The 72,089-nt window shown below is 32.4% G+C and overlaps 3 protein-coding genes across 3 annotated transcripts in view; 1 reads left to right on the forward strand and 2 right to left on the reverse strand.

The window, feature by feature from the left end:
• Positions 1–264: 264 nt before the first annotated feature.
• On the reverse strand, positions 265–28,611 carry LOC127707821 (advillin-like). The gene is made up of 27 exons (XM_052212571.1): positions 28,497–28,611; positions 27,485–27,559; positions 26,832–26,903; positions 25,930–26,007; positions 25,536–25,588; positions 24,687–24,792; positions 24,315–24,425; positions 23,580–23,646; positions 21,621–21,750; positions 21,137–21,215; positions 20,591–20,689; positions 19,088–19,244; positions 15,845–15,939; positions 14,728–14,865; positions 13,634–13,723; positions 13,154–13,225; positions 12,656–12,733; positions 11,828–11,911; positions 8,477–8,538; positions 7,046–7,139; positions 6,420–6,518; positions 5,585–5,629; positions 5,111–5,176; positions 3,964–4,089; positions 3,274–3,342; positions 2,677–2,763; positions 265–492 (listed from the first exon to the last, which is right to left on the reverse strand). Exons 1-27 carry the CDS (start codon positions 28,563–28,565, stop codon positions 379–381), a joined length of 2,415 nt encoding a protein of 804 aa, XP_052068531.1. The 5' UTR covers positions 28,566–28,611; the 3' UTR covers positions 265–378.
• Positions 28,612–31,777: 3,166 nt separating this feature from the next.
• LOC127708306 (uncharacterized) lies at positions 31,778–38,443 on the reverse strand. Its single transcript, XM_052213155.1, has 3 exons — positions 38,200–38,443; positions 34,172–34,292; positions 31,778–33,654 (listed from the first exon to the last, which is right to left on the reverse strand). The coding sequence occupies exons 1-3, from the start codon at positions 38,254–38,256 to the stop codon at positions 31,982–31,984; spliced, it is 1,851 nt and encodes a 616-aa protein (XP_052069115.1). The 5' UTR covers positions 38,257–38,443; the 3' UTR covers positions 31,778–31,981.
• A 5,909-nt stretch (positions 38,444–44,352) lies between these two features.
• LOC127709620 (uncharacterized) overlaps positions 44,353–72,089 on the forward strand; it is a 28,217-nt gene continuing 480 nt past the window's right edge. The window contains exons 1-3 of the mRNA XM_052215224.1: positions 44,353–44,663; positions 50,052–51,839; positions 69,066–69,510. Of these exons, the coding sequence (XP_052071184.1) occupies positions 50,627–51,839; positions 69,066–69,510 (1,658 nt within the window). The 5' untranslated portion in view covers positions 44,353–44,663; positions 50,052–50,626. The remainder of the gene's footprint in view (positions 44,664–50,051; positions 51,840–69,065; positions 69,511–72,089) is intronic.

Genomic DNA, 72,089 nt, shown 5'->3' on the forward strand with positions numbered 1-72,089 from the left:
AGGTTACAATAGGAACAGACTGATTTTGAAAATAAAGTGTAATTTTAGATGTTACCTCTTTGTGATGAAGAACGTTGGTGATGCTGATAGCATCTTAAATTATTGTGGTCATTTTTTGTGGTATGTCCTGAAAAGTTTTAAATAGTTGACTTTGAAAGTATAAGATCGATATAAAAGAAGACAATATCCCGAAAGAACTGCATTGGTGTATATTCACAGACATCTGATTTCATTAACTTAGAGGAAGAACATTACGAAAATTGATAATGGTATATAATGCCTTTAATCAATATAAGGACAAGTAATAAATTTACAAAATTAAAAATGTGCAAATGTAAGATTCAAAATACAATAATTTTTACCATAACCGTAAAAGTTTCAAAACAGACCCACTCTTTTCTTTAGGTCAAGTTGTTTCCATTTTGGTTTAGAGGCAAACACTACTTTTGACATTCCGAATATTCTGAGAAATTCATCGTCTGTTAAATACTTCTGGAAATTGAAGCAATTGTTTTATTATTTAAAGCAGTTAAAGAGTTAAAGTAATAATGATGTTGAATAATAATAGCAATATAACAATGACAAAATGTATTAACTTGGTCATATTTCAAAATCATTTGATCGATTTATTAATTGTAATGCTCAAAATGTGTAAAAGTTAACCTGTTAAAATTAACATTGAGCATAAACATAAATATATGTCAACAAAAAACAATGACATTCGACTATCCGTTTCAGAAATGCACGGCTGTGCCAACGATCAACCATAACCCGTCCTCCAAGACGACAATCCGTATCTGCATTCACCCTCCCTCAAATAATAGAGAGGTACTTTTAACCCGAGATTGAAACGTCTAGGTAAAATGTGAAGGTTTTATGATTTGCTACCTATCTTGGTCCATATCAACAGCTATATCTGAAATTATCGAGTTCTCATCTCTAGTGGCATTGAAGTTTGTATCTACTAAATGACCAGCTTATCTTCTAAAAGGATGTACCAAACATATTTATTTACTTATGATCACCATAAATGTATAAAAAAACCTCGACAAGCTTTATAAGATCATCTATATATTCGGAAGAATTAAAACTAAATGTTGTTTTCGAAGCAAAATTCGTACGGAGGAATTTCACTGATTGCAATAAACCTATTTGTTTTAACAATTACTTGTTATAGGATTTTAGTCGTTAGATATAAGAAGATGTGGTATGAGTGCCAATGAGACAATTCTCCATCCAAGTCAAAATTTATAAAAGTAAAGTTGTCTTTTTTTAATACAAAATAGAAAAATCACTACATAAATTTTGGCAACCGTAGTTTACCGGTGTTAAAATTTTCGAGAAATAAGATGATAAAAGACGTGTATACGCGATCTTAGTATTATAACCGATTTATTAAATTTGTATAGAATCATTCTGTCAACGCTGTGTTAACCGGGACAACAATTCATAAACATTTGGACAATACAAGCATTACAAGAAAGGTGCGGAAACCTGTCTAATTTAGAAAAGATGGAGTTAAAGTCTACACTACAGTAACATTCTTTTTTGCATTTTTATTTGGCGGCAAAAAATATACTTGAAAATTAGTCAGTTTATTCCTTATCAATTGATTACACTTGAGCTTTTGCAATTATTAGGAAAATTGCTGAGGAAAATTGGTGATACACATTCACAATTTTGTTACGACCCTGTACAGTATAATTGCGCTATAGCGTAGAAGTTGAATAGTGGCGACGTTTACGTTACTGTAGACATCAATAACGTCGCCGAATACTTGAATATTTTTTTCTGCTAAAAATCAAACTTCCACAGTGAAAAGTTTGAAAAAAGCACGGTTGCTAAGGACTTTCTTTGCATCAATGGATTCGTCGTTCATTTTCGAATCGTATATCAATTTTTAAAACAATTTTACGTACACTTCGCATTAAGAATATACAAATCAGGTAACAATCATAAACTAAGAGAGTCGCATGAACTCCAAAAGGGGCGAGACCGGATGCATCGATAGGATAAGCATCACCAGCATGCATGCATCACCCTCCATGAAAATACACGCTCAGTCAACATATCACGAACAAGGAGAGGATAAAATAGCACAAAATCGTTAAATTTCAGATCAGATGACTATTTTAGTATCACAAGATCCAATACCACAAAAACATGTCGCTGGTGAGTTAAGGCACAAACAAATCGTTTTTCAGTACTTCTTCTTCACAACTCTGTTGTAGCAGTTTTTGTGTAAGGTGTAGACACACACACACACACACACATATATCAGATATAAACGCTACTAAAATGTAGATTGACAGGTGATAGGACATAATCGTATATTTAAAAGTGACATTAAAACTTTAAAAGATGCTATTGTTTTTGTCTTAGGGAAGGTTCTGTAAGAAATCTACTTCATTCGAGTACAAAAAGACGAGCAGTATGGGTGCACAATTAGTAACTATTGGAATATCGACTATTTTTAAAAAAAGTATCAATCCACCAAAATCAACAGATAGTCAAGAGTTTTAATGATTTCACCTTCGGTGATTTTTTTGTAGGAATTAGTGCGATTTTTTACAACATATGATTTTCATGACATAAAAAATGAAATTTCTATCTACGATTCCCATTTTCGAAAACATAAAACATTTAACTTCTATCCAAGAATATTAGAATACATACTTCTTTGCAAGTCGAATCGACACCTTCAGGTAATCGTTTTAGGAGAAGCTGTTCATGTGAATAATTCTGATCAAGTTTCTCAAGTTCCTGTTGGTAGAATACAACTTCTTAATATCTGCGACATGCATACATGAGCTTGATGTTTTTCAGGTTTATTTAGAAAGATTAAATCGACAATTGTCTTATGGTTTTTCTTATATTCTGAATCTCTGTTTAATGTGTCATAATGCAGCTCAGTAAAAAAGTACCAATATTACTCTAAAACTGTTATTAAAGCAGCATCGAGTTTTTATATGGAACAACTAACTGATTTATTTATTAGTTTGAAAGTTTTTCGCAATCACATCTCACATATTTGTCGTCTCCTTGGAACGAAACCAACATACTCCCATTTAATTATGAGTCTACCGAGGTGGTAAACACTTTAATATAACCTCTGAACAGATGTTATTTGTTCTGTTTAAACGGAATTAATATTTTAAGATTACTTCTTGAACATTTGTTATTTGTTCCATTTTGATGGAATTAACGGTTTAAGATTCCTCTTGAATAGTTGTTATTTGTTCGGTTTTGATGGACATTAAAGTTTATGATTACCTCTTGAACAGTTGTTATTTGTTCAGTTTTGGTGTCTAAATTCATACTTTCCTTCTTGTAGATACCCGACTGAAATAAGATTATATGAATTATTTTACCAGCGAATTGTATTAGTTCATATGATTAATTTTCTAGCCGAAGAAACGTAAACTACTGCATTGAGTCTTTCTTCAGTGGGGTCCGTTAAAAATTGAAATGATAGCGAGTTTTGGTGACTAATTCAAAGTTATTTATTCATTTGTGTACACAGTTGTTCTCTGGAGTATCTTTCATCATTTAAAGCCATGCATCGGAGAGCCAAATATGAATGATCAAAAGGGCTATCAAAACAAATACATAAAAAGGTAAGGATAAGAGTTTTGCTCTGTTTGCAATTGACAAGCAGTAATGACCGTACTTGCAGAGATAACTATTATTCATTGGACTTCGGAAACATCTTTTGTCCTAAAAGTAATTTGCACGACTTATGATTATATATAAAGGACATGGAACGAAGCATCAAAATACAGCTGATTTGATATAACTTTAGGTAGAAATGGATTGTTTTGTGCACGTAGAAGGTAACAAGATGCAGGTGTACACAACGATTCATTGTAGCTTTTAGAATGACCATATACAGTTTTCATTTTAATGTAATACAGATAAGAACAATTTTGAATATATGAAATACAAATAATATCCATAATTTACCCGCCAGCAGTTGTGATCCCATCCGTGGAAATGTGACGTGAATGTAGACGGTTCGTATCCTTGTTTTATCTGAAACAATCGAGTGTTGCCTTCTGTTCTTCCAAATGGGTCCGAAGTTAAGTATTTCTGGTAAATATCAAGTAACATATTGCTTTTAAAACAAAGTAATTAGACAAATAAATGAAGAAAAATTCACATTTCCCTGTACAGGTAGCATTTCCTATTTCGGTGTGTATTCATTTATCAACAATCTTTCACAACAAAAGAAACCCGAGACATAGACAAAAAGACATTAAAAAATCAACATATATAATCGAGGAATACAACACATCAAAGTGGAACCCTTAGTGTTAGTCATGTCACGTGAAAATCATGCATATTTACTGTATAATCTCTACATAGATTCTACCTTGAATTGTTTGTTTTACAATATTAAAAAAAAACCTACTTTGTCTAAATTGAATTCTCTTTCCACAAAATATAATTTAGGGCGAAACGAGACAAACCACTGTGATTTATTGGATAGAAAGACGAGTACATCCATACTGTCGCGAATATGATCAATACAATATGTTCTGTAATCTCATTAATAAAGTAAATTTTTACTGTTAAAATCTAACTCCGCATTCACGAGTCAATAAAAAAAAATATGCCTTTAATGACTGTTAAAATATCAGTGTCGTAAAGGATGTTTGCTTTTCTTGTTTTTGACTTTTTTTTCAGATATTCGGAATCCTCTAGTTTTATCCATTTGTGCTATTAATAAATTTGCCCGCTAACCCTTACTTTTCTTTTCATAATTTTATTACATATAATTCAAAAGCAATTTTTAAAAATCTTATGAAATCCTTTTTTATTTTTTCATATTTTTTTTTTAATAAAAAGGTGCCAATGTTAAATGTATGAACAATCTAGAGAGAATCGTTTCACGCCGAAATTTTAAATGGATTCTATCTCAAAAACAAGAATGCGGACCTTGCATTTTTTTCTGTTTTTCTTTATTTATGTTATGTATATACTATCAATTTATAACAGTCTTTTTAAGAGCTTGTTATTTAGAAACAGAGTAGCGATTAACGTTAAAATATAACGACACATTATGCATGACAAAATAATATAGTGTGTATGTGTTATCAAGTGAACTTACAAGTGCAGTCTCGAGAGCTTTCTTGCGTTCCAGTCGATTTGCTCCTCTTCCAACCCAAACAAATATCTAAACAGTAAAGTAATACACAAACAAAAAATCATAAAAGAATAACATGACATATTGTCTCACTAGATTTCCGATTTTTTTACACTAGCTCGATTTGGCGTGTCAGTAATGCTTAAGGGGTCGCAACACTAACTCAACAAATCAGAGGTTTGGGACATATATGACTAAATACTGTACAGGTCCGAGGAAAACGTGTAATAAGATTTCTTACATTTTTAAAAGTGCCACTTTGATTTAATAACAAACGGAATTATTTTGATATAAAGCCTGTAGATTTGTGCCTTAATTTACTTCTTTATGATAATGTCTTGATATCTCGCTGTTTTTTTTTCTGAATTAAAATGCCTTGTTCAAAATGTAGTCTTTTTTCAAACAGCTAAAATATAAAAATATAATTTAATAAATTACCTTGTCAAAAGCATCTAACAGCATAACATCATCTTCTAAAAGATCCTATATAAACAGTTATTACATTATATTATAAAGGAGAAAATTTTTTTTGGAGTTTCAACTTATAAAATACATGTAGCAATTACTCTATAAAAAAGTAAATTATTTTCGGTAAATTCAATTACTTTATTCTGTTTTACCTAGAATAATTTTATTATTGTTTTCGACAATTTTTATTTCCATTTAAGAATGCTATGGTGTGGTTTAGTACCAATATTATTTCCTTTAGGAACATCGTGGTGCGTTAACTGAATTTTTTGTTTTATTAAGGCCCAATCTTGTTTTATTTAGTCGCATATTGGTACGTTACTGCTTAAAATTGTGGTTGGTTTAATGTCCATTCCTGTATCAAATAGGTTCATTGTGGTATGTTGTTTGAATTTTAATTGGTATTTTGGTCAAATCCTCTTTCATACCTTAAGGTACATAGTGGCGCTTTGTTGTTTGCTTTAATGTTGGAAACGGAATTTTTGACAAAAATACGAATCGAATGACGGGAAGGACAATCGCAAATATTTTTTCTTTCCAAACTAAATAGTGAAAAGTGAAGATAACCAACTACATTATGCATTCTGGATACTGGAAATGGAGTCATTTATCGTTATTGAAGAAAGTAGTCGGACGAGACACACAAAAACAGGTCTCTTCTTTTAATACAACAACATTGTATACATTGGTATATTTATATGTATAAAATTTACGAAGGAGCATAATCATGTGTTTGTTTATCCCAAATATATGATGATTACAGGAAGCAATACCCTATGGTGCATCTATAGCAGCACAAGATTACCTGTTGTGTAAAGTTAACAATTTCTGTAACTTTGAACATGCCGGTGGTATTTGAACATGAAAATAGTCTGACAAGATTTTGATTATTCATCTCTTTTCTCTAAAATATAAAAGAGATTTATATTTAAAATGCTACATTTTTGTCATCCGTTAAATGAAACTTGAATTTCTAATTTGATAAAAACAAAAATAAAATAAATCGAAAAACAAACATACAAGCAGTGTTTTACATTGAGGGTTGAAGAAATATATAAAAAAAAAGAAAAATCTGATCAGCAATGAATTATAACAGTGTTTTCAATTACCTCTGACTAAATTGAAGATAAAAAAAAATAGACAATTACATCAGAACCTGTCATTAAAAGTACATCTATCTGTAAGAGTACATATATCGTACCGTACATGTTTCCGAATAACCTCCATAGGTTATCAGTACAAATTCCAACTCTACGATAACATCGAAACTATGATAAATATATTTGTTTATCTGCAATTTCAAAAATTCTCAATCCTGAAACATACTAGAGAAAAACAAATCTTCTGATGTATTTAAGATATCAAAGAACCGGTTTATTCACAGCAAACGTCTACGCGATTTATAAAGGGTTGTTATCGAAATAAAAGTACCTTCTTTCTGGTACCTTGAGCGTAAAGGTCCTTTCCACCAAGAACGTCCCAAAACTCCTCTGTTTCTTCGCTTTCTTGTATGGTATTAATAGAACTAATAAAAAAACATTACAAAATAAATTAAAAGTTGGTTGATATAGTCGAGCGTTTTGTACTGTCAGTTTTTATTGACTTCCACTTTTTGAATTGACCTTAGAGTTCGGTATTTTTGTTATTACATTATTTAGGTTTCACGTTGTATTGCTGTAAATTTGGGATGCCCTCGGGAAATATGTTTTTTTCTTGGGTAAACAAATCTACATATTTACCTCATACAAAGGAAATAAATGTGTAATACGTGTTATCGTACCTTTCTGGAGATAAGTATGATGGTAGTTGAGGTGACATATTAAGTGTAATCTTACCTTTCTGGAGATAAGTATGATGGTAGTTGTGGTGACATATTAAGTGTAATCGTACCTTTCTGGAGGTAAGCATGTTGATAGTGTAATAGTATTTCCGGTGACATATTAAGTGCCAGCCTTTTTAAGAATCAGGCAATTTTGAAAAAAAAAAAAAAACATGGTTGAAAAAACCCACCGACCTAACCATCCTATTTTGAAGTTACCCTCATCCTGAGTTAGAAATGGTAGATCTTTCGTTTCTGCGTGTCTGGTAATTCGAGAAATCTGTAGCTAAATTTGGGTTAGAATGATAGCAAATTAAAAAATTGTTAATTTCTAGTGCATTTCAACCAAATAGTATATTGAATTACCAGAACAGGAAAAGGAAACAAATGTTATATTCATGCACCATTATACATTTCGAACATAAACTAATGTCAACTTGAGTGGTTTTTTGTTTGTCATGTCTTCACCACTGCCTGATTCTTAGGCAGATAAGAACTTAAGTGTAATCGTACCTTTTGGGAGTTAAGTATTTTGCTAGTGTAATGGTATATCCGGTGACATATTAAGTGTAATAGTACCTTTCGGGAGATAAGAATGTTGCTATTGTAATAGTATTTCAGGTGACATATTAAGTTTTATCGTTCCTTTCTGGATATAAGTATGTTGCTAGTGTAATGGTATGATGGTATTTCAGTTGGCATATTAAATCTACTTAACTGTAGATAAGTATGATGGTATTTGATGTGACATATTAAATCTAACCGTACCTTTCTGGAGATAAGTATGATGGTATTTGAGTTGACATATTAAATCTAACCATACCTTTTTGTAGATAAGTATGATGGTATTTGATGTGACATATTAAATTTAACCATAACTTTCTGGAGATAAGTATGATGGTATTTGAGTTGACATATCAAATTTAACCACACCTTTCTGGAGATAAGTATGATGGTAGTTGAGGTGACATATCAAATTTAACCGTACATTTCTGGAGATAAGTATGATGGTAGTTGAGGTTACATATTAAATCTGATCGTACCTTTCTGGAGATAAGTATGTTGCTAGTGTCATAGCTGCGTGAAGCTCAGTTCCAATCGAAATCTTCACATTAGAAAAACAATGTTAAAAGATTAGTAAAATTAAATCGATTGTTAATACAACAGTTGAGGGATATAGTTCAACGAGATAGCAATCGAAAGACAAACATAAGCCACAGACATCTAGAAGTAAGCTATTATTGTTTTTTTTTTAGCTTAGTAGGTTAGATAATATTGATTGATTAAATAATAGTAGATGATCTTTATTGTTTAAGCTGACTTAAAAAAAATCCTAATGTTTATCTTTTCCTTCTTTTTTTTTAAGTCTTACAAGAAAACATTGTCAACTTCAAATGACGGAGAAACAATAGTTTTGGAGTAGTTGTCTTTACAATTTTTGATTATCGGTATTCAGTTTTCTGCAGTAAAATACGTTCGCAAAACAATTTTCAATATTCAAAAAACCATTTTCAATATTCACAAAATCTTTTTTAATATTCACAAAACCATTTTCAATAAAAAGTCAAACATTCCAACCATAACTATATACCATTAACATTTTCTGGCATATACGTTGATCGATTGGTGATTGTTTTACGCTGCATCAACACAAAAAGGCTAAATCGCGGCGAGAGTCAATTCAAATATTTAAAAAAAAGACGATTCTAAAAACCAGACAAATGGTCTTTCGATTTGCTAAAACTTTAGTTTAAAGCGAAATCACTTATTTACATATAAAATTCACCAATAAGATAAAGTGATAAAACTTTAAAATCATTTTACACTCATACAACTTATTTATATTTTGGAATATATTCCAATTTCTTTTAAAAATGAAACAATTATTTTAACTGGATAATTTTTAAATAAATCATACATATTATTAACATTAACATATTTTCTCTGAATATCGATAAAGTCTATACATTCAATTAAAACATGTTTAATGTGTGGAAGACCGATTGGTGGCCTTCGGTTGTTTTCTGCTCTTTGGTCGGGTTGTTTTCTCTTAGACACATTCCCATTTCCATTCTCAATTTTATTAATAATATACTTGGAATCGCAAGGTAAACAATGTGGTTGAATTTCATTTTTTAAAAGATACGCTTGTGTTATTCTTGTTCTGCGGCATCGAGAAATAACACACTGATATTTCCTTCATATAAAATTGTTTAAAGGTTTGCATATATTTGGTTTTATTTCATCCAATTTATTGTTGTTCCTATTACTCGATGCATTTTTCCATATCTTAAAAACATATTCTCTAATATTAGATTTAAAATCTGTATAAGGTATTTCACATTTAGATATTGGGTCTTTTAGAGTATTTATTGCTTCCTGATCTACAACTGTCTTTCCATGGATGCCGGTATTACTTTGCTCCCTTAGAAACATAACTTCTTTATTGAGAATATTCAAATTTCTCAATACGTAAAGGATTTGAAGAAAAAACGAGGTTTTAATTTTGGTATTTTGTATTGCTTGAAGACATGATAGACAGCAGCAGATGAAACTCTGTCTACATTCTTCGATCCATCAGTATAAACAGTTGAAAAATCAGATTTGTTGGATTTTATTTCAGCATAATGCTGCTTAATTTAAAGAGTAAAAGAGGATTTGTTTCATAGATATAAGAAGATGTGGTATGGGTGCCAATGAGACAACTCTCCATCCAAGTCACAATTTGTAAAAGTAAAACATTTTAGGTCAATTTACGACCTTCAACACGGAGCCTTGGCTCACATCGAACAGCAAGCTATAAAGGGCCCCACAAATGACTAGTGTAAAACCATTCAAACAGGAAAACCAACGGTCTAATCTATATAAAAAAATGAGAAACGAGAAACACTTATGAACCACATCAACAACGACAACCACTGAACAACAGGTTCCTGACTTAGGACAGGTGCAAACAAATGCACCCTAACCTGAAACAATAGTGAAACATCACAACATAAAAAGACACACTATAAAATATCAATTGAAATGGCTTAACTCAATCAAAAGACATATTAACAAAAACAAGTAAACATAATCTGAACGAAGAAAATTGATCTGACACAATGTTAATACAAAATTAATAAAAAAAAAGGGGGAGATGTAAAACAATTTCAGAAAGACAACCATAAAATTGGACAAAATGCCGCCAAAAAAAATAACGTACACAGGTAAATAAAAATAATTTTGTTGTAAGGTATACATGGAGTACGTAAATATATTTTACAAAATAAATAATTTTGTTGTTCTTAGTACGAGAACAGAAGTGAAAATGTATCGTCATACCAAACACTTTTTGGTATATATTAAAAATAGTGAGACGAGATATAACAGCCTTATTGTTTTTACGGAGATCAAATATAGTTTTTGGTTTAGGAAGTTCCTATGGGGGCATTTACAAGTTTGAACTGGAGTAACAAATTTCAAACAAAGGTATTTAGATGTGGTTTTAAACGAATTTCTATTGGAGGAAATTAATTTTCATGTTTTTTCAAAAATATCTTCATAAATGGGATTAAAAACACAGTTGTAGGCAGGACTGTCTGCCTTTAGCTTAATGGCATACTGGAGACCAAGCTGCAAACGTCTATGAGAGGATGAAGGCTCGTCGGCCTCTATATACAGATGCTTAACTGGCTCGTATATACGTTGCTTCCGACAAGATTTATTTTTTGATCTTCTTCCTTTTTTTTATAAGTTAAAAAGACATTACTGCATCTTTTTTTTTTTGTATCAAATTTGAATACTCGAGAATAGAATAAAAATCTTTATACTTTTGAAATATAAATAAATATTGAGATTTTTTAGCTCACGATGATGTGGTAATATACGTGGCAAAATTCCTTAGACTGTTGCCAAGTATACAAGTTTATTTCATAATACATTAATTTCTATATCCGCCATTGACCACAAGAATTATTTTCCAATTCGTATTGTTTTAGATTTTGCGATAATTACAGAGTGTAGAGCAGGAGCTGCCCAACTTTAAGTGAACTGTATTTTAATTTCGTGTTGCTTGTTCCTTTTTTCGATGACTTTTTAACAGATTTCTACCTCTGAATCTTTTAAGTTGGAATTCTGTTTGTTTTTCTTTTATGTTCAAACTTGAATTTTCCGTGGAAACTATATATACCGAGATTGAGTTATGATAGTTGGTCTAGAAATGTTCGGATAGCCTCCGTTATAGATTTATTTAAATTGCAATTGCCTTTTGAAGTTAACCTTGAACTGTCGGTAAAATTTGCTTCTATTCCAGAGTTGGTTGTTTTGCATGTCTTCAAAGATTTCATAAACTTATAGACATTACTACATAAGTAACAAAGGATCTAATTACACAAAATCTGTTTCGGTATTACCTTTCCAATCCAAATATATAAAACGGCCTTTGAAAGGACCAGGAATACATCGTATGAATTCAGCGATTTGGATCCAAACTCAACCTAAATATCAAACACATTCTACAGATATACATACTTTTAGTTTTTAGCAGAAGATTTTCATAGTTTTATTTTTTTTTAATTGAACGTGCTTCTATAACACAGTTCATGACAAATATATGATTTTAATTTATCTATAGTATTGGTATATTGCTATGTGTAATTAGTTCTTAATTCAGCTTTAATTCTGGAGTGGTTAAAGTAAGATAACTGCATTTACGTTTATGTTGAAGCAGCATAAAATTCCAACAAGAGAGAACAAATCAATCAACTAAGCTGTGCAAGCTTTAGTCTCCAATAGAAATCTTTTTTTTTAATTTCGTGTTAATCAATTCAGGAATTATTTAGAAACTAAAGTTCTAACTCAATGTCACTTTTGGTCATACAGCTCCTAACATTTCTGTGTATTTATATACCATCAATTTGTAAAATTTGCTTTCAATTTTGTTTTAGTTTGAGCGTTCCCGATGAAAGTAAATCCAGAAAAGCACTCCGAACGCACCAATCTTATAAAGTGTGATGTTCATTTGGCTTTTTAGGGCATCGTAAATGACGTTATTCGTAAGGTAGTACGAAGTTAAAGATTTACATTTCGCATAATTGTAACAATGAGAAAATTCCAACCTTTGGTCGGTTTGTTAACAAAACAAGGGGATTTTTACATAAACTCTGTACAGAGAGAGGTACAGTGCATTGACACTCTGCGTCCGGTTCAGTTGGTATAAAATCGATTAAATATATATTTACCTCTATAGCTTTCGTGTTATGAGAAGTTGTTCCTCTTATATGATACATTTGTTTGTCTTTTCCTGTTGAATCTTCATTCTGTGAATTTAAAACATGCATTAAAATTCTTTGTGGAAGACAACTTTAAGTCAATGCAATGAGTAACTACCTTGATCACAATCTCGCCCTTTTGAAATGTAATCTTATGCATATTTATATGGAAATAATGCACTAGTAAATTGTTAAGAAAAGACAGACACAACACATGATAATTAAACAATGAAAAATAAGAAAATTTTATATTTGTATACCTTCAAAATAAAAGCTCATTTATAGTTGTCATCGCGAGACAGCAAGAATAAAAAGGAAAGCGATGCTGGCAAGAAAAACAATTGTCGAACAAACTTCGTCAAAAGCTTAAAACATGGACTTTTGGTGTAAAATTTATCTATAACAAGAGGATGAATTACACGTTTAACATTGTTATTTAAAATCGAAGTAAAAACAATCTTATTTTACCATAGTGATGACAAGTTTTCCATCGAGAATTTTCATTAAAGTATCGGGTTCTTTTCCTTGTTCTATTCGTATCTACAAAAGATTGAAAATATTATGTATTTGTAACTATAACATCCTGTAGTACATACGTTAACACAAATAATAGATTTATATTGCTCCTCAGATATATATATATAGTTATTGCTAGGGTTCCTTGACGTAGAGATATCGTGGCATTTTCACAGCACAAAGCATCGGATTGAACGTCCCAATTCCGAATTGACGTGGCTGCGTATTTATGCATCCCGCACATAAATCTGACATCTTATTGCGGGGTGTCGTATTCCATAAACAGAATAACTTTGACCTGTTTCTGTTACATGGAAACACTGGTGTATGCATAATAATGAATAACGTTAACGTATCAATAATCACTGTTTGATCAGATGACGGCTGTTAATTTGACATATATACATATTTTTCACTTTTGTTTAATCTTACCTGCTCTATCATTTCATTTTCTGTCTCTTCGCATAGTCTCTTGGTATAAATAGCAGAAGCGGTTTTGTCGTCTGTAGAGCTTCGTGTGCCCTTGAAGAAATTGAAAAAGCATTGAACTAGCAAATAAACAAAACAATTTTATTGATACCTTTATATATCTCTCTCACAGGTCTAGGAGACCGTTATACGAAATTCAATGTTAAAATCTAATGATTTTTGAAAATCATATCTGATATGTTATTTTAAACATTTGTCGAATTTTATGTCACACTAGATATGATTCAAAACAGCCCTTTTCAAAACTTCAACAATGATATATTTCAACAGCATGAACGAATCTGAATCTAAAATTGAAAATGCCTAAAATTACTAGGGTAGAGGCATCGTCAACTTGGTCCTGGTGGTGAGAATAGAAATCGGTATTCCTGATTGTTTAATCTGCTTTTCTACTACAGTTGTCATTAAAACGGTTATGGTCTCCTGCACAGATACAGTAAAATAGCCTAATTACATGAAGGCATTTCAATAGTTGAAATCATTATGTCATATACAATGTCAGTTCATTAACGTATAGTTACAGTTTCTTGTATGTTCTGTGCGATGATTCCTCATTTGTTTTACACACCTGCCATTTATATTCTTTGGTATGTTTTCATGATTTGTTTACATACCTGCCAATTGTACCCTTGAGTGAGTTTTCCTGTTTTGATTATATACCTGTCAATTGTATCCTTGACTATGTTTTCCTGTTTTGTTTACATATTTGCCAATTGTATCATTGAGTATGTTTACCTATTTTGTTTACTTACTTGCGAATTGTATCCTTGTTTTTCTATTTTGTTTACCTACTTGCGAATTGTATCCTTGTTTTCCTATTTTGTTTACCTACTTGCGAATTGTATCCTTGTCTTCCTGTTTGGTTACATACCAGCCAATTGTATCCTTGATTTACTGTTGTGTTAACATACCTGTCAATTGTATTCCTGTTTTCCTGTTTTGTTTAAATATCTGCCAATTGTTTCCTTGTTTTCCTGTTTTGTTTACATGCCTGTCAATTGTCTCATTGAGCATGTTTTCCTGTTTTATTTACATACCTGCCAATAATATGCATGCGTATACTTTTTCAGATTGATGCTGAATGTTGCAATGATTATGTAGCATGAACTAGATGATAAAACGGTAAAGGGGCAATTCTGTAATAATCGAACTCCTCCATTCTCTATTTTCCATATCTGAAAATATTAGTGTGACTATGTTAAAGAGAGATAATATATATTAAAACATTACTACTATTAGTCTAAAATGATTATGGGCAGTGCGTTTTAAGTTGATATGACCACAACTTTATGGTAAACTATCTTAAACCATAACTTTCACCTAATGCGGGACAGACTGACGGACGGACATACATTTGTACAGACCAGAAAACATAATACCGCATACAAATGGAAATCAAGAGGACATTACCAGAAAAACAGAAATCAAATGCAATGAAGAAACAGACACAAATGAACAACATATGTGGAAAAAAACTTCTGCTTTTGGCATTTCAAACTTTTTTGATATCATGTGCTCCCGAGAGGTAGGCATATCTTACTTCGCCTGCAACACCGATTCAAACTTGAAAGGTGTTCCAATAGGTTGATAGATTCATGGTTATTGTTTTCTTAAATTTTAGTGGCAAATGTTTCATGCATTTTCGAGACAGGTTAAATTTAATATAAATCTAGTAGGTAGGTTCTGAAAAGTTTGTAGACTTGTACTAAGGGCTAGAATTTCGACTGCAACTTGAAGATAAGGGTATGTTAAATAAAGGCAGACATTTCCCCTGTAACAGCCCACCTACGGACCTCTTGGAAAGTTGTTTCATTGTTGTTTTTAACGTGTAGAGAGCGTTGCATTATGCATACAAGGTCATAGTACACGAGGAATTGAATTTAACGTTCTCATTCCGGCTGTGAATTGATGCATCCCGTACAGCAAATAGACATCTATTACGGGGGAGTCGAATTAACGTACGTGGCTGCGTATTTATATATCCAGCACTACCATACGGAACCCCCGTTTTCACATTGGTTTTACTGCAGGATGGGAGAAGTCCAGGGATTCCAATATTTTTATACCCCCAGTGAACCCTTAGGGTATGACCCATTCGGTTAAGAAACTTAAAGCATGCAAGAAAATCACAGATAGCTTATACAAGTAATTTACCTTAGTCTGTACATTATTTATGGAATCATTTTCTTCTATCGACTGTTTTCGTTCGTGCAGCTTGCAGTAGTCTATTGCTTCTTCTTCTTTGATTTCTTCAAGTAACAAACGAATAAATAAACAAGGTGGAATTGTTTTAGTGGACTATAAGGAATGTCTACCCTTCATAAATAGAAGTCACATCGGTAAAGGAAAGGCACAACATATACGTATTAGCGAGGTATTGTCATGACAAATATAACTACTGGATAGTGATCTAAACTATTTCGATATCTTCAACAATTTATGATATAGGGGCGGGGTATAATATCCCCAGCGACAAAATCTATGGTGCTCTAGTAAGGTCTTGTCGTTGCCATTTAGAATATACTTTTGTATATGGCTTAGGAGAGAATATCTGAACAGTAGTAGATACGTATTCAAACAATTAATGATATGATAAAGGTCAGATACGACAACCGAGAACAACTCCTATAGTGCACTGGAAAGGTCATATGACCCTTTCAAAATATATAGGGTTTAAACGTGGAGATCTTAAGAGATTTGATATATTAAAACAATTCAAGATATAAGTCTGTACGACACGTCCCACAGAGACCAAAAACCATGATGCACTTTAGAGGTATTACAATTAAGTATACATATGACGTAGGGGTTGTACATAAACAGTGTTTAAGACCTTTTACAATTAATGACATGAAGTTCGGTGACAAGTCCCGAAGGACGAACAAATAGTGCACTATAAAGTTTTCACTTTGACAAAAACGAAAAAAAAATAGCTTTAGGTCGGGGATTTGAATCATTTTTGAAATATTTAACAATTCAATATATGAGGGGGCAGGACATGATCCATTGAGTTAAACACTTAAGAGTACTGAATAAGTCCTGCCATGGCACTCAAAAGCATATATGGTTTCAGGGTTGACTTGAAAATGTTCCTTCTATTATTTGGTCTTAGAGTCTAAAGTAAATGTCAGAAGTAATCTATGATGATCTATGCAAAATCTGCATAAGGATGATGCACGCGGTGCCAAATATCAAAAGATCAATAGCTTATACCAAAGGATAAAAGAATTATGTTTTAAAAATCAATTATTTTTATCTTGAAGTCAAAGATCAACGTCATACGAAGGTCACGGTATAATGTCTGATGATAATACGTCTTCGTTCCAAATATTATAAGTAAATGACAAATGGTATAACAGTTTTGCCCGGACGATATTTTATGAGAATAATAACCAGATAAATAAGAAGATATTCTAAACAATGTCATATTGTCATACAAGTGAGAGGTTTAGCTAGCTATAAAACCAGGTTTAATCCACCGTTTTTGTCGGAAAATGCATATACCAAGTCAGAAATATGGCAGTTCTTTTTATTACTTGTTCCGTTGATTGATGGCGTTTGATTTTGTCGGTGTTTATGAACTTCCCCTTTTTGAATTTTACTTGGAGCTCGGTATTTTGTTATACCTTTTTCTCAATGTCAAAGGGGAAACGTGACAATTACATATGGACGAGACAGCTTAGATAAGAGGGGAGACGTGATAATTACATATGGACCAGACAGCTTAGAAAAGAGGGAAGACGTGACAATAACATATGGACCAGACAGCTAATGAAAGAAGGGGAGACATGACAATCACATATGGACCAGACAGCTTAGATAAGAAGGGGAGACGTAACAATTGCATATGGACCAGACATCTTAGATAAGAAGGGGAGACGTTACAATTTCATATGGACCAGACATTTTAGATAAGAAGGGGAGACGTTACAATTACATATGAACCAGACAGCTTAGATAAGAAGGTGAGACGTAACAATTGCATATGGACCAGACAACTTAGATAAGAGGGGAGACGTGACAATTACATATGGACCAGACAGCTTAGATAAGAGGGGAGACGTGACAATTACATATGGACCAGACAGCTTATGTAAGAAGGGGAGACGTGACAATTACATATGGACCAGACAGCTTAGATAAGAAGGGGAGACGTAACAATTGCATATGGACCAGACATCTTAGATAAGAAGGGGAGACGGTACAATTACATATGGACCAGACATCTTAGATAAGAAGGGGTGATGTTACAATTACATATGGACCAGACATCTTAGATAAGAAGGGGAGACGTGACAATTGCATATGGACCAGACATCTTAGATAAGAAGGGGAGACGTTACAATTACATATGGACCAGACAGCTTAGATAAGAAGAGGAGACGTTACAATTACATATGGACCAGATAGCTCAGATAGAAGGGAGACGTTACAATTACATATGGACCAGACAGCTTAGATAAGAAGGGAGACGTGACAATTACATATGGACCAGACAGCTTATGTAAGAAGGGGAGACGTGACAATTACATATGGACCAGACAGCTTAGATAAGAAGGGGAGACTTAACAATTGCATATGGACCAGACATCTTAGATAAGAAGGGGAGACGTTACAATTACATATGGACCAGATATCTTAGATGAGAAGGGGAGACGTTACAATTACACATGGACCAGACAGCTTAGATAAGAAGGGGAGACGTTACAATTACATATGGACCAGACAGCTTAGATAAGAGCTGATAAATACTTGAATTAATTTTGCTGAGAGAGTTTTAAATGAACCGCTGGTATGCTGTTTTATTGTCGCAAACCCAACATCTCGATTTATTCATACGATAAATTAGGTCTCCATACTTTTTTTCCTCGAGAATTGGGATTTTTATAAATTTTAATACAGTAGTTCAATTTATACACTTGCAGAAATCAAAAGACAAATTATGGTACTCGTTCTTTATATTTGAAATTCCCTATATAATTCAAAAACATGACAACATGAGTATTACCAGTGTAATATTTCCTTTTCTTGTATATGCTATCAACTGAAAGATGAAAACGCCATAGGACAGGGGAGATTATATGTTACTGTTTTTACCTAAGAATGGGAAGTTGAAATAAGAAAATCGAAATCATCGTGTTTGTCAAAGATCGTAATTTTCAGTTGTCCGTCAGATCAATTTTGCGGAAAACAGTTCATATGCAGCAGCAATTATTGTCTGTGTACTATCTTTTCAAGTTCACGTGGATATATGAGATGTAAGAAAAGTTCGTGTGGATATATGAGATGTAAGAAAAGTTCCCGTGGATATATGAGATGCAAGAAAAGTCCACATAGGTATATGAGATATGGATAATCATAGAACATCCTCGTATTTTTATACTTTGCTATTCTAACCTGCTATATTGCCAACGTTATAAACATTTCCTAGTCCTTTTTGATCATTATGGTCTATCCATGAGGTAAAATATTGTTTAAACACTGGTGTCTCGCCACTCTCTACAATACGGGTTATAGCTGTCCAATTTGGGTATCCCTTCATTTCCAGAAAATCCTGAAAAATCCAAGTGCTAATGCAAATAAAAAAAGTAAATGTTGATGATTCGCTGGAAAGATTTGTTCATTATCAGAATAATAAAAATATAGCTGAAAACAATCCTACCCCATTACAAGAAAAATCTTCATTGTTGATACACGACAGTTAGTCTCGATGCCGTTAAGATGATATGCTTTGTACTGCATACTGGATGCTCCTTTTACTTACTTATTGGATTTAAACTGAAGATCGGTTTTGAGAAAAGTTCAGGATTGCCCTTCTTTCTGAAAAGGATTGGCCTTGAGCGTGTATCAGCCAGTATACAACATACTTACATTTATGGGATATCTGTGTACATGTTCTAATTGTCGATACCACAATCCCGTCCTCTTTTCCTCGATTATGACATACTGAATGAGACTCGCCTCCGAATTTATGTCTTCCATGAGCAACACGACTGTTGTCTCTTATGGAGCAAGATCTGCTTACTCTTCCGGAGCATCTGAGATCATCCCCAGGTTTTGGTGGGTTTTGTGTTGCTTAGTGTTTAGTTTTATGTACTATTTTGAGGAATTGATTATCTGTTCGTAGTCTTTCTTCGTGTTTTGCCATGGTATTGTCAGTTTATCTCGACTACTGAGCTTTGAATTTCCCCTTGGGATCTTCCGCTTCTTGTACACGTAAAATGTTAAGAACTATCAAATTCATTAGAAAGTGCTAACGAAATAGCAAAAAAAAGCTAAACTCGTCGAGGATGGGGTATATTGGAATAAACCTGAACACTCCTTTCATTGTAATATTTCTTTTTGTCTTTTTTCGATTTACGAATTCCGAATTTACTTTTGTGAATGATGAAAATGCAGGATTCCCCTGCTCGTGTGCCAGTTCTAAGTCCGGAACCTCTTTAGTAGTTTCCCTTTATCTACAATTTTTGGCCATTTAGAGAATATGGCAGATATTTGATTATTTCATATAATCTATTTTTAATTTTTATAGGTTCGAGACGATTTGTAGCTTGATATATTGAATAGATATTTGTCTATTGTTGAAGGCTATATGTTACCCTCTAGATGTCTTTAGATTATTTTTGTTTTTGTGTTGTTATCTTGTTCACGTTTATCCCTCATTTCCATACCAAAGTGACATTAACAATTTCTCTATCTGAATATGATTGAAAAATCGCATTTAGATCTAAAGATAAGATCTTGAAAAACACATTTTATATTTACTTTATTCATACAATGAAAGATAGTCATTAAAGGTGTTTCACCCTATTTTTCCTTTCGATTTATTTGATCTATGTTTTCGAGTTTACTGAATTACAAAAAGGATTTAAAAAAAAGTTATAATAACAAACTAAATACTGTAGCATATTTCCAAGCCGATTTCTTTTCGTCATTGGTACATTTTCTTCCAACCCAAACAAATATACCACTAGGACCAGCATCAAGAATAAAGCAGTCCTGAAAACACAGAATCCGTGTTATAAATTTGTATAATGATTATGTAATTTTTATATTTACTCTTTTCATTCAACCAAATCAAATTCAAACTCAAAGAAAGAATATGTTACTGTAAGTTATCCTAGCTTAAATAAGAAAGTCTAGTCAATAAATGCAATGAAAATGGTTTAAACACTTGTCTATTGTTATAGTGGCATGTTTCCCTCCAGATGTGTTTGGTTGTTTGTCTCGTTAGGTTGCTGTCTCTGACATATACCCCAAATTTTCATCAAAAATTAATACTGTTGTCTGGAGAACGTGTCAAATATCGGAGGGTATAATTTGGTAAATTTTCTTGTCACTAAAATGTTTACTTTATATCTCAAATCGGTTTAGGTTTAACAAAATAGTAATTAGTACAAATAGACAAAACACAACGATTAATACTACTATAAGGTCATAACTCACATTTGAATCTAGGTCGGTCTGATGAAATGGTTTTCTCGATTTTTCAGCAATTTCCATTTTTCCAGAGGCGTCTGAAACACTTAAAGCAACAAAAATAAAAATAATTTAGAATAAGTATTTCATACAATAGCGAAGAAGGGAAACGGCATAATTTAAAATCCCATGTAAATTTAAAGAATAGATGAATGAAGTTTATATTTTTTACATACAATAAAATTATAACTTTAGCTTGAGAATACAATAAATACAGAATTTCTTGATATAGTAAAAATTCCACAGAAGCTAGATTCAAATACTGGACTTCGATTGTTATGACTATTTACCCATACATATGATGGTGTAACACATCGATATCTTGGCATCACTTTTGACACAACATGATATCTCAATGAAACTAACCTAGAATGATTAAATGTGTGTAGCCTGTATTGTTCAAAGTTTATAAACAAACAATGTCACATACTCAGACAAAAAGACAGCTAACCTGTACAATTTTATCTCGGAGATTAGTTTCTTTTCAAATTCTTTATCATCCCCCGCTGTCGACGATTCGGCAATATCAGTCTTTGATCCCAAGTCAGCAAAGAATTTAATATCGGAGTTCCATCTGATATCTGTAACAGATGATTTATACTTCAAATTAATATTTTTTTTAATACTAGACACTAGAACATAGAAAAAAGTGTTAAACAAAAAAAAAAAGAAAAAAAAAAAAGAAAAAAAAAAAGAAAAGAATTATCTATATTTGCTAACAATAGTAATGTTAAGCTTTGTTTGAATGATACATTCTCAATACCCTTTCAAAATCATGGTTAATGACCAAAACCGTCTTTAAACATGACATACACCATTTCTTAGAACAGAAAATTTAGCCGCCAATGCAGTTAGTGGAAAATTATGTAAATGGTCAATAGCTACTAATTATGGACTATAAATAAAATTAATTGTCCTCTTTGAAAAGTATGGTTGATATAACCTTAATCGTACTTGGTGTAAAACTGTTTTCTGAATTGCGATGGTGTACATTTACATTTGACTGGGTATAACTAATCATATAATACTCGACCCTCCTTCTTCAAATTTCAATCGGTAGAGTAAGAACAATTAAGGTGGATTTGGGGGAGGGGGTCTTAATTCAAATTCATAGAACTTTTTAATTATTTGTCTTAATGTAGTTTTTATCATGCTTTTTTCCAAAATATAATAAAAAGTATGGGTCACCGGCCTTTTTTTCACGCTACAGGTTGTGCAAATTGTCAGATTTTGTATAGATTATGCATGGAAAATCCAGTTTTGTGTGATAAAAAGAAAACCACACCATAGAATTTTAAGATAAAATGTGAGAAGATAGCTCTTATAACATGCTTTTAGATAAGAAAAAGAAAAAATGGGGTCACCGGACTTATTTTCTTGCTACATATTAAAATAGGTAAATTCACAACACTTTCTATTATAAAAATTACTTTATCTGAGTTATCTCACCTACTATTTGAGTTATCTCCTCTTAAAGTTGAAAAAAAATGAACCAAACAAAAATATTGTGTTTTTTTTTAGAAAAAAACAGCCATAAATATGATACAACACATAATTTTCTATATTAACATGAAAAGTCTTGCACATGAATTACATACTACTCTCAAAATTTGCACATTTCATTAATGATCTAGACCAATTGTTATCTGCTACTTCAAAATCCAAGATGGAGGAAGACACCTTAGCCACCTTAACCGACTGTGCGAGGGCTTACCAGCCAGTCAAGGTCGTTAAACACCACCAGTTAGTTAGCCACCTTAATTAACAGTTCATGCCATAAAAAATGAGTTCAGAAGAAAAAGCTTTACTCGGTAAATGACAAATTGCAATCCGTAGTAGGAAGAAAACCTCTATAAGAGGAACACAGTTAGTCTCCATCGGGATACCAATCACCTGACTGTATACTTCAAATACAAATCTAACATTAATATTACTAAGCAAAACTTATAATGCAATTAAACCAAACTTTGCATATCTTGTAAATATATGTCATCAAACACCATCAGAAACCGGTATTACATCTCTTAACATACATTAAGATTTGTTACAAAATTCGACTTCACGGTTATAAGAGCACAAGTCAGCAGAAGAGAATAAGATATTGTTGAACATTTATTTAATAGAGCTGCAACACGAAACTTGTAGGACTCTTGTGTAAATCGGGATGCATAAACATTGCTTTTAATTCAGGTGATATAGCAGTTTATAGTTCATTTGTTGTTTTGACGTGTTTGTACTTTATGTAGAAAATACAGTACTCACACGTTAATAAATTTGATAGTATATTGATGTTTATTGATGTTTATTGATGTGTTGATACACTTAAAAATTCATTTCTGAAATAAGAATACCATACATAGGAAATACTCATATCGTTGCCCGTCAGATACACGATGCTAATTTCACTTACCAATTATTCTTATTTCTGCTTTACCTCCTCTTTCCTCATCACGAATATTTTTGGCGACTTGATGACCCTGCGTGATTCAAATAAATTTCCAAGTACTTCAGATAAATAATAATAATTGTTATATTATAAAATATTTCACTTTTCGAAATTGAATTTGATCAGAAATTATTTGTGTTTTAAAATCTTTTTAATAAATTCGTCTTTCATTGTTTCTCATAGTTTTAGCATGATAAACATCAGAAATGCACTTTCAATAATTTGATCATGGCTATATTTAACCTGGTTAAACGAATTGTTATAATACATTAAAAAAGATATAGAAATGTCAACTCATTAAATACAAATCTGACATCATATGCTGATAAGCCAAAACGACTATATTAAAAGTTATATTTTTATATTTGAAGTTAAATATCTGTCCAGTCAATTCAAAAATAATGCAAACCCTAATTCCTGGGTCGAAATCCTACAAAAGCCTTTTTTCTTTTTCTTTTTAAGGATATAAAAGTATGCTGAAATTCCTATTAGAAATTTTGACAAGGACCCTGACCGGGTGAGACATAAATTCTATAGAATGAACTAAAAAAGTTTGTACTACAATGGGTTGAAACTTATAATGAAGTTCACTTGTTGGGTAATCACTGCAAGAGATAGTTCCAGAAAAGACATGTCGTGTGCGCTTGAATCATTTTATGCGATTTATATTATTAAACATTGATTAGCAATAAGGCTCACCTTCATGCGTTCAAATGTACTGCTTTGTGGTCCATTCCAGAGATGCAGGGTTAGTCCACAGTCTAGCAAGAACACATCGCCTTGATTCATTGACTTGGAGGAACATTCAACCTGTCATAAAAAAATCAAATATGGAAAAATATTTAAAATGTAGGCAAACAAAAACACATAACTTCTTATAAATTAGCAAGATCATCTTTCATAAACCAAAAAATGAAAAATAAAAGTGCGTATGGAACATGCATGCTTTATAGAAGAATCTAGTCATACAAATTTGGCTAACTTAAAATTTACAAAATATGCTGACACACTGACGTAACCATATAACTGTTTCATTCTTATCGGTCTGTTCAGCGTCGTTCATTTTGTTACCTGCTTTACGCGAACGTTTCTCTTTCCTTTTATTTGAAACAAACGTTTTTCAAATTTTCCTCTTTGCACTTGTCTAAATCCTGAGTCTACACCTCCTGTAAGATATCTGAAAATAACAAATGTAAGAGAAAGTGAGACTTTGAAAAATATTATTATTATATGATATTTATTTAATGCCAATTACATAAAAGGCAAAATAATTGTATTAGGTTCTGTATCATTTGAATAAATAGACGAATATGGTGTAGATGTAAGAATATAAGAATATAATTTAAAAACAAATAATTCAATATTGTTTCGTATTACTATATGTTATACATTTAACACTGTAAAATCAACTCATGAAGCACGATATCTAAAATCAAATAATACAAAACTGGTAATATAACTTCGTAAAGATGAAAGCACAAGGATGTAAAGATCTGCAGGTCACAGTACGACATTCAACCATGAGCACACCCAAAACCGCGAAGTAAGTTATAAAAAACTTCGAGGTAAAAACATATGAAACAGCTCAAAGGAGAAAACCAATGGCCTGAAAAATAATAATAATGGCAGACGCAATCAACGATAACCAATGTTGTACAGGCTTCTGGCTTGGCACGGGGACGGGAAGAATTAGGATGGATAAATATATGACTGTTGGTCAAAATGCCGTATAGTAAGTTATAAAAATCTCCGGGAAACAAAAATGTTAAATAAAAAAAAAAAAAAAAAAAAAAGAAACCAAACCACATTAGAGAAGCCAAAATCGTCCAAGCGAAACTGAACAATTAAGACAGACGGCAACCTCTAGACTACATGGGACAGGCTCATTAAGAATGAAGAGCAAATCTTAACGTATCTTACCGAATTCCTTTTGTGAAGTAGGAGAGAAATAATTTTGATTCGTGGTCTTGAACCTGAAATTTGACAAAATATGTCTTTTTATATGACTCTCATTCTGTTGTTAAAACATATTATGCAAATGTGTGATGATTATTGGTGAACAAGGATAATTATTCTATTTTACATGTTCGTATTTTAAACATTAAGTTTTTATTGCTAAATAATTACATGGCAAAATAAGCACTTAAAATGTGATATATGTATGTAAAGGTAAAACTTCAATAAATAACAACAATATCGACAAAGACTAACATAACATAATGTAAAATCTATTTTTTAAAACAATGTCAGTTTATTTTTTTCTGAAGGCAAGCAGTGTGTTTATAGATATCCGAGAAACAAAAACAGAGATTACTTCTCTATGCTGGACTGGTGCCCCACCAAGGTAATCATCCAATTCAACTGTTTTGTACGCTGCTACACCCATCTCATCCTAAAAATGTCAAGATAATTAATATATGTATATCAAAGGAACGACAACACCAAGGCACAAACCAAAAATAAATAACCATATAAATGAATAAAAAGATAATCTGTTTTAGAATAATTGATTAAAGCCAAGATCTTTGGAAAAAAAGCAAAATTTAACTAGGTCAATTTATATACTTAAAATAATGATTAATAATTTTACATATTTCCATTAAACCAAAATGATATCCAGCGGTACATATTGATGTTACAGTCATTGTGATACAAAACTGCAAATCTTACATATTTCTGTCAATTTTTGCATCGAAGGACGTCTATAACCAAAATGAATTTATTTGTATCGCGAAGACAACAATACATAGCTTAACTTTCAAAATGATTTCGGTTTTAGTAACGATGTTCTTATACTTTTTTGGGATAAATTCTCAAAATTTGCGAAAATCTCTAAAATTGCGGTTTTGGGCTATCTGCATACGTTAATGACTTGTCAATCGGTATAGAATAAGCTATACAATTGACAGATTCTTAAAGTACACATATTTGGCAGTGATACTATGAATTTAGGTAAAGATTAAAAGACTTTTTGAAAATGGTCGTAGTGTGAAATAATTTAAGGGGTTCCCCGTAACATGGCTGACGGTAAACGGAAAGTTATGAATAATTTTCATTTTGTACGTGAAATGATTGAGTATCGGTGAAAAAGCTAACAATAATATAATCATAAAATGGCAAAATAAGCAATAGAATGATGTCCAATTAACAAATACATTAAAGTAAACTATATAAAATAAGGAAATAATACTTAGTTTTTTTTAAATATCATTTTACCTGAGATGTGTCATTCCCTAACCAAAAATGAATATTCCATTCCAACTTTTCACTCTTTATATTTTTCTTTGTCTAAAAGATAAAGTAAGAAATAATACAAATGGACGTTTAATAAACTTGCTTTGAAACATTAGTAATGAAGAATACATTGTCTTTTATGTATATCACAATGTGTTTATGTAGTAATTTATAACAAACCAGTTATGAAATATTATATGATTGTTTTTTCAGTTTTAAAATACATTTTATAAAATCGTTTTTAAAACATAACTGCTCATTAATTGTCGATGTGAAATATCACATTGCATTTATTCAAATATTTTTTTGTTATCATTTCAGAACATCATATGGATTCACTGTAAAACGATCCTTAACATGACTAATAACTCTCAACAGGTGGCCTCGTTGGTTATATATCTATTATGCCCCTTAATGTGAAAGAGACAAATCAAAAGTCAATAGTATATAACAAACAAAAAGCAAACTTAATAGGGATAAGAAGTTGGAAAAGAGGCTGATGATGTAATGATAATAAAAAACTTGTCTGGGAATTTAAATTATGTACCGACCGTGCGAGACCATCATGGGTAGTCAAGGTCGTTAAACACCCCCGTAGTAGTAGTAGAAATTGTGTAAATAACAACAACACCTACATGTAGAAGGATGTATGAATCGCCGGTGTAGAATTCTCCATACGTCTTTGGTTCTTGTAGAATTACCTTCATTTTCTAGAATAAAAAAGACTTATATCACAATATTTGTCACATTCTTTTTCCGTACCTTTTTAGAAAGGTTAAATTATTTCATATGATAATTTCAAACTATTTGGAAGTTGTAGATTGGTGAATTCTAATATTGGTCACGTGATTTTGATTTCCTATGGTATCTTCTAAATATTCTGTATTTATTGGTGGGTTACTTGGTTTGATTATAATGTTGGGCACATGGGGAAAATTATGATTTTACATTGGATCTATATCAATTCTTATGTTTTGAATCAAGGTTCTGATTCAATCGAAAAAGCATTAATGACGAATCACTGAATTCAGTTGCTGTCTACACGTGTCATGGTCGTTTGCTTGATTGAACCTTTATTTTAAACGAACGATTTTTGCGAGTTCTATAACCGTTATTAGTCGCAGGTGTACTGACTTAAAGATTGTCTATAACTATAATATTTTAGTAATTTGTCTGTATGTTCCATTTTCTATCTCTTTTATAGAAGCTGCTCGTTATCCTCTATAACTTGCCCAACACATTTCTGAGTAAGACGCCACTATAAACGAATGCGGACTCTTAGAACTTGGGTTTCATCATGATTTATAGAATGGCGTCTGTAAAAATGACTGTCTTCATGTTGAATCACTTATAACTGACTCATGTTCATGCATGTACAGAAACCTATTCCACTCGGGCATCTCACATCAAACGATAACGTTACTTTCATATTCAAGAAAAATATATCTACATGATTATATTCTGGACCATTTTCATGTTTTGAAAAAGGTTCTGTATAGTTCCCATAATCATAATGTAAATTCAATATTCAGAATGAAACATACAAAGGAAACTGTAAAATATTTGACACTTTTTAAAGATATCAACAATGATCTTGAAAAAAACCTTGCATACATTTTTATAATAAAATACAAATAAATTTCTTACTTCTATCCTCCATATTTCTAGGCCTGGACCTTGACCTGCCTTTAGAAAAGCTTTGTCTACAGTCCCCATGCTAACTTTTTCATTTCTATAGATATCCGGTAAATCTGATCTAGTACTGATGACAATCAATATCCCACAACACATGTTACAGATAAATATATACAAATGTATTTATTGACATGCATTTTATTTATCGGATTTGACATGTATGGTAATATAAATTTCATGCTAGTTTTATTAATTGTTGATAATACACGCAAAAATCAAAGAAAGGCCATTTTAAGTATGTATTAATTGTCTTGGTCTATAAACAAAACCGGTTATGTTTCTACGTGGTCCACAGATTGACAGTTACAATTGAGCATATTAGTTTTTCCTCAATTTATCATATGATCGAAGTATTGAATGGCTTAATTTGGGGTGACAGTTTTTAATCCTTATTCATTTTTACATTCTTGATATATTATTTTTTTTTTATATTTGCTAGAAAAAAGAAAATTCTTGTAGATTATATATTAAAAAAAATAAATTTCCTAGTGCCATGCAGTTGAATAAGTTAGTATCCTTTTTGATTTTTTGATTTTTCCGCGACTTTATTGTCAAAGGTCATATTTATCTGTACGTGTTATTCATCATAACTCTATGCCATTACGACTAAAATTGTAACTCTCTTAAGCGGCAAATACTGCTCCAGATTGAATCTTTACTATGTTTTTTATATTAAAAATTGCAAATTTAGACTTTTATAAGATCTGTCAACATAAAAAACATAGTGTAAAACTCGTTACAGTACAATTCATATATGTTTTGTCTGTCGTGTGACCAATAAGGTCAAAAGTCAGTCCGATCAAAAGATGTGATCAAGTAATTCCGAATAGTAGCTGTGAATTTATGTTCATGACTATGTTACACAAAATAAAGTTTAATTTTCAGCGCCTTGGACATACCAAAATATTCAGTCGAATGAAGCCTTTCCTCGTTGGCTTATTCTACGGTTCCAACACAATACGTGCTTTATACAGTGGGCTAGAGATGGTACATCTTTGCATTTCATTATTTAAACATACAGTTAAGGCTTCCAAAGTTTCTTGTCATACAGTCACAACAATTGTATTTGTACATACCACTACTTGTTTTAACTTTACAGTTATTTTTCCCCATTGTACAGCTGATCCAATGCAATGTCTATACCAGGCACTCACAATATATACTTATAAAGAGTTCAGCGAAACAATGATTATAATGCATTTTGCACTGACAAATTTGTATCATTCCTTCAGAGAGATTTGAATCAAGCTGTTGATGCATCAATACACCGATTTTCTTTATTAAACAGAACAATCTTTAGTGGTAACGAAATAGCTGATGTCAATTGAGCAAAAAAAGTATAACAAAAATACTGAACTCCAAGGCAAATTCAAAAAGGGGAAATCCAAAAAAAAAACTGACAAAACCAAACACTATCAATCAACGGAACAAGTGAAAAACAACTGCTATATTCCTTGGTACAGGCATTTTCTGAAGAAAATGGTGGGTTAACCTGTTTTTATAGCTAGCCAAACCTCCCACTTGTATGACAATTGTTTATAAGTCATACTCATGGTGTATTGGTTATGATCGTACGGTCAAGATCTGATCAAGAAGCAAATATCTTTATTCTGTTATCGTTGATTTTACAACTCTATAAAAATAAATGTAAAAAATAAAAGAGACTAGACAAAGATGATACCCTCCGCACGAATGGATATAGTTCAGCAATCATTAGATTTAGCAAACCCCGATGTTAAAGAACAATTGGAAATGTTTGTGTCTTTAACAAACATTTGATGTACCGCCATATTTATGATTTATTCCATAATGTAGGAAAATTTAGTTGCTGTACATTTCAAACTTCACAACTGTGTATGTTTTGCAAAGAGAAGGAGGGGCATCAAAATGACTAAGTTCAACATATTTTGATTTGTGGAAAATTTAAAGAAAATCAAAATCCTGAACATTATGCACATCCTTAGTATTTGTACTAACAAGTTGCATCGTATAGAGGGTTTGGCATGTAAACTGTAAGAGGAATTTGCCAGAAAAGCCATGTACCAAGCAGACATAGTTTTACCCCACAAATGACAAAGTTCAGCAACCTGTCGTGTGTGGACTATAAATAAAGAAAATAAATCAAAACTCTGACAATATGCACAACCTAAGTATATATGTACTTACATTCTGAATAATATACGAATTCAAGCTTTAAATCAGGTTCAAGGAGGAGTTAGCAGGGCAAACCATGGTACATTCAGAATTTCACCAAAACAATGACAAAGTTCAAGATCCTGTCACAAGTTAAAGAAAATTGAAATCCTGATACTACGCACACCATTAGTATATGTACTAACATCCTACATAATATAACAGTTTTAGCTTAAAATTAGCAGGTGGAGTTAACTGGACCAACCGTGTTCCTTATTTGGGACGGAAAGGGGTTAAAAAATGTGTCCGGCATTTTGTCGGGGAGGATTAAAAAGGAAATGTCATGGCATTGTCAGTTTGTTTTCGACTCATGAGTTTGAATATCACTTTGGTATCTTCGCCTCTCTTTAAGATATAACATATACTTTATAGAATATACACGACATTTAATGAAGTAAAACAATAATTACAGTGTTGCTTAATGACCTGTAGCAAGTCAGTCATTCCACAAGACCACTTTAAAAATATTTGTCAGTCATGCAATCATATTTATGGTGTTAAGAACGCTGTATTTATATAGACGCAGATGCTTCAACCACACGTATGTCCCAATGAAGGTTGTCGGAGACTCAGTGAGAGTACGACTCATATGCCAGCTTAAAAATGAACACCGGTTAATTTTCAAAGATTTATAATTATTTTATTCATCTAACTACATATTAAATTGATACATTTCATTTGTACCATATCTAGTATTTGAAATATTCCTTCAAATTTTCAACTGACCTGAGTTTTCAACATTTGCCATTTTTAGTCTCTTTTTTAATGCGGAAAGATGGAAATTGAAAATGATTGAAGTGAATATAGTAGTCGGAATATCGTCACCAGGTACACACGAGACAATAAATAAGGAAACCTCAACAGAACAAAACCGTCGAAGATGCCTGTTAATACTTACAATTATACATAGTTTCAGTTCTTTAAATTTACAGAAAATGCATCATACATATCATGCCAGTACCGAATTTGTGGTTACACGATGAATATTTCCTTTTTTTTTTGGTTTATTATATTGTAAAGTTGCATTGACCAATTTCCTAGCCAAACACACTTAGTAAAGTAAAAAACGAAGAACTTTTATACGTAAAAAAATTTATTATTAATCCGACATGTTACTTCCCCTTAGAGGTAAATGATGTGGTTGGTGATAACTATCCTTTACTTGAACTTCGTAACCTAGCTTTATTTTGTGCGAGTAAAGAGCCTACTTTTAATCTGTTGCGAGGTAGTTTATTAATAAAATATCATTTCCGTCTTTTTCTTCTTTTCTTATTTCCATGACTCTGTTTACTGTCCCCTGGAGAACACCTTGTAGTCGGCTGAAGACAATTTTCCTTTGATGTATCTTTAGATTTAGACAATTGATTTCCGCTTTGTTTCACTGTAAATGTAGAGGGACGATTACTGTTTTCAGTATTTCCAAGTGAACATTCCCCATGTATTTTTCTCTGTTCTTCAAAAAATACATTTTGTAAAATTGAACAATGATCTGACTGATTAGAACTTGGTATTTTTGTGCCTTTAGGCATTCTATCCGTGTTTTGGTCTTTGTTTAAGGCAGTGACAGGATCGTTGCACCTGGACATAGATTGTTTTGAACGACGATTGGTTGTTGAAGTAGAAGATTTTGGTTTTTCAGTCTTTGACAAGTAAATTGTACCTATTTCACTCAGGCTTTCTGCTGGTCTGGTTATTGATGCATGTTTGTTTCTACCTGACGTAACATGGGACTTTAATTGGCATTTGTTCTTCACAGCATGAGACATATTATCATTAAATCTTTTTGTAAATGCAGGTTCTGAAGTAGACGACTTTCTAGATACGACACTTGCATACGATTGAGGTGTTGAAGATTTGTCACTTTTTCCATGGAAAGAGCTTTTACTTTCAAACGTAGTAGTACTTTTACTCTCCAATTCTTTATCAATTTCTAAATTCCCCGTTTTACTTACGGAATCTATGTCCATCGATGCAATAGACTGGGTTTCATTCACAAGTTCATTCACAACATCAGAAATGTCATTGTTGACCTCTACGAATTGATCATTTGGGATTGATTCAAGCCATGCTACAGTGCTTGGAATATTACTATAGTCGATCTGTGTAGAATTGTCACTTTTTGCAGAACTTAGTGACTCACGTGTTTGGTTCTGGAGAGCACTATTTGGAAAAGTTCTACGCTCAGATGTTGTGCTTACGTCACCAAGACTTCCAGTGGTATTTGAATTTAGACTGGCTGGAATGAATAATAATTTCTTGTTAATATTTCTGCATTGACACATAATTTCAGGAAAGTGGGTTTTATTTATACGTGCTGATATGTGTTCATATTTCCTTGACAATGCTTCTTGCAAAACCTGTCTAGCCTTTCGAGGATCACGAGAACGCTTTAGCTGAGTTAATATTATTTCCCAATTCATCTTATTATCATACTCAACTTGATCTATAACAAGTTCAAATGTTTCCGTAGAGACCAAACCATTACTGTACAGTTTGTCAATGACATCCTTCACAAAAACGTCTTGCTTCAGAACGCAAACAAGACATTTTGAAACAGGCGGTACTGCAGTTCCTCGTTCCATCCTTTTGTTGTATGATTGCATTAAATTGTTTGCTAGGTGTGGATAGTTCGAAGTTTTTTGAATATTTTCTAAAAACACGGAAAATCTTTCACGACTTTTCCTTCCTAAATGTAATACAAGTTTTCGGACTTGATCTCGTCTAGATGGTTTACGTATGATTTCGGCAGCTTCATCACTCGTCAGACATTCTGCTGTTTGAAGGTCATCTAAAAGATCCGTGTTCTCTAGGTCAATATCTTTAACCATTTGTTCTAGGCATTCCCGCAGAACTTCCTTGTGCATTCCAATGTTATCATGGTAGAAAGGGCGATTTGCTTTGGTTGTTTCTTGAACATCTAAAATTTGAATACACAGTATAATTAATTGAAAGGCGAACAAGCGAGCTAACTACAATGAAAACAGGTACCATAAGAGTTGTTTAATTACGAAAGAAATGTGTTGTTATAAAAAAACACAAGTGCTAGAGCTAGAGTAATAATCGAAATTTGATATATATTTATATCTTTGGTGAGTTGTTATCCATACATAAATAACGATAACGACAAAATTACATTACTGATAAGAAAATGGAAATTCATAAAAATAAAGAAGTTTTATACCTATGGTCAACTTTCGGAGTTTCAACCTTAGTTTTAGGACATAATTGGATTTACAGACAAACTGTATAATTTACATCATGCCAGTACTCAATATTGACTACAGGGCAGATTATATTGGTGTCCGGCAGAAGCGGTACCAACGCAGAATATAAAAAAAAATAAACTGTCTTTACCGCCACTTGTACATATGTAACATAACTTAATGTATACGATGCGTCCCTATCTGGATATCTTAGTGTTTCAATTAACTTACGTCGTCGCTGCTCCATTGATGGAGCTGTTTTCATTCTTGCTATCTGTTGATGTAAAACGTCAATGCTATATTTTAAATGCAAAAATTGATCTTCATGATCAGTTTGCAGTTTTTCTAACTTCTGAAAATATAAAAGCAGATTGCTATATAAATACAAGACGTTACATGCGGGGTAGACTTCAACAAGATCAAGATAACACGTTTTTGTCATTAGAGTTTTCATACCTCCCTATCTTCTATCCATCAAAATGCTCATTCTTAAAATATTTAGGAGAACAAACCCTAAACTCAAACTATATGTTATGTTTTGTCAAAACTGAAATAAAAACTTTTAGTATTCAGTAACAGTCATCATTCAAATTTAATATAGTTCTGTTTAGTTATATATATAGATAATTGAATTAAATGTTATTCTATATTGGTTGTTGACATTTTTATCGACATCTTTGATCCTAATAATCTAGAAAAAGGAATAATGTGGCTTTTAACCATCTTACAAAGTTATGTTTGTATGACTGGATACCGGGGATATACCTCATTAAGAGCAATTTAAATCGCAACATAATAAAAATATCACCGGTCGGAAATTCAAACGCTCCCTCTCTCTCTCTCTTCGTATTTCTTTTGTCCATTGTGAACTTGCTGGTAGTGTTGAATATGTGGTTCTCTTTGTCAACAATCACAAGTTATCTAAACATGGGTTTATTTAGAGCTTGTTTAGTAAAAATGGCGTAAAGCGATCATCAGGATTATGATGTAATGTACATTGTACCAAGAGCAGCTTTAGGTAGCATTACAAAGTTAGGAATACATATTAAAATTGACTCTCACAATTTAACCACCCTCTTTCCCGTGCTTTCTAACAAATAAGGCTTACTGTTTGTGTCATGTATGTGCATATGTATTGAAACAACAGTCCTCAAAATTTGTTCCAAAGTAGAATATCAATCTATTTGAGTGGTACATTTTCTGAAACCATTGACATTTATCTATCTAGAGGTCAAATAAATATCAAATGTATCTTACCTCTATTTTCCCCAGAAAATTGAATTGAAAAGTTCGAGCGTAATATATTTGTTGGAATACACTACGATAATATATGGACCTATGGGCGATACGGATGTGAAAATAAAGACTGTTAAACAGAAAATGACATATAAAACATGCAAACAAGAATCTTGATGTTCATATAAATGCACTTTGAAGGCTTTGGTATTCTTCAGCTATCTACTAAGTCAAATTTATTTGAAAAATTCACCGAGCCCAAAATGCGAAACCAAATCCCTAACTGTGTATTGCTACCTTAAATGTTTTAAGGATGTCTTAATACACCGGAATGTTTGCAATCTAAATTACTCGTACAAATGCTCTTACCTATGGGCACTTGGCTGTTAATGATGCACAAATACGCAGCCACGTGCATATGATAAGGGGGTGTTTACAAATTACATTGTATTTATACAAAAATCGCCACACTGTGAATAAAAGACGCCCTCAGTACCAGAGAAAAATGCCTTATAATACGGGTAATCTTTAAGTTGAGGTTTAAAATGTATAGATTCGATTAATAAAGGAGACATTTTCTGAAGGTTTGATTGTATAAGAGAAACGTCGGTTCACCTGACGTACCCGGTATACGACCATTTAGTTCCTTTATTGTGGATTGACATTATCAATTGAACAAAACGTCTATTTATTCATTACTAAATCAACATGTAAAATTGGTGTAAAATTGATACATAAAGAAGACACAAAACGTGTTCAGATAAAGCACTTTGCTCTAAAATCAAGATATGACAGATGCATCTCTATATTTATACTAAAAACAGTAATGTTTAAACCAATTTATGATAGTTGTTACTCCACTGATTAATATCATTAGAGTAAGGGTGACCTATAGTTGTTAGTTTCTGTGTCATTTGGTCTCTGGTGAAGAGTTGTCTCATTTGCAATCATACCACATCATTTAATTTTTATATTATAATATATACAAAAATAAAGTTTACGTTACCACGTCATATACACATACAATATCTATACATTTTCTAAAAATTTAAAATTATTTGTATCAGGCTTAGAGATAGGAAGAAAGATAGGCATTGGCGAGCATTTTATCCTGTTAAGAGCCGTGTGAAAGATTCAAATCAGTTGTTTATGTTGGAGTAACGTCATGGGACGTGCATGATAATCGCGGATTATGTTGAAATCACAGCTTATCGTGTCTGATGGTAACTGGGAATGTATTTGCTGTTTTTGAATCATAACACCGTAACAGGAAGTGTTTGATTGAGGTCTATGTAGAATACATAGCTAAAAGGTAAAATAACAAAAATACCGAACTCCGAGGAAAATTCCTGACGTGGCACGGGCTAAACCTTCCACTTGTATGACAGTTGTTTATAGTTGTGTTATATTCACAAAATTGGGTGAGCAACCAAAACAGACATTATATATTAATGTTAATGTAACAATATTTGGGATCCAGCAGCCAAAACTGTTAAATAATACATCACAGACATACAACACAAAAACACATCTACGATATAAATGTATTCATGTGAATGTCCCAAGTAAGAAATCTTGTTAGTGCTTGTTTTATGTCATACCTTCATTCTTTTTGGTATTTGCATTAGTGAATTTTGGTCAAAGACGCTTTTCTGATCTGTAAATTTACCGACTTTGTCATAATCCTTATTGAGTCACTTTGATTGAGTGTAGATTTGAATGGCGGGTGATGCATACGCAACAGGAGACGTCTACCCTGATTTCGAACCAGGTCTCACTCCTTTTAGGGTTAATGCGATTCCTTCAGATCTTTTAATTTTTACTTGATTAGTATGTTCGGTAAGCTACTGTTGCCTCTAATTAATGGACGCTTTTTTTTTTAGCTTGACATAAGGTGTAGACACTTGTCTATTGTAGAAAGTCTTAAGGTTGCCTGCTAGTTGTCGTTTGGTTATTTTTATCGCATGGTAACTGTCGCACATATTTTCATTCATGATTATTTTATCATATGAACATATAGACCACAGCTGTTGCTCAAACTTGGACAAATCCGACCTGCGACCTTGGGGGGGGGTTTGGCAGACGACCTTGCGACTTTGGGGGTTTTGGCAGACGACCTTGCGACTTTTGGGGTTTTGGCAGACGACCTTGCGACTTTGGGGGTTTTGGCAGACGACCTTGCGACCTGAAAACTCCTTTAAAAAGACATGTGACCTGTCAAAATGTCTAAAACTGATATAAGTTTTGTTCGGGGTTTTTTTCTTAAAAATTGACCTGGTGACATGAAGAAATTTTGTAAATGTGACCTTGTGACCTAAAGACATACAGATTGAGTATTTCGGTACATAGACAAGAAACGTTTAACTGATTATTTTTAAATCAGTAGACCCTTGTCTGTTTGTTTGTTATGGATTGTTCAATAGTCTAATTAAGGATATGACTGATTTGTTTGTCTTGTAAAATTTTACAGTATAGTAATCTTGTAAACAACCTGAGACTATTGCATTAATTTATTTAGGTAAATGATAGACAATAGACAATAGGCAATATTTATTAGCACAAGGCAATTGTAACATTCGATAAAGGCTCCTAAGTCAGGAGCCTGTTTTTCAGTGGTTGTCGTTTATTGGTGTGGTTCATAAGTGTTTCTCGTGTCTCGTTTTTTATATCGATTAGACCGTTGGTTTTCCTGTTTGAATTGTTTTACACTAGTCTTTTTGGGGCCCTTTATATCTTGCTGTTCGGTGTGAGCCAAGGCTTCGTGTTGAAGGCCGTACTTTGACCTATATAAATTGTTTACTTTTTACACATTGTGACTTGGATGGAAAGTTGTCTCATTGGCACTCATACCACATCTTCTTATTTGTAATCAACACAAAGTGCATTGTATTATAATACATAAAATATATGATTGACAACGATAGTATCAATAGGTCATATGCCTGTTATGTTTAAACATGTTCACAAAAAATATCGTGTGCTTATCTAGACAGTTAAATACAGATTAATTATTGTAAATCTACCTGTAAAACAGTTGACATCGGTAAATCCGCATCATTTCTTGATGGCGTACCTTCCATATTTTACGTGGCTTTTATGGATTCAATATGTCCTTTAATTTATCATTCCGGTTACATTTGATTTTAATTCTTATCAATAGCTTTTCATGGAATCTTTCTAAATGTTAACTTAGTTCCGGGCGTTATTTTCATCAGTAATTTGCATTATCACTTGAAAGGAGAGGGTAGTATAACATACCAGGAAGTAATTTGGGTTTTTCCTGTTTGATATTTTTAGTTAAAATCTCTATTTTTAGACGCTATCGAAAATAATATTTATTAATTTGTGCAAGTCTTATCTTTAAACTTTTGTTCAATTATGTGACTTAATGTTTCGCCTTTTGATAATTGTGCAATTTTAAGATATCCATGTGGTATAGCATGTATGTTTAATAAATGATATTCATTATTTTATATTTGTATATGTCCATTGTATGATGATCTGTAAACCTATACCCACTAATAAAGTCACTTTTTCACAAACGAGCACATTTAATAATCATTATTCCAATTTATATACCATGATATTATTTATTAAAAAAAAGTGGTTGTTTTTAATATAGATTCTATATTGCCATGGCATGCATGTTCGTAATTTTTTCAAAGAATATTACATGGAAAGTAAATAAGAAAATGTACAGAAAAGAGAGAACATACCCATTAAGGGGCAATCAAAAATACAAGAAGAACAGAAAACACCATGTTTAGAAAGAAAATAGACGAAAAGACAAACAACAAGAACAAAATATTTCAAAAAGAACTATAGATTGAGCAACGCAAACCTAACTAAAAGCCGAAGGTGAACTCTCGTGCTTAGGAATGGTAATCAGTTCCTGTTCCGCTAGTGGCAACCGTTGTGTTACTCATTGCAAGTAAAATACAATGATCAGTTGCATTCAGATATGTCACAATCTAGAAAAAGAGACCAGGACTACGACTATGACAATTAGGTGAAATATATACGTGGTTATCTGTGACGAACATATTCCATAACAGTCAACAAAATCATGGCGGCATTTTTTCGTCTGAGGGATGACTTCAATGTACACTTTGGAACCCTTGGTGCAATAGCTTCTTTGTAATCGGTAGCCCCATTTTAATACAACAATGATAGGAAAAGCCCGCCCTGGAGTTTCGTATTAACTGGGAGATAATTACTCCATTTGTAGGCGCTGCTGGAATGTTCCTACACAGTAATGTCAATTTGACAGTGGATAAATTGACTCATCTAATGTGTCATAAAGTTGAGTAATTTATCGACCCTCATTGTCAATTACTAGATGTGAGCCAAGATATGAAGCAGGCTTAATTTGTGACTTGGATGGACAGGTGTCTCATTGGCACTCAAACCACATCTTCTTATTTATATTAATTGTTTTTATGGTACCCTTTATTTCAAGTTCATTATGATAGATGCAGTCAACAAAGTAACCATATTTTATTATTCAGTGAAAGGACAGCATCCATGAAACGAAGGTAAAGGCCAATGCCAGCTTCTTTTCATTTTTCTTAAAAAGCTAAGTATGAACTCAAACTCATAAAAATAAAAGAATAAATCGACAAACAGAGAGGCATTGTTGGTCTCCATCGAGAAATTCCGATTTTCTTTTGACAAGTCCTCCAAACATAACAAATATGTTGTCAATGATAAAAAATATTTCGATTAATATTGGAGTTTATCCCTTATACCGTAAAAGTCGTTGCACTCTAAGGTAGATCGGGTGTCTTCCGATATCTTGGATTGTCAAATAGCAGAAAACAAGCGAATTAGATCTTACTAGAAATATGTGAACCATATTTTCAATATTATTTTCGAGAAAATCATGATATTTATATACATTTTTGGAAATTATTAAAATATTCTCTCGATATTAATCTACCTTAACTGCTTGTTTTCAGTATTTTTGTATAGAGTATTTCGAACTCCTAATTTTTGCACCCAGTGTTTCTACATACTTATCTATTATATAACCATCTCGGTGCCCCTTGGTAGCGTGTAAGACAAGAGGAGGTCCAGGGTCCAATTCCCAGCTGGACAACACCAAAGACTTAAACCTCGCCAACGGCAAGAAATAACATACTGGTCAGCTCGTACTCAGAATATTGATTCGAGAAGGATGACATGTGTTCCTGTGGACTTTCATATTGTACACAATATAAAAATAAGGAGATGAGGTATGATTGCCAATGAGACAACTATCCACCAAAGTTCAAATAAAGTGGATGTAAGCAATTATAGGCAGCCGTACGGCCTTCAGCAATGAGAAAAACCCATACCGCATAGTCGGCTATAAAAGGCCCTGACATGAAAAATATGAAACAATTCAATTGAGAAAACTAACGGCATAATTTATGACAAAACGGTTAACGTAAAAAATATATGACAGACACGAACCAATGACAACCACTGAACTACAGGATCCTGATTTGGGACAGGCACATAAAGAATGTGGTGGGGACAGTGGTGTAACAGCACAACATCAACAGACTATAAAAAAATCAGTTGAAAAAGGCTGAACTCATCAGGTCGATACAAGGCAGAAAAAAACATCAAACATAAACACAGACTGGACGTGGGAGTGTATTTATTCATCCCCATCCCTAACAACAAAAAGGACACTAAGTACAGATCTGTGAGTACTCGCAGTTACTGACGACTAGTTCAAAGCCAATAACAACTAATAAAAACAAATCATGTATCTAAGACTAAAATATCAATCAATACACATCCCACATCCAATGGACTTAGTGTAAAGACGTCATTAACAGTCGGAGAAAAACATGATCTTGTGCAATGCCAAAATGCCAAACGATCGACAGATTGTAGTACCATTAAAGTGCATATGTGTATAACAAAACTATTAGTATGATTTTAATTTACTGAAAACAAAATCAATATTTATACCAATAAAAACAATATTCAAAGATCTAATTACAGTGTTGAGTTGGTAACCTTTCAGAATAAGTTTATTTAAAGGATTAATAAGTTTATAGATTTCCGGGCTTGGTAAACAACGTCACCGTAAAATGTAGGATGTGCTGTTCCGTCTGAAGTATGTTTTTTTTACAGGTACAGCCAAACTTGCAAACCAAATCTTTGTATCTATGGAAGAATTTAGTAAAGGTTTTAAGTAATTTGTGGTAACGAAATCACTGATTTAATAATTTACCAGTAATACATAGATAACGCTCATTGAAATCCAAAACGTCACTACAGACACGGGCATAATGAACGAGTTGTGATATATATGAACACCGTAAGATATTGCCAGAGGAACATCACCGTCCAAGAAAGGAAAATTAACAATAGGGAAAGAAAAAGCACCCCTTTTGTCGTACATGTTTGTGTAGGGTTTCTGGTGTAAAACTTAAATATCTAAATCTAAGAACGGACACTTATTGCTGTTAATATTTGATTTATTTAAAGTAAGTTGCTGTGGGTAAATTTCGGCAGTATATTTAGAGAATTCCTGATTATTTAACGAAAAAATATCATCAAGATAACGGTAAGTGTTGTTGAATTTATTAATTAAATGGAATTTAGACGGGTCTTTACTGAGTTTGGCCATAAACAGTGATTCATAACAGTACAGGAACAAGTTTGCTATTTAAGGGGCACAATAGGAGCCCATAAGAATACCTACAATCTGTCGATAAACTTTATTGCCGAAACGTACATTAATATTGTCAATGAGAAAATGTATGGCTGTAATCATCTCATCACACCTCTTAGCACGTTAAAAAAACTCGACTCAACGTGTCGGTATAGTGCAAAGAAGATATCACATTAATATGTTCTCGTCCTGATATGCATTTTGTACATGCCAATTGACCATTAAACAACAACTCATCCAATCGTCTATCAATTCTATTGAAATTTTTAAAACTGGTTTTAAAGATCGATAAATCAGATATTTGGAATAGTACCGCAACAGCTAATAGTGACGTGCTGTTATCTGTATAAGTTTATGTAAATGTTACACCTCCTGTTTTTGGTGGGGTACGCGTTGCTCAGTCCTTAGTTTTCTATGCATTGTTTGGTAAACCGGTTTGTCTTTTTGTTATCTTTTATTTTGCCATGGTGTTGTAAGTTTCTTTTGATTATTTAGTTTTCAATGTACTCTTGGTATTTTCGCCAGATTAAACCTTTGGACGCATCCAATTTATAACGTTTGTTTTTGCATTTGTTAGACTGCCTGCTGTTAAATAATACCCCCCCCCCCCCCCAAAAAAAAAAAAAAAAAAACAAAAACAAAAAAAACTACATGTATATTAAGAAAAATGTAAATTAAAAAATACAAATAAAAAAAAATATAAAAAAGATACTTTCTTACTTATTTATTTGAATAATATATGAGATCAACCAATATTGCTCTCATATTACTGGATGAAGTTATATGCTTGGGATTCATAACTCTGGATACGACATTACATGATATAATATAATAACTATGAGGATAAGATTTTTATTGGTTAAGATTGAAGAAACATTATATTGGTAACAATAAGATATAAAAGAAACATTCATATTTTTCTTATCATATGCTATACATGGTAAGCAACAACAATAAGGGAAGGTAAGTTCTTTGTAGATTTCTACCTATTTACTTCGTGAAGATTCAAATGCACTCTATTTATAATAGCTAGATAATATTACTAACAGGCGGCATGCATTTATAACAAAAACATACATACAAAAAGTTTAAATTAATTTGATTTAAAACCTTCATTCTCAGATATACAGGAATAACAAAAATACCGAACTCAAAGGTAAATCTAAAAAGGGGGAAGTCCATAAAACATGACAAGATCAAACGTTATCTATCAACCGAACGAATGAAAAACAACTGTAATATTCCTTGCTTGGTACATTTGAACATCGGTAAACTACTGTTGCCTTATTAAACAACTCATGCTTACCACAGTTTGATGAGTAGATTTCTCATTCGAATACACAGTAACATACATGAGCAACACGACGGGTGCCACATGTGGAACAGGATCTGTTTACCCTTCTGTAGCACCTGAGATCACCCCAGTTTTTGGTGGGGTTTGTGTTGCTTAGTCTTTAGTTTTCTATGTTGTGTGTTTTGTGAACTGTTGTTTGTCTGTTTGTCTGTTTTTTTTAGCCATGGCGTTGTCAGTTTATTTTCGACTTATGAGTTTGAATGTCCTTTTGGTATCTTTTGCCTCTCTTTCAGTACAGGCATTTCCCGAACAAAATGGTGGGTTAAACCTGATTTTTTAGCAAACTGAGCCTCCCACTTGTATGACAGATGTTTATAGTTCCGTTATATTGACATTACATTATTGGGGAGCATCCAAGACAGACATAATAGGTTAATGTGACAAAAATTGGTTTTTGGGCTTCGTGGACTGTATCCAAGAAAGGGTTAACATATTGAACAAAAAATCCCTATTATGAAATAACAAATTTCAGGTAACAGTATGTGAATGAATAAATCAAGTTGCATAGTTCATTTATTATGTTTAAACAATATTGTTGATTTGTCTTTTTAATCGAGTTATGAGATTTGAACATCGGTAAACTACTGTTGCTTTATTAAAAAAAAGTTAGGCTTGATGAGTAGATTTCTCATTCAGATACATAGTAATATACTTTCATGTACTGCCTCTGCATTATTTATCAATAATGGGGACATGTTCTTTTGTGCAACTTCAATCGTTAGGACGTTATGTCCTTAGTCACTCATAAAAAAACAATGGAGTTAAGCCATATTATTATCATTTAGTGTTTTGAATTAGAACACCCATATGGTATCCTTTTAAGTGTACGTTTCACAACTTGTACGGTTTGTTAGAATATGTTCTTATATTGACGACTTTTAATGAGCGTACCCTACCTTGCATTTACACAAAATTTACTTTAACAGGGTTATAAATACTACAGACTTTCAAATACATTAAATGTTTAGCAGTTATCAGCTTCTTTTCTAACAACATAACATTTATCGTAAAAAAATCAATATAAGGCTGAATTGTTTAACCTTCCTCTTTTATTTTTATGTCGTAAACAGGATTAAAAGATTGAACAGTAATATATTTAAACTCGGGAAAATTCTCTCATCTTTCAATAGCACTTCGGACGCACCACAACCAGACTACTACGTAACCGGCCTACAGCTATGGACCGTTTGTATGGACCACTAGACTATATAAGATCTCTCATTTTGGACTTCAAGACACAATTCGATCACACCAGAATTCGTCAGATCTCGGCCAGTGTCTCAGTGAAAAACATTTATTTGAACTTTTAATCGCTCTTTGAATACTTGTAAATTAAGCAATAAATTCTAATTGACAAGTATTAGTTAACTTAATTGACTTCGCAACATAAGTCAAATTGGTGCCGTTCAGACCAAGGATCAACCAGGACTTCTAACCACTATACGATAGAAAGGAACCACGTAAGTTGCAATTACCATAGCTTTCATTCTTTTTTAATGGATAACCAAGATACTTCTATGTCAGCACAAAAAGTAGAATTAGCTTTCAATGGTGTCGCGAACGAACTTCATGGGTTAAGGGAAGTAGTTACTATTCAAGGCGATGTAGCCGCCGAACTAAAAGGGTTAAAATCAGCCATTTGTTCTCAAAACGTAGTTCAAGGAATAACGCCTTTTGAAGGTAATACGAAAGATTTTAAAGCCTGGATTAAGTCAATTGAAAAATATGCTTTACTTTTTAATGATAGGGATCGAATTAAGGAAATAGCTTTTCAAACATGTAAAGGGGCTTGTTCAGATTACATACAAAGGTATTTAAGAGACCATCGGGATACCACTTGGGAACAATTAAAAAAAGAATTAACTTCAAGGTTTGGAGAAATTACGGACCCTCAACATGCGTCAACTCTTTTGAGACAATTAAAACAAAAAGGGGACGAGTCTGTTCAAATTTATGCAGAAAATTTATTGAATTTGGCAAATGAGGCATATTCAGATTTAGATGGAAATAATGAAGCTATAGAAAGGGAACTCGTAGGCATTTTTATAGATGGTTTGGCTCATTCTTATTTAAAAATGAAATTAATGAGAGAAAACCCAGCTACTTTTTCTTTGGCAGTTAAAAGTGCAATGACTGAACAAAATTTGAGAAAAAGATTTACTTTAAGAACGGAAAGGGTAGACGAACCAAGGTATAAAACAATAAGACCAATGACATTAACTAGACCACGACGGACTGAACCTTTGAACTCTCATGAACCAATGGAAATTGATCATTATCGTGATGCAAAACGTTGTTATTCTTGTGGTAAAGTAGGTCATGTATCACGTGATTGTCATTCTGGGGGAAATTTGAGACAAATTAATGCCGTAGAAATGCAAACATATCACGGAAATTCGGGTAGAAACAGGGAAATTAATTGTTATTCTTGTGGTAAGGTAGGGCATATAGCACGAGATTGTCGTTCTAGGGGAACATATAGACAAGTAAATGCAGTTGAAACGCAACAATATCAAGGGAATTCGGGAAGAAATAATGAGATAATTTGTTATCAGTGTAATCAACGGGGACATATTAGGCCAAATTGCCCAAATAGAAAACCTAGGACTGTTAACATGGTAGAAAACTGGGGTGTATATCAGGAAAACTAAAGCGCTCTTGTCACGTTGAAGCCGGTGATAAGAGTAAAATTGAAAAGAAATTACCTACTTATTCTATAAATGTTGCAGGAGCTCCAAATTCAACTTTAATCAAAATTCAAAATCAAAGATATAGAGCTCTCGTAGATTCAGGCGCTAGTGTTTCTTTGATACACAAAAGAATTTTTGAAACTTTGAGGGATAAACCAAAATTACTAAAGAAAACGGCTAACTTACAGTCCGTAAATGGGGGGTCTTTACATGTAGAAGGTTGTGCAAACCTTACATTTAAAATAGGTAGTACAAAAGTTACTCAATTATTTTATGTTGTTAGAGACATGAACAGAAATGTTATTTTAGGAAAAGATTGGTTAGTACAAAATGGAGTTAGGTTATATTTTGATTTAGGATGTTTAAGAATTCAAAAAAATTATGTTCCATTAGAAGAAGATATTAATGTGGCTTCAATTGTAAGATTAACCGTAAATGCCGTATTAAAACCACAAACAATTAATGTTTGTCCCGTAGGCCTTAAGAACAATCCAAGTTTTGGAAGTACTAAATTGTTAGAAATCTCACCTGTAGCTTCAGGGTATGTTAGTACAGAACCAGGCTTAATGATAAGTAATACGGTGGTTAATTTTAATAAAAATAGGAAGTTTCCTTTGATGATTGTAAATAACACAAACAAATCAATTAGGTTAAGAAGAGGTTGTGTAGTAGGTAAGGCTTCTCATTTAGAAGAAATAAATTTAGTCAATGTTAATCAATCACAAGGAACTTCGGAACTCAAAAAGTTAGATGAGTCTGAAATAAGTGTACCACAAGAATTTAAAAAGGATATACTTAGAATGTTAAGGGATAATGAAGATATTTTTGCAACTTCAGACAAAGATTTGGGGTGCACTGATACAGTGCAAATGACTATTGATACCGGGGATCATCCACCTATCAGATTAAAACCCTATAGGGCCCCTCTCAATCAGAGAAACATAATAGATAAGGCTATTGAGGAATTATTAGAGGCTAATATTATTAGGAAATCTAGGTCGGCTTGGGCTGCGCCTATTATTATCGTTTCTAAAAAGGATAAAACATCAAGGATGTGCGTGGACTATCGCAGCCTGAACGCAGCCAGTAAAATTTATTCCTTTCCGTTGCCCCTGATTGATGACTTGCTTGCTTCAGTAGGTAAAGCCAAAGTAATGACATCACTTGATTTAAAGTCAGGATATTATCAGGTAAAGGTCAAAGAGTCGGATAAGGAAAAGACTGCTTTTGTATGTCACAAGGGATTATTTGAGTTCAATGTATTGCCATTTGGTCTCGCCTCAGGGCCCAGTTTATTTAGTGAATTAGTTACAGAGGTACTACAAGGGTTAGAACATTTTTCAACTGCTTACATAGATGACATTTTGATATTTTCCGAAACAGTGGAAGAACATTTAGGCCACATACAACAAGTTTTTGATAGATTAAGACAACACAAACTAAAATTAAAATTGAAAAAATGTAATTTTTTGCAAGATGAAACTAATTACTTAGGCTTTATAATAAGTAAAGATGGACTAAAACCGGATCCTGAAAAGGTTAAGGCCATTCAAGGCATGAAAGCTCCCTCGAATGTCAGGGAAGTTAGAGGATTAATAGGTTGTTTGAGTTATTATCGCAGATTTGTACCTTCATTTTCAAAAATTGCGGAGCCTATAGTTGCCTTAACTAGGAAAAACAAGGTTTTTGATTGGACCAACACTTGTCAAGTTGCTTTTGAAAAATTAAGGGGTGAATTAGTGAAAGTTCCCTTATTGGCATATCCAGATTTGAATAAACCATATGTGCTTTACACGGACGCTAGTGATAATTGTGTAGGTGCTTGTTTAACGCAATTACAAGCCAGCCCAATAGAGGGTGAAAATGAAGTTGAAAGACCAATTTACTTCCTATCTCATAAATTGAGTGATACGCAAACACGTTGGTCAACCATTGAAAAAGAAGCCTTTGCGATTCATTATGCCTTACAAAAATTGAATCATTATTTGTATAATGCTGAATTTGTGATAAAAACAGATCACAAACCTTTGAAATACATTCTGGAATCACCAATGCAAAATAAGAAAATTCAACTGTGGGCATTGAACATAACGGGTTATAACTGTACTATTCAGTATATTCCAGGGCCCCAAAACGTGTGTGCAGATTTTATGTCTAGATTACCTTCAGATGAAAAACGAAACGAAAATCCAGATCCGTATCCGGATATTAGTGACAATACTTACGAAATTAATGTGATTAATTCAAATAGATTTCATTTTTCTGATTATGCAAATAATGATAAATTAGTTGAAGATATTCCAGAAAAAGAAAATTTTCAGTTTGAAGAATTTGATATGTCAATCGAACAAATGAAAGACAAAACATTACGTGAGTTAAAGGAACAACTTGTAAGCGATATGGTACCCGAGGCAGTGCAAAACAAGTACATCATAATAGATGACATACTTTATTACATTTCAAATGTAGATAATGATCCTATTATAAGGTTGTACATACCTTCTCATATAAAACAAGCAGTTGTAGAACAATATCATGATAAGAATGGGCACATGGGCATTGACAAAACATTTGATTCCATTCGTCAAAAATATTTTTGGCCAAACATGTTTAAGGAATTGTATAATTATGTCACTACTTGTGTACCTTGTCAATCACGCAATTTACAAAAGGTTAGAGCGCCAATTCAGGAAACAAAAATTCCGCCTTATCCTTTTTGTCATGTAGGGGTAGATTTGAGTGGACCGTATCCAACTACCATGTCAGGTAACAGGTACATTATAGGATTTATCGATTTATACTCAGGGTGGCCAGAAGCTTTTAGTGTCGCAACAAAAAGCACTGACAATGTTGCACATCTTTTGATTGAAGAAATTACTTCAAGGCATTCTGGGATTCAAATTCTAACAAGTGATAACGGAGGGGAAAACTGTTCTAAGGCTATGGAGGAAGTTTGTAAGGAACTTAATATAAAGCATATTAAAACTTCATTCTATCACCCTCAGGGTAATGCTAAAATAGAAAGATTTCATAGAACATTACATGATGTTTTGTCAAAATTAATAGAAGATCATTCCACAACTTGGGATTTATACTTGAACCAAGCTTTAGCAGCAATTAGATTCAATATCAATGAGTCCACCCAACTTTCACCTTTTTATGCATTATATAACAGGGATCCAGTTTTACCTTTAGATAACATTTTACAGCCTAGGAGAAAATACAATGGGGAAGAATATCATAAAATTGCCTTGCAACAACAACATAAATCATTTATGTTGGTTCATAAAACCATGAAAAAATCTAAGCAGAAACAAGCTAAGTACGCAAACAAACATAGCAAAGATATAAGGTTTGAGGTAGGAAACCCAGTTTTTTATAAAAATCATAGAAGGGCAAGCAAACTTTCAAAAAAATGGACTCCGTACTATAGGATTATAGAACAAACTTCACCTGTTAGTTTTATTTTAAAAAATCAGTTAGATGGGACAACCACAAAGGCTCATGCTGAACAAATTCGTTTGGCTAAGTTAGATTGGGAAATTCCTAACAACAATCAAGGTAGGACATTACGTAAAGCTGCATATGTAGTTCCCATTGAGTCACAATCAGAAGACTCCTCTGATGATGAAAGCATAGATTCAGACACTCCGTTAAATCAAATTGCAAAAAGATATAAAAAAGAAAGGGAAAATTCTGATGAAGAAGATGATATACCATTAATGGAGTTATCTAAAAAATTAAGGGGGGAGAAAATTTTCTCAGAACAAAATAATGTCAATAATAGTGAAATAGAAAGTGATGATCAAATCATAAGAGAAGAAGTAGAAAATTCGTCTACTAATTCTGAAGTTTCTGACATTGATGATAAAATGTCCAGCAGTCACTCTTCGCCTGTTGAATCTGAAATTTCCGATATGGAAGATAACATGTCTGTAAACCGGGTTAAAATAAAAAATAATCGGAAACCAACTGATAATGGGGCTAACGAAACAAAATTGGTAACCAAGGAACATGTACAAAATTTAGTAAGGGCTTTAATAGGTATTATGTAGGTATCAATTGGCTTTATAGGTCGTAAGAAGGATGCAAATCATTTAAAAATTTCTAAAACTTATAAACTATGTAATAAAACTAGTATTTATTCTCATTTTACAGAATGGCAGACAATGAAGAAAGCTTTGCCCAGCTAGAATCCCTCTATTTGTGGAAACTATTACCTGATAATTTATGGTGGGACATATATGTACAATTTAAGATCAATTATTTCCGGGAAATACTAGATAGAAAGAGAAGGGAACCTCTATTTAAGGAATTCCACGCTATACAGAAGCTTATTAACCTGTCGGATCCAATTATAATTGACAATTATTGTGGTTTACCCACAAAATTCGCAGAAATAATTGGACGCCGGAAACAATTTGCCGAAATACATAACTTATCCTATCAGGAGCATCTTAGGAAGTGGACGGTGGAGAACTTCAAAGCCATTGGATGGTTAAAACGATCCAATCGCTTTGGGGTTTACCACCAAGAAGTGATTCTAAACAAGGCAAGGAAAATGCACCGGATACGCATTTTCGATCTGATAATTAAATTTGAGACTGTGAAGGAAAACAACCAAACATTTTATTCAGGACTATCATATGAATTCCAAAATTGATAAAGGCCAGATAAATAAAATATATTATGATAATTTATATATGTATCATTATTTTTAGGGAGAACCAGTGATGAAGTGGTGGTGGTTCTCACTTGTTCTTTTTGGCTTAACCAGCCAATTCATTGTCAAGGAAAATGTCATGTTTCAAAAAATTAAGGAAATATCAACCACAAGGTCAAATTGGCTCATTACTTTTGTCGTAGACTTGGATCCTTTTGAATTATTTCTTAATAAAATAGAACAAGACTTGGGCAAGGCTTTTCTCGCTACACAAAAAGTTCACACAATTTCTATGTTTTACACCCCAGAAAAAAAACACATTTTGGCTACTATCTTAAGTCTACAAAGGGAGGTTGAAGGATTAAATCGGACTAAAGATTATTTACAATCACAATTCAATGATTACCAATCTTTATATTACGACGAAACGGCAAAGTTTAAAACTAAACGTAGCTTATTTCCTATTATAGGCAAAGCATTAAGTTTTTTATTTGGTACTGTATCAGACAGCGACCTGTCAAAAATTCGAAGAAATATCAAAACTTTGGCACAAAATCAAGATGCAATTCGTCATATTGTTCAAGATGGGTTAACTATCTTAAACACTACACAAACACATGTTTCTGAAAATAGACACAAGGTTAATGAGTTGATTGAAAGTGTTCAAGATCTTGGAAATAGACTTCAAACTTTTGCTACGGATTTAGAAAAACAAATTGAAGTTATGGGAAGTTATTTACAAGCTTATTTGCATATGGACATGATAATAGGTGAAATAAAGGACCTTATGAATATAGCCGGGGATTATTTAAACCATTTGCAATTACAACTAAACATGTTGTCCTTAGGACACATGTCACCCAGTCTTATATCACCCGGTAATTTACGAGTATTATTGACTGACATAAAACGACGACTACCGGCGACATTAAAGATACCTGGTGACGAAGTTAAAGATATTTGGAATTTTTATAAATTTTTGACCTGTAGTACAGTTTTGGACGAAAACAAAATAATCATTATCATTACGTTACCATTACTAGATATAAGAGACACTTATGAAATTTATAAGATTCACAACTTGCCTGTTCCTACTACGATAACTGATAAACAATCTGACTCGAGCAATATGGTTGCTCAGTATGAATTAGAAGCAGAAGTTATTGCTGCAAACCAAGAAAAAACTAAATATATGCTGCTAAATACCAATGAAATTGACAAGTGTTCCAATCCTTTAGTTAATTTTTGTGAAATTAAAAGTCCAGTTTATCCAGTTAATTTAAGTGAATTATGTATCATAGCCTTTTTTGCCAATAAAGAAAATTGGAAAACAAGATGTACAGTGAAAGTACGACCAAACACAATTTTGCCTATGGCAACTTATTTGACCGATAGTATGTGGGCAGTTACAACCATTAATGAATTTAGAATCACTATTAGATGTGATGACAATACAAACATGTTGACGGATCAGATAATTAATCCTCCTACCACTATAATTAATTTAAAGCGAACTTGTACCGCTACGAGTGATCATTTGACCTTATTACCTACTTATCAAATGGAAAGTACATTTTTAACAGAAAAAACGTTCGAAAGATTCTTAAATACCTTTCAAGTACTGAATACAAGTTTATGGGAACCCTTTCATGCTGCTTTGCCAAATTTTACAAAGCTTGAACTACCAAGAGAACTAAAGGCGATTAAACAAATTCCTATGAACGCTTTGATTGAAAAACTTAGAAATTTAAGGGGAATTGAAAACGATTTTGAATTTCCAAATTGGGGAGTAGGTTTATCCCTGGGTTTGGGTGCGATTTTCATTGGAATAGCTATATTTTTGTACTGTAAGTTTTTTAGAAACAAATCTTGGTTAGCCAAAAAGAAAGGTGTGAGTTCGGGTTCTAATGCCACGAACGATGGGTACCAAATGGTGACAACGCAAATGGTTGGGACAGAAGTACCTGATTCCAGAGAGAAGATTCCCTCTGCACCATTACTCAAAGACGATGCAAGACCGAAGACCGATGCTACCAGTCTCTTGAGAAAGATGTACCCAGAGCTAGATACGTCGACTACTTCGTAAAAGGACTGGATTGTAAACCATACAACGTAGACGACCGAATCCACTAGCAGATGACGAACCGTGTAAATAATTTTAAAAGTGACCCTATGAACTGTGTAAATAGAATTGTATAAACATTTGCGTTCCTACCCAGTATTGAGGAACAACTTACTATGATGGTGATGGAAATAGAACATGAACTATGTATACCGAAATATTGAACTTATGATTCGAACGAACTATGTGTAAATATATCCAGCTATTAGACTTGATGAATGTGATGAACTTATTATATCATGATATTGGACTCGTAGAACTTTATAAACTTTAGATATGTGGTGATGGTTACCGGAAACCTTACAATAAACTATTAGAATAACCTACAGGAAGAAAAATACCGTATTTTATTGAACTTTCGTTCTATTTTGGAGGGAAGGCATTATGTAACACAATTGTGTTCCATACGATAATCATCAGGAAGTAACTACATACAGCAAAACCGAGACGATTACATGTAACCTTTAGACACTTAATAACAATCTGTACGAATATTATTGACATATATCCTGCAGCCACTAAATGACCATGTCTACTGTGAAATAACATGTATCCGTCAGGGGTTAATTGCATAGTTTGACAATTAACCACAGACTAGTATTACTCCACAACCAGACTACTACGTAACCGGCCTACAGCTATGGACCGTTTGTATGGACCACTAGACTATATAAGATCTCTCATTTTGGACTTCAAGACACAATTCGATCACACCAGAATTCGTCAGATCTCGGCCAGTGTCTCAGTGAAAAACATTTATTTGAACTTTTAATCGCTCTTTGAATACTTGTAAATTAAGCAATAAATTCTAATTGACAAGTATTAGTTAACTTAATTGACTTCGCAACAAATTTAAGTATATTTTTATGAAGAAGCTCAATGAAACCTGTTAGAGTGTTGTTTCTAATTTAATTGTTTTCTTCATCTGCAGTATTCAAACAGTTTGGCTACATCAAAAAGCTTGCTGCAGTAGCGACTAAGCAGGTTTTCAATTGTGTGCTTTTCTTTTACTATATTGATATGTAAAGGGTGAGGTTGTGTACATGTACAACTGATTTAACTACAATGCGTTTGGTGTCTGTATCAAGTCAGGATTTCTGTACTATGTGTTGTTAGTGGTTGTTATTTTTTGGGTTGGTATGGTTTACTTTATTGTTAGTTTGTAAAATTTGAAAAATAAAAATTCCTATGACAATTTTATGCATTATATCTTCAGATTACAATTCATTAGAAAGTACCAATTGTTTATCACTTTCCTGCTTATTCGAATCCGTTCAGCAGAAGAGAGAAAGCTGATAAAAAAAATTACAAATCTGATTGAGTATCGTATTAATCATTCGAAAGTAACATTATGCAAAAATCTATTAATTAAACAATTGTGAGACGATACTAACTGAAAATGATACTTTGTATTGTATCGTGCGTCTGAAGCGTTTTTCTGGATTTACCTTCACCAGGTATGCTTAACCTTAACATTTGAAAGTCAGGGATGGAAATACGTAACCAAAAGGGATATAAAAAGAATAGCCAAATTCAATTAAGGTCAATTTTACCCGAGGTTAAAAATATCATTTCATCAACACGAAATTTTATAAATGTACGTTATAAATAATTTCTGTACTGAAACACGAACTACTGAGCTGTGACTAACTGTCCACCAGCAGGGGTATCAAAACTGCTTGTAAATGAAAATAATATTTAATAAATTTGTTGCGTCCGAAGCACTTTTCTAAATTTACCTTTACTATAGAGTAAATCAAAATCATAAATTAAAAAAGGACAAAATCATATAGGAAAAAAACGGTTATCGTAGTTAGGTAAACGGATACTCGAGACAATAAAACTAACTTTTATGTAGACCTAGCTTAAAATCTAATACAGCTATATTTAGTCTTTTTGAAAAATAATCAAAACATTCCGTTTAATATTTATTTCGGAGTAAAAAAAATAGTATTTGAAAATATAGGAAAGGTCCTTGTCTTTGGTGCTTTAACATAACTAAACTTCTGAGTTATGATCTGTTGATATCTAGCGTCATGTTTGCTTTTTAATTTTTCTTCAATAGATTTGAACAAATTCAAAAATGTAAATTGTTGTGTAATTGATAACTTTTCTGAAGTAATTGTAATGTAATTAATTTAATTACTAAAAAATATATAAAGTTATTATTATTTAATTGAATCTTGTGCAATATAATTGAAATGTAACTATTTACTTTTGAAAGTAAATAATCCCACTTCTGCTTTCTCGATACCAATGACTCTCTATTAAAAAATCAAACAGTGAGTAATCACCTATATATATATATATTAACTTTATTTTCTTCTAATCGAAAATTTTGCAAGTTAACTATATATATACTATACTTTATTTCTCATAAAACTACAATTACATAGTTATAGAGAACATATATATACATAACTATCAGGTACAATTATTACATGCATTTGTGAAAAATACAATGAAATTTACTTGGAGGACTGACTTTCACATTTACAACTTTGATAAATTTACATAATTTTTCTAATATTACAATATTTGATGAGTTAAACAGTTGATCAACTTTATAGATATTAGGGTTTGACCAACAGTATTGCGGTAAAAATTTCTATCTTTCTAACTCAAATGTTCTACAATTCATTTAAGAATTGAATGCTTCTTTTTGTAAATTTTATGGGGTGTAAAAGCGTCGACCGAAGTACATTTTGCATGAAGCGCGGAAGCGCTTCATTCTAAAAGTGTGCTCACGGTCAACGCTTTTACAACCCTATAAAATTACTAAAAGAAACATTCAATACTTATAATAACATTTTTTTGCTAAGATCATAAAAAACACGATTTCTATTAAGTTTTTCTTTTATTTACCTGTGAACTTTATTGTGGAAGCTCGTGTCATTATGAATGTTACATTCATTTTGAAATGAAGGTTAATTTCTGAATGACACGAGATTGCTGTTAGCCAATCAAAATAAGGTATTATAATGTAACATACATGTAATGTAATTATAATGTAATGGTACTCGTCACCAATGTCGTTTGAGTCACAGATAGAGACGGCAGACTCTGTCTTCTCTCGGTAAACCAAGCCACCTTCCAGATTCAATCGGCAGATGGTGACTACCACATCTATATTTGCATAATGTATAAATGAAACTGTAAGATAAAAATGAAAAATATTTTTCAAATTGTACATTTTTTTTAAAAATTACGATACCATATAGTTTTAGGTGATTCCGCAACAAAAGCAAAGAAAATAAAATACCTAAATATTTGTATTCTTTTACAATTTCAATACCGTTACAGTTTACTGTGAACTTGAGATTTGCTGGCATTCTGCCACTGGAAAAGATCAAAACTTTAGTTTTGTTTGTATTTATTTTCATTCTCCATCCTTCACATTATTCGTAAAAAGTATTTAACATGTATTGTAGATCAGTGCTATGTTCTGCTAATAAAACAGTATCATCCGCATATAAAAGTAAAACTAATTTCAAAAACACTGTCAGCTCATTTTCGATATCTCATGATATCGGTTTTAAGCCAGTTATATTTTTCTCTTCAAAAAAAGTTTGAAGATCATTTAAAAATATAGAAAACAGCGCAGGTGAAAGGTTTTCCTCTTGCCGTACCCCGATCTCCACAAGGGAAGAAATCGGATTTTTTGAGATGATGTATAATACGAGATTTGGCATAATCATACATATTCTGAATAAACACGAAAACATTTTTCATTTACTTCGTTTTGCAATAATTTAAACAGAAGTAAATTTCGCTATAAAGAGTCAAACGCTTTTTCAAAGTCGATAAAAGCACAATGTAATTTTTTCTTTCTCAATTTCAATAATTCAAATAAAATATGTATGGTAAAAATGTGTTCAGTCGTAGAGTAATCCGTCCTAAAACCTGCTTGATTTTCATTTAGTATACATAATTCATCAAGATAATTACATAATCTTGTGTTCAATATTGAAGTAAAAAGTTTACCCAGAGTAGATAATAACGTTATAGGCCTTTAGCAAATATTAACAACTTCTCGTCCAATCAAATTGCTTGAAGTTGCTTCTAAGTTTTATAGTACATACTTTTCCCGTGTACTAAGTAACTACGCATGAATGAATACAAGGGATTTCATTGTATCGTAATCAAGATATTAAAACAAAAATTGGCACTGGCTATTTTGCAATTAAATGCTGTGTTCCAAATTAGATTAAATAGTTTGATTTTTAAATATCCTGCTATTAAAATCTTTGGATATAAAAAATGTTTTTGACAATTGCAAGTGTCTGACATTTAAATAAAGTGTAACACATATGGTTCTTTATACCTTGATTAAAGTACAACGCTATCTTAAAATTTTGATAATTTATTATAATGCAATTTCTTTGTATACAAAAAAATGTGTACTATGAAACCTTGTGAAGGGAAATTAAAGCAACCTGGTGATGATTTTTTAAACTTTCTTCAGGAAGTTGATCTATTTCGTCATGAATTGATTGATTGATTGATTATTGGTTGCTTAATGTCCAGTGGTAAATATTTCATGCATGTTCAGGACGATGCCATGAATTGAAAAACCGTGATAATGTCTGAAGAGAGTGTGGCACTTAAAAATCTGTTAGTTTTTACTTTGTAATAAAATAAATACGAAACCTATAATCTTTGAACTTATAGTTGGTAGTTGCTTTTTAATGCCTATCCGCTAGACTATCTATGGGGACAACCGCTAGACTATGTATGGGGACAAACTATCTATATGTTTCAAATTTGTTATAGCTTTAGTTTTACTGTGAAATTGAAAAATGTTTTCAAAACATGCAAAGCTTCCACTGCAATTTAATTATTGCCTTTTTTGGTCAATTTATTTTATAATCTTACCATTTAAAGAAGTACATGTATAGTAAAACACCGGTGGCTTTGTATCCATATACATACTTACACCAGCAGCTATCATCTTTTCATTCTGGAATCAATGGCCTTTTGAAATCACATATTTTACAATGATACTAGTGAGTAGATTTACAAAACATAAAACTTCGTTAATGAGCCAAAAAAAACTATCAATAGACCAATTAAAAGATTACTCGAGTTGTAAATATGTGCTTAATTGGATAGTCTACGAAAAGGTATATACTAAGAAATTAAGTGCTCGGGGCAAGCCCCTAGCTCTAAATTTCATAGTATATACCTTTTCATAGACTAAATTAGACATAGTTTTGTGGATCATTTTTAGAGTCTTTGTTTTTAATCAAAGGAATTACATTTCCTATTAACCATGCCTCAGGCAACACTCCTGTGTCCAAAATCAGATTAAATAAATACACATAGACATCAATAAAATATTCAATAGACGAACATATATACTCATTTACAATAAGATCATCACCAGGTGTCTTATTATATTTTAGGCTTTTTATGGCCTTCAGTATTTCATCCTTAGTGATGCAACTATTAAGAAATACATTTGATGAATTTTCATTAACGTCATTTTCTAATATGTATCGGTTTTCAGTTTCCTTATTTTTATTCAGATCCTTAAAGAAGGAAAACAAAGCTTCAATATTTATATCACTTTTATTCCTTCGTCTACCTCGATTTATAATTTTCCAAAGTTCTTTGGGTTTTTTTGATCGCATCTTTTTCATGTTGGAACGTACATTTTCATTAAATGATCTGATATTTTTTTGCATGGTTTTTTTATATAGAGTCTCACTACGTCTCATTCGTTCCTTGAATATCCGTGAACCATACCGTTTATATAACCTTTTTGATTTTCTAAACGCTCTCCTTTCCCGGTGGCATTCTGAGTTAAACCAATAACTGTGATTTTGTTTTCCTCCCATAAAATCATATCCATGTTTTTTGTACGAATTCCCCAAATGTATTTCTAGCAGAATTGAGTAAAACATCTCTTATTTCATTTACAATTTCATCAATAGTATTTTTATTAACATTCTGTACATTTTCTGTTTTTGTCATAATGAAAGATAACAATTTAGATATACTTTCTTTGTCAATATTGTCTTTATATTCATTAACTTGATAATGATGTCATTTTCCAATATATGTATTATTTTCACTAGATTCTACATTTGTATACACATTTAAATGCTTATTATTACTACAATTGAGTACTAATTCAAGTGGACAATGGATATTAGAACACAAATGGCTAAAAAGTAGAACATCAAATAAATCTTTTATTCTTGCTCGTAGGTTTACCTTCTTTATCATTTCCTATCCGACAATTTCATACAATAATAAAGTATTTACATATTAATCAAGACATTAGAGTGGTTGAATGATTTAAATGTCAAATATTAATTAGAGTGATTGAATCAGTTGAATGTCACTTTTAAATAAATGATAATATTTCTGAAGATAAGTTAACTGTTATAAAAAATGCTGCACATTCGAAGAAAATGTGTTATACAAGTTTTTGAGAAACAAATACTGTTATCATTATCCAGATCATATTCCGTAAAGATGAGTAGGATCTTGTAATTACCATATATATGCATAAAATTAGCGTACCTAACATTTTAACTTTTGACTGCTATTGAAAAATTTAATATTAATACTTATATCATAAATTATTTATATATCTATGTATCTCAATGCTTGGAGTTTTTTTCTGATAAAAAAAAAATACAAAAAACAAAAACAAAAAGTATTGCTGTGAAATTGGTTGACGTTAGATTGTCAAGATAAACACTGAACACAATCGGATTAATACTTATTAAGTCCTCCCAAAGCTTCGCTCTGATAGACGATCGCACATATGAATGATATGTTCAATAACGATATAGAAAAACTGTCCACATTTATCACATAAGAGAGGCGACTCTTCTGTTCGGATGACGGAACATAGGTCAACTATTTTTTTAGCTTCTTCTCTGAAATTGGGATTAGTTTTAGCAATGACCCAAGCTCTGTGTGGTACAATGTGTTTGTAAATTGTACAGAAAATGTCAAAGTCACTGTCAACTGATATTCTCTTTTGCCAACTGTTATTCTCAGAACTCGCTATGGAAGCGGAAATGTATCTGTTCCATACAGCCTTACTTGGGAAGCTACCTGATTTCATGCAGTTTTCGACAAAGTTCATCAAATCATATTTCACTGCTATTCTGATTAAATCTTGTACAAAACCGTCTTGCTTTTTAGCACATTAGTTTTTAAATTCTAAAAGTCGTAGTAATAAAATACGTTTTGGTAGCAAGTTATTGTCCATCCTACATAATCTTCCAAAAAATTGTAACTAACACTTGTCAATATAGCACTCCACAGGAAGTCAACCAAGTAGGCTTGTGCATTTGTCAGATCGTGTTCGTGAAGGAAGTCCTTAAATAATTATGCAATCAAATCATATTTCACGGCTATTCTGATTAAATCTGATACAAAACAATCTTGCTTTTTAGCACATTTGTTTCTAAATTCTAAAAGTCGTAGCAATAGAATACGTTTTGGTAGCAAGTTATTGTCCATCCTACATAATTTTCCAAAAAAATGTAAATTACACTTGTCAATATAGCACTCCACAGGAAGCCAACTAAGTAGGCTTGTGCATTTGTCAGATCGTGTTCGTGAAGGAAGTCCTTGAATAATTTTGCATATATATTTGTGAGAACTTTCTAACATTGTTAATTCAATATTTGATAGTTAATATCAAAGCTCACAAGCAAACAATGCTTTTTGATAACACATCTGAAATACTATCTTGGAGCACGTTGATGGATTAAGTAAAGATGGGTGTATTCCGGATTTCATTACAGATAATGCAGTTGCACGTAAAATTCGACATGCATCTAAAGTTCTAGACATATTCTTAAATTCAGTATTTAATATAATTCCAACATGCATGGTTTAGGTTACTATTGGAATGTCCGCTCCGTAAAGTTTCGATGGCTGACTGATGGTAGCACATTTTGAAGAACAAAATTTCAGTACTTCGCTTTCAGCAGATGAGAATCTAAAGCCCCAACTTTCACTATACGTTTGGCAAATGTCTATTAAAGTTTTATATTATAGTTCGTTTCTGTGTGTGTTACATTTTAATGTTGTGTTTCTGTTGTGTCGTAGATCTCCTCTTATATTTGATGTGTTTCCCTCAGTTGTAGTTTGTAACCCGGATTTGTTTTTTTTCTCAATCAATTTATGAATTTCGAACAGCGGTATACTACTGTTGCCTTTATTCATATCTTTTGAAGTTGTAGATATAAGGGTTATGACGTCCGCTTGTACAGCACAACTTACACGAAGATTAAATAACATACTTCCATAAGGACTCTCATCCAATTGTCTAAGTAGATCATTAATGAAAACTAAATAGAAATCAGCAGACAGTACTCCACCTTGTCTTACACCTCTTTTGAGTTAAACCATTTTGAACATTTTCCTTGAAATTGCACACAGCTACGCATGTTCTGGTACATTTCATACATCAACAGCCAAGTTAAACCTCCAACTCCATATATATACAACTTGACTAACAGTCCTTTGTGTCACAGAGTATCAAATGCCTTCATGCTGTCCAAAAATGTAACAATAACATTACTATGTCGCTCCAAATTATGGTGTACGACTTCTTGCATGTTGAAACTTGCATGTGTACTAGATAATGTCTTCTGATAGGCAACTTGTGATGGGTGTGGAAAGTTGTGTGATGAAGCGATGGTAAACGAGTATATAAAGCCTTTTCAAACAGTTTTGGTATGCTACATAGAAGGGAAATTCCACGATACGAATTCGGATCCGACTTTGATTTGTTTCCGCCTTTGAATAGAGGTATGATACAACTATCTCTCAAACTTGTTGGGGTGTAGCATGTTTCCAGTACAAAATTTAACAAATTACATAGATGAAACTGAAGTAGCTTTCCGCCGTATTTCATATGTTCGTAACCCTGGAGATTTATTACCTCAGAAGGTAACTCAAACGAGAAAAGAACAATTTTAATAATCTTGGAGAGTGAGTTCTGACAAAGTGAGAATGATGGCATTGTTTGCGATTAGTCCTATCTTGAAATATTCAAAACTGAGATTCAATATCTAGAACAATAATTCTTGTACAGAAGAAAATATCGCAAATGATCAATGTCCAAAATTGACTCAACTCAATGCTGCAATTGAAAAAAAAGAAACACTATTTATTGAAAAACTATTATAAGAAGATTACATTAAATATTTTCATACAGTGCTCGATTTTGTGTTTATATTCCTTATTACACGTAAGCATCTATGGCAGATAAATAAACTCATCAGAGATACCAGGACGGAAATTGTGTACGCTAGCGTTTTGAATTCAATAGACTCGTCAGAGACGATCAAATAAAAAAAGTTCAAAAAAAAAAAGACCAAATAAAGTACGAAGTTGAAGAGCATTAAGCACCCGAAATTCCGAAAGGTTTTGACAAATACATCTAAGGTACATTGTATGCTATTCATGGAGTTGAAAATCATCCTTTAATTTTAAAGTAAAAAAAAAGTGAAATGTGCTGCACCTACCAAATTGCACTAAATTGAGTGCTGAAATTGAAAAAAAGAAACCTCATGCTCAATTTCTGTATATAAGAAGGAATTAATTTATAAATAAAAAAAATATTTATTTTTTTCCGACAGCCGCTTTTTCAAATTTCTTTCAATGCGTGTTACACATTTAATCTCGAAAGACGTATTTATAGGACGATTAATTTTAAATTGTCTAAGCTGTATTTGGCACAAGTTTTCGGATTTTTCTGTTTTTACTGCAATTTAACTTCTTTTTTTTATTTGGCCTTCATTCTATTTGATTTGAGCGCCACTGATGAGTTTCGTGTAGATGAAACACGCGTCTTGCGTACAAAACTATAATCCTGGTATCTTTAATGAGCTTTTACTCAAATTATCAGGGTTTGTGATGGTAAATCTTGACACAAACAAAGTTGGTTAATACTTCATTACTTTTGGTCTGCAACTATATTGAAGCAATATAATTGACAAAAAAAGAAGAAACACATCAAAAGTCATTATCTGAATGATAATTACTCATTTTCACAAAAATGAATGTATTCACGTCATCCCGATGTTTTGGAAAAGTCAAGACTGACGTTGGAATTGAATACAATTGATACGACTTAACAAAGGAGTAATTAACTGTAATGTGCAAAATTTTTGGCGGTTCCGGTTTTCCCTTTTTATGTATTATATTTCTGTTCATTTTACTTTTTTTAACTGTGTTGATAGGCGAAAATACATGTATCAAAATCATATGCTAAGATTACGGTTATAAGTCCATAGTCTGACATTACTTGACTACTACTTATTCTTCGTGTTCTGTCTCCTGCTCGTTTTATCAAGCATAATCCAAGGTCCATGACCACACCGAGTTCTTATAAAATTTTGGAGAAATAAAAAGCTTGATTCGTTTTGAATGAAAGCGTTACCTGTTTTTCTTTTTATTGTTTTGAATAAAGAAATAAGAAAAGCATCATTTAAAAACAATAATAGAGCAATTACATCATTTCCGATTCATGTACATATTTTATTGGAAAACCACGGTGGATGTCACATTTTGAATAAAAACTGGAGAATTTTTGGGAACACCTGAGTTCACCTGTTTTTATTGTGAATACCCAGTTTTCTGTGTAGTGTTTTGTGGACTAATGTGTGTCTGATTATATTTTTATCTTTTGGATATGATCACTGTGTTTTTCTTCTGTTTTTTTTTATTGTTACCTTTATATAAAGAGACAGAAGATACCAAAGAGACAATAAAAAAATAACAAAGAAAAACGGACAATACTAATGGTCAATAAAGATAAACGAAAAAAGAAGAAAATAAAACAGTCTACAAATTTCAGAACACAACAAAGAAAGACTTCTCCTTCTTTTCCTCATTGGTTAACTCATAATATTAGTACAGTTATTCCAATGCTTAACTATAGAAAGTGATACAACCTTCAATCTATACTACTAATACATATATGTTTTGCAATTTTAGAAAATTCGGTTTATTCAATTTGATTGTTTCGTTGTGTGATAATCATATCAGTATGCAAATCAAATTTTGTCTACTTATTTAGTAAAATATTGCAAAAGCATATACGAAATATGAAAATATGAAGGAACATGTTCGTGTGACATTTTACTGTAAAAATGTTAGTTGTACATCTGGTATCAATAATTTATCAAAATGAAGAAGTAATAATTAAAAAAACCAGGCATTCATAAGTTTTCAAACCAACATTGAACAATCTAGTTTTTTTGTTTAACCATTATGGTGTTCAGTCAAGTGTAAACGTGTTATATAGGAACGAAGAATTGAACTTGATAAAACGTTATTAAACATTCCACTCAGCACGTTGAACTGTTATTTTCTGTTATATCTAAAAAAGGACAACATAAATTACCGAAAATAGTGGACAGTACAAAAGACCACATCAACCACAAACACCCGAATCTTCCGAAAAATAGGCGTACAAATAACGGAAAACACACTGTTTAAATATCTTTTCATAAAACTCTTCATATTTTGAAAACTGTTTGTACTATTATATATAAAGTCAACAATTATTTCAGAGATCAGCTTTAAGAATGTCACTGAGGGATGAAATATACTTTGTGTATATGCTCGCCAATACTACATCCTCCACGTTTCATTGTTTTATGCAATACGTTATTATTGCCAACTGAACAGAAGATCAAAACAATTGTCAACTAATATTTCCAGTTCTGTGATCATTGAGTGTCAATATCAGTAAATTACGTCATTTTCGATTTTATTACATAATTCATATCTTGCCTTTCATTTGTTGTATATTACATTTTGTATCCATAGCTTTGCTTTTCAAAACGTATCCTATTGAATGCACTTTTGAAAAAAAAATATTCAATTATGTCTGTGCTTTTTTTCATTTGAAACGTACATCTTCAAAACTAAAGATGTTTTAGTTTACATGCTAACTAGCTACACGTTTTATAACGTCCGCCAGATTTTACCAACATTTATGTTGATATTTTCATTGTTTGAATATTTTTTAACTGAAATGTATAAAACAAGAAAACACATATTAAATTATAACTATTTTGACATTTAAACCTAATACTGCATACCATCTTGCTCTCAACGATGACATCTTGGGACTTTGGAACATATGAAAAAAAAACCCTCATTTTTTGTGACTGGTGTAGGGGTATATAAAGGCAACAGTAGTATACCGCTGTTTAATAGTCATAAGTCGATTAAGAGAAAACAAATCCGGGTTACAAACTAAAACTGAGGGAAACACATCAACTATAAGAGGAAAACAACGGAACAACAGAAACACTGAACTGCAACAAAAACAAACGCCAACATACATAGAAACGGACTATTTGAAAACAGCTGCCATATATGTGGGATTCCCAGTTTTCTTGTGAATTCCAAGTACGTCAGTTAGACATTCAAAATAACTTTTTTGGCATAAAGTATCAATTTTGTTCGAAGCTTTGTGTGCTGGAATAACAACTTATTTGTCAAGTAGACAGATACAACATATGACACTAATCTCATTAAGAAACCATAATCACAGATCTCATTCTTTACGTATTAATTTTTATAAACGGAGGCATAATTATTCTAATCTCAATCTAAATATTAAAACTAATACGACATCCCCTTATTTTTGTAATAATATGATGTTACATGTATTTGTATAAATTATGTGAAAACCTTCCACCTGGTTAGGGGAAGGGTTTGGCGCAAGCAAACATGTTTTACCCCGCCACATTCTGTATGTGCCTGGTCCAAGTCAGAGGCCTGTAATTCAATGGTTGTCGTTTGTTGCTGTATACCATGTTTGTTTTTCGTTTATTGTTTTATACATAAATCTTGCCGTTTTTTTCTCGTTTGAATTGTTTTACATTTGTCACTCCGAGGGGGAGGGGCTTTTATAGCTTACTATGCAGTATGATTTTTGCTCATTGTTGAAGGCCGTACGGTATACTATAGTAGTTAAAGTGTATGTCTTTTGGTCTCGATTTAATAGTTGTCTCATTGGCAACAAAGATATTACATCTTCTTATTTTAATATGTAAAAAACCCGTCTGTCAAGGTTATGAAAACTATTGATAAAAAATTACACAACTAAAAAAAAAAACAAATGGTGCAAACGAAAACATATCATCAGCTTTTTATTTTCTGCTCATTCATCTAAGTTATATATGAGATAGGCCTATATGTAAGTTCTAAGATTACTAAATTATATATGAGATAGGCCTATATGTAAGTTCTAAGATTACTCGATCAGGTTACATATTTGTGGTTCTTATCGATATAATATTTGATATGATATATCAATTGACATCTTAAAGAAATGATCATACATATCGTGAGGTTAAGTTTTTCATTGGTTTGAACTGCAACCAAATAAATAGGATAACTTATAAACATACATATGTTAAATACTGCAGAAGTTGGTCAGCTTAATTTGCTTCACAAGATAGGCATCAAGATAAAGATAAGTACCTTGCAAATATAACAAAGACATTACATATGAATTATTATAGTTAATTTGAGTGAAAAGTGACTAACATTTTCAATGCTATACCTCCATGACAAAAAAGTTGTCGTCCCCGCAGACAAAGCCCCAACTTATATCGTTTTTGCTTGTAAATCACATTATATTTAACTGCCAAATAAAAGAGTTAAGTGTTTACAATTCAATTGGAAAACTAATATATACTCCCACAAGACATATGTCCTTTCACTTCATAATTCAAAATTTGGTGGCTCTGCTGACTGCAGCTATCCCAATAAGCTTATAATGAACAATACCTCGGATACAGAAAAATCTACAAATGGACAAAGAGGACTGACTGAGAACTAAAATTCTTAAGAGCTATAAAACCCATATACAGGTGCGGCTTCGATTTTACTTTATAAAAACGGTAAAGTTTAGTTATACAAGCCTTTTCTCGCTGTGTTGAAGACCCATTGGTAGCCTTGGGCTGTTTTCTGCTCTTTGGTCGGGCTGTTATCTCTTTGACACATTCCCCGTTTCCATTCTCAATTTTATTTATGTACATGGCTAGGTGTAAATTAAGGTATGAAGCTACGGAAGCCAGTAAGGTATTAACGACATATATACTATGGCAAATGGCTGTTATATTTGTTTTTCATAAATTGTATTGTATAAATAAGGCCGTTTGTTTTACTCGTTTGAATTGTTTCTCATTTTTCATGTAGGGGCCTTTTATAGCTGACTATGCGGTAAAGGTTTTTCTGATAGTTGAAGGCCATACAGTGACCAATAAATGCTTTTATCCGTCATTTGAACTCTGGTAGAAAGTTGTAACATTGGCAATAATACCACATCTCCTTATCTGTATATATGCCGGAATAACGACATAACTTTGTCGTCATAACGACATCATTTGCCGTTATAACGACATCCTATGTTGAAATGATGACATCCTAATATGTCTTTATAACTACATAGATACATAGATAAGTACATTTGTATTTGACTTATTTGAAAATACGTTTTTTGCACTTAACACTTTTATCTTAAGAACTGTAATATAATAGAGACAATGTTAACAGCAGAAATCATTAGAAGTAGAAGTTTTACAAAAAGGCGATGATAGCTGAATTTGTAAATAAATATATTTAGGACTATATGCTTCAAAATAACAATGTCGACCAATTTCAGAAACTTTGTAAATATCCCAATATTTATGTTTAAAAGACAGAGACTGTAAACAGTTTAAAACCATCAGCATGATATGCATTTCCAATTTAATAATCTGTACAAAACACCAAATCAACCACCAACAACCGAAATCGTTTGAAATAAAAGCAATGAACTAAACATTATCCAGATATCAAAATGATAAATGCAATGCTCACAATATCATTTTCCTTGTTCAATGAAGTTAAGTCAAAACTGTACGCATGTACAAAGTTTCAAGATAATGCCTCTTAAACTACATCGAACACCGGTACTACGTTGAACAACACATTTGACCTTATAGTTTGCGAATGACTTCAAATTTTTAAAGGTTGATGTGGATCAAAGTAAGTCCCTTTCTATCTTATTGTGTAAAAAAGGATTGATAAAATAAAACAAAACGAACTCAAAGGTAAAGTAAAAAAGGAGGTAGTCCATAAAACTGACAAAATCGCACGATAGACTATATATATGAACCAACGGAACGAATGGAAAACGGTACAGACATTTTTTCGAAGAAAATGGTTGGTCAGGATAACTTAGAGATGGCTACTAATGTTTCCTTTGATTTTTAAGTTTATTATGAAGGCGTCTAGTTTTATGCTTAATGATTTTATTTAATTGTTTTATCTTTTGCATATAACAATCTTGGTGTGAAAACGCTTATTAATCCACCTATCAGTTTAACATTCAGAACTAACTGAACAAATGGTATTGAATTCAAAAATAGAATTCTGAGTTATCCACATGACAACTTTGTATCAAGAATACATTGAATAAATGGTTCCCAGCTTTGAAGCTGAATTATTTGGCTTATGTGGCGAAATATCGTCAGCCAATATTTCAGGTGACATTTTTTTTTCTCTGTACAGAATGATATCACAGCTTAGTAGAAATGGTCGCTTACTATAGCCCTCACGAAGACAGTGTGGGGTTAAATAGGAATCAGTCGCCCTGTCGGTCCTACCGTCCGTCTGTCTGTCCGAACAAACTTTTATTCTGTGTTTACTACATACGTTGTAGAATAATTAAACAATACAAACAAACATTTCTCTATGAAGGAGTTTTTATTCTGTTTAGTTTATCAAGAATTATGCCCCTTCCACATAAGAATTTTGACTCTTTTCAGAACTAACTTTGGCAGGATGTCGTTATTAAGAAAAAGTTTTGCGCTATTACGACATGGTATGTCGTAATTATGACATCTTTGTTTTTTCAATGTGGCCCTAACCGGCTTCCGTATAAAACTGACCTTTATTTGTGGAATCTTTTATTTAGTTAATCACATGACAAACTTTTGTTCATAGGCTTTCCATTTTAATTTCAGGAACACAATGGTATTTTCCCTAAGCATTTGTGCGCTTATTGTGATAACAACAGAGGTTGTTTATGGTGAAGAGGTAACTGTTTACGGTGAAGAGGTAACAATCAACACCAAACTTGGTAGTATTATCGGATTAAGAACACTAGAACTCAATGATTATGTCTACAGATTCAGAAAAATCCCGTATGCAAAAGCTCCTATTGGAAATTTGAGATTCGAGAAACCACTGCCTTACGGACCTTGGGAAAATACGTTAGATGGCAGGTCAATTGCCCCATCTTGTTATCAGATAATAACTCCTATGTTTGAAGATATCTTACAGCTTTCAGAAGATTGCCTTTTTCTTGATATTTATGTTCCATTTGATGTTTCAACAGATAATAGGAAATCTGTTATGATCTGGATCCAAAATGGAGGTTATCAAATTGGTGACATGGCACCATTTGACGGATCACAACTAGCTGTTACTGGGGATGTAGTTGTTGTAACTATACAATACAGATTGAATGTTTTTGGTTTCTTTTCAACTGGGGCTATCAAAGGTAATTACGGACTATGGGATCAAATATTGGCTATTCGATGGGTCAACGAAAATATTGATTCATTTGGAGGAGACAAGCAATCAATCACGATTTTTGGTAATGAAGTAGGTGGTTTCAGTGTAGGTCTTTTGGCGCTTATCCCATCAAACAAAGGACTATTTCAAAAGGCAATAATGCAAAGTGGTACATCGATGTCATTTTCTCTACAGGGAAATTATACAGAAGCTGGATCATTGAACATCTTAGAATATTTTAGATGCCCTACGACAGAGCCAAAAATGTCACTTGACTGTTTGAGAAAAATACCGGCTGAGGTTTTGATAGGAGCATACTTTCACGCGAAAGCTGTACAATTTGATGCACTTCCATTTCAAATTCCGTTTACTCCTGTCATCGACGGTGAATTATTGACAAATGATCCAATGGAACTACTAGAAAACACAAAGTCGGAAGCGTCCATATTTTACCGTTCATTAGATGTAGTAATAGGTACTGTGTCTGGGGAAGGATCCTTTCTATTATATGCTTTACTATCCGGTCTTCAAAATTACTTCCATTTTGATGCTAATGATCATATACCACGACTGTTCCTTTGTAATGTGTTGGCTCCTGCTATGTCATCTATGACGTATGGGAACAATATCAAAGTTACCAAAGTTATCTGTGAAAAATACGGTGAAGCGTCCAACGAGATAGAACTAAGTAAATCCATCCTCAATGCATTTTCTGACTTTCTTTTCAACCTTCCGACTGCCAGATCTTTACGTCTGCATTCAGAGATGAGCAGTGGCAACGGCAGCCATTATCAGTATATATTCTCCCGATTACTTCCGGATTTAAAGCTATTGTACCCATTCCCTGCATGGTTCGATGGCGCTATACATTCAGCGGAAACAGTGTATCAATTTCCTAGTGTAGCAACAACACATTTTACTAGTCAGGACGAAGACCTAAAAATAAAATTGATGAAATATTGGACAAATTTCGCTAAAACAGGGTAAGTGTAAATAGTTTTTACCTATGTTTAAATGACAGTCCAGAGAATTTAACGAGAAGAATCTGTTACACGGCCCTTTAAGACTTGCGCTTAGGTACATTTCAAAGGATGAATTTCTTTTCATGTATCGCTGTTTTATTTGGTTTTTATTTCATTTACATATGCCCACATCTCTTTTTATCCATACGCAATACCAGAAACCATTAATCTAAATAAGCGGGAATAAGTCGTCAAATGCCATAAAAATGCTAAGTTAAACATTCGATATTAAAGTTTTTTTATTATAGAAATCTGCTTACTATTAAAAGTGGTAAACGTAAGTGAAAATTAAAATTTGGCTACATCCGGGTCAACTATACTCTAGATTATATCGTTATTGTCATAACGTAAAAACAAGAACAATCTTATTCCCCAGGAATAGAAACTGGAATCCAGTTTTGTGAAAATAACCGTACGATAATTTCCCGGTATATATTTTATAGTCGAAATATAAATGAACTCTTTAAAAAAAAATATGTCAGGAATACTTCAATAAGACGGCGAAGGAACAAACAACACACAGACAAATAAAATAAAAAGAACACCTAAATACATCTAGAGGCAAAGGTACGTTCTTCAACAATAGGCAAGTGTCTACGGGAAATGCATATGATAAATCCTATATCTCTAAGTCAAGAAAATATGTATAAAAAATTATGAGTTAAGATAAGATAAGATATTTTATTTCCAATTATGGGCCCCAAAGGGCATAAACATTACAACATCAATAATTTTTCATAATACAATACAAACAATGAGATAAAAAAAAAAGAAGTTAAACGAGAACTATTTAAGTTCTTAAAGAATACGTAGATAAAGAATCTATAGTATGTTTTTTTTTTTTAATACTAATGCATTTTATTGCAAGTGTGGTTGATATAGATAACAAACAAGCAGCCCAAAAAGAAAAAAAGAAAAATAGATATCCACATATGTATAGTACACAAAAAGTTGGATCAATTAAATATATAACAATTAGCCAAAAAGAAAGTAGAAATTAAGCATGTCCATGACTCATCCTGTGTCAGCAGCAAATAGGAAAGCATTATGGTTTCCTAAAGGCAGCTGACACCAGGGGGCGATACCTTATGGGCCATAGGCATGTAAAATGTGTGTAAATGTCTCTTTCCTACCTGTATCAAAAGCAAACAAGGAAGCATCATAGGTAACTTGAATGCAGTTGATACCAGGGGACGATGCCTCAAGGATATAAGAGAACATTTGAATAAATAATATATCTTAACAATCATTTTTTTTTTAATCGGCTAGTATGTTTGTGATATTCAGATGAATATAATTTTCTATGTCCAATCAAATGTATATACACACATAGATTTCCTTTAACTAATCTTCACTAAGGAAGATGTTTGTATATAAAATTACATATTATTTTAAGTAACTCAACATTTTCTACACTAAATAACCAGATAATTTTGCTTTGACTGCTCATATGATTAAAATAAGAATTATATTTTGCAATACTAGCTAACATACAATTTCTATCATCCTCAAATTTGTTACAATCAAATAGAAAATGAGCCTCATCTTCGACAGTATTGGAAGAACATTTATTACATATTCTGTTAATTCGGGGAATACCCTGATATCTACCTAGTTAATGAACCAACTCCTTCCTACTTGGACAAAATTCGCTTAAAGACAACGAAGACTTCCATTGTACATGCATACAAATATTAATCAATACATCACTACGACAACAAACAAAAAAGGAATAAAGGATATTCCGAGGACTTCAAACAATATGCAGGTGTTTGTCAAATGTGTCTAGCTCTAAATCGAACACGAGTCGTAGCAATGTATAA

The sequence above is a fragment of the Mytilus californianus genome, unplaced genomic scaffold (genome assembly GCF_021869535.1).
Source record: "Mytilus californianus isolate M0D057914Y unplaced genomic scaffold, xbMytCali1.0.p SCAF_7, whole genome shotgun sequence".
NCBI classification, from domain to species: domain Eukaryota; kingdom Metazoa; phylum Mollusca; class Bivalvia; order Mytilida; family Mytilidae; genus Mytilus; species Mytilus californianus.

Coding starts and splice junctions, on each gene's coding strand:
- LOC127707821 (XM_052212571.1), bottom strand. CDS start 28,565: ATGGGGACTGTAGACAAAGCTTTTCTAAAGGCAGGTCAAGGTCCAGGC. Junction 26,008..26,831: donor TAGGGAATGACACATCTCAG/GTAAAATGATAT, acceptor TGACATTTTTAG/GATGAGATGGGTGTAGCAGC. Junction 12,734..13,153: donor GAAAACTTGTCATCACTATG/GTAAAATAAGAT, acceptor TTAAATTCACAG/AATGAAGATTCAACAGGAAA.
- LOC127708306 (XM_052213155.1), bottom strand. CDS start 38,256: ATGGAAGGTACGCCATCAAGAAATGATGCGGATTTACCGATGTCAACT. Junction 34,293..38,199: donor CGATGTCAACTGTTTTACAG/GTAGATTTACAA, acceptor TTATATTTTCAG/AAGTTAGAAAAACTGCAAAC. Junction 33,655..34,171: donor ATCAATGGAGCAGCGACGAC/GTAAGTTAATTG, acceptor TTCAAATTTTAG/ATGTTCAAGAAACAACCAAA.